Source organism: Pteropus medius, unplaced genomic scaffold (genome assembly GCF_902729225.1).
Source record: "Pteropus medius unplaced genomic scaffold, Ma_sr-lr_union100, whole genome shotgun sequence".
In the NCBI taxonomy this organism is placed as follows: Eukaryota; Metazoa; Chordata; class Mammalia; order Chiroptera; family Pteropodidae; genus Pteropus; species Pteropus medius.
In genome coordinates, this window is record NW_024340700.1 from 5,712,875 (window position 1) to 5,772,012 (window position 59,138).

At 53.8% G+C, this 59,138-nt stretch overlaps 1 protein-coding gene and 1 long non-coding RNA gene across 2 annotated transcripts in view; both read right to left on the reverse strand.

Annotated features, from left to right (window-relative positions):
- The window catches only part of LOC120617648 (uncharacterized), a 41,863-nt gene extending 29,482 nt beyond the window's left edge, over positions 1-12,381 (reverse strand). Inside the window, exons 1-2 of the long non-coding RNA XR_005656983.1 lie at positions 12,177-12,381; positions 8,343-8,402 (exon numbers count right to left, since the gene is read on the reverse strand). This is a non-coding gene — a long non-coding RNA (uncharacterized LOC120617648). The remainder of the gene's footprint in view (positions 1-8,342; positions 8,403-12,176) is intronic.
- A 25,542-nt stretch (positions 12,382-37,923) lies between these two features.
- Positions 37,924-53,998, reverse strand: RNASET2 (ribonuclease T2). Its single transcript, XM_039881458.1, has 9 exons — positions 53,792-53,998; positions 51,951-52,011; positions 49,142-49,197; positions 47,834-47,891; positions 45,812-45,882; positions 42,465-42,578; positions 41,233-41,278; positions 39,751-39,825; positions 37,924-38,299 (listed from the first exon to the last, which is right to left on the reverse strand). Exons 1-9 carry the CDS (start codon positions 53,878-53,880, stop codon positions 38,108-38,110), a joined length of 762 nt encoding a protein of 253 aa, XP_039737392.1. The 5' UTR covers positions 53,881-53,998; the 3' UTR covers positions 37,924-38,107.
- Between the last annotated feature and the right edge of the window lie 5,140 nt (positions 53,999-59,138).

A 59,138-nucleotide genomic window follows, 5' to 3' on the forward strand; every position in this document is an offset into this window, starting at 1 on the left:
GCTGAGAGGCGGCATCTCGGGGTCGCACTGCAGAGGTGGAGGTGAGCGAGTCAGGTGTCAAGAGCTGCAGGAGACGTGTTTTTCAAAATGAAAGGAAGACAGGTGACAGCACAGGAGTGGAACCTAACTGCAGCGAGGGAACGTAAAACGTCACGAGGTGGGAGGCCATGGCTCTTCCGACATCGCGGGGACCTGATCCCTGGAGGCGCATGGAAGAGGACCCAGCGTCGGGGCTCCTCTGCCCAGGAACGGTGAGCAGGGTCCACGGCACCGAGGCCCGGGGGGGCTTCCTCCCCCGCCTTCCGACACATGCACGTGCACCGCCCCGGAACCATCCTCTGAAAGGAGCCAGGACGGACCAGGGTGAGGGCCGTGCAGACAGAGGACACGTGGTCCGATGCAAAATGACCCCAGAGTGTTCCTCGGTCCCAAAGTGGGCACCCGCCCAGGAGTCTGGGGTGGCTGGTCTTCCATGGGCCACTCTGCTCTGGTGCCCTCGGACAAGTCTCAAGTGACCTGGACTCTGCTGTGCGTAAGCGAGGGCCGTGCGCAGTGCAGGAGGGACCGCCACATGCTGCCCGGCTGGCGGATGAAGCAGAACCGCCCAGAGACTCAGCCGGCGTGCTCCTGGGCCTCGGTTCGCGCCCTGGCAAGCAGGGTCCCTGGCGGACACTGAGACCCATGGAACCAGCCAAGCCGGGTCGCCTGAGCATCGAATGTGCTGTGGGAGGAACTGGGCCCGGAAATAAGGTGAAGTTCTAAGTCCAGAACCTCCAAATGGGGCCTTCTTTGGAACTGGTGTCGCTGTGAATGTGATGAGTTAAGATGACAGTCACGGGACCAGTCACATCCCAAGTGACTGGCATCCCTGTGAGAAGATGCCACGAGGAGAGCACGGGGAGACGGAGGCAGAGCCCGGTGTCGCGTCCACAGCCACGGAGCGCCGAGGGTCGCCAGCCGCGCAGAGGCCAGGGGACCGGCGTGGGCGGACTCCCTCGTGGCCTCAGGAAGAACCAACCTCGACCTCAGACTCCCAGCAAGAGGATCCACCTGTCGTCTCGGCCTCCACTGTGTGGGGCTGCTCGGCAGCCGGGAAGGGACCCTAGCACTGAAGCTGGAGGACGCCAAACAGCAGCTGACAGAGTGGCTGGCTCGCCTTCCGACTGCCACCGCCTCTCACTGGGTCCCACCGCATTCCCCTCGCCAGCCTCCCTGCTTCTCTCTCTCTCCATAAACCCCATGCTCTGAGCTCAACAACCAGAGGCCGTGCTTAAAATCAGTGACGAGACCACACCACGTCCTGCTTACAAGTCCCCAGTGGCTTCCCATTAAAACCGGAATAAAATCCAGACTGGACTTTGTCTCCGCTTTCCTGGCCCACGCCCCCTCCTCCCCCACCAGCAGCAAGGGGGGCTGCTCTGTGTCCCCCAGCTCTGGAGCTCAGGCTTCCCAGGCTGCCAGGCTGGTCCCTCTGCCTTGAACGGTGTCCCCCGGCTTTGGTCTCTTCTGCCTTGAACAGTATCCCTCGGCTTGATGGCTGGTCCTCTGCCTCCTTGAACGCAAAGTCCCTGCTGGATGGCATATCCCTGCCTTGAACGGTGTCCCCGGCTTTGACGGCTGGTCCCTCTGCCTTGAACGGTGTCCCCGGCTTTGACGGCTGGCCCTTTCCCACCATCCAGTCCCCACCTAAACTCATCTGCCGAGAGAGGCCGCCTCTGGCCGCCTCTCTTCCTCCCCTGACTCCCCTCTCTTCTTCCTTCCTGCCACTTGTCACTCACTATACAGACGGTCTCAACTTCACAGCTGCTTATTTGCAAGAACACGAGAAGGTCAGGGCCGGGCTGCAGAGACTTCCGCCTGTCGCACGTGTCTGAGTCCCTGAGTCACTGGGGCCTGCACCGCGCCAGGCGCAGGGCACTCACTCGGCAGACATTTGCCGAAAGACTGGAAAGGGGAAGGGAAGCCGGGGGAGGGCGGAGGGAGGGGACGGCGGGGCTCAGCGGGCGTGTGGTTCGGGGCTGGACGCCACGGCCACCGCCACAGCCACCGCCACGGCCACGCGAGACCTCGCCGCTCCTGGAAGGAAACCGGCAACTGCCCTCCCGCCGCATCCCTCCCGCCCCTTTGGAGATGCGCATTTACGCGTCTGAACCCTCAGACCGGGAGGGACAGGGGCTGCTTCATTCATCCCTCTGTGAAACCTAAAACAGACTCAACGACTGTTTCTAGAACTACTTCTCTGAAGCCACGTTGAGCCTTCACGTTGTTTTCTCTGTGTGCTGTGCCGCTCGCTCCGTCCCCCCACGTGAGCCCACAGCAGCCAAATCTGGATCGAGGGGCTGCGCCAGCCTCGGCCTCGATGCTCCCACCGGGACAGGAGCGGGCCGGGTCACCCACGTGCCCTTGGCACAGTGGGCACTTGGCGCTACATCCTGGAAAAATGTACTTCAAAGATTCCCTAGAGATGTTCGTGACTCACACAAATTGCAAAGTCTACGTCTCCACAAGCTCCCAGCTGCATCTGCGGGATGAGGGTAAGACTTTGTTCTGTCTTATTACCTCAGAATATCCGCAGGGCAATAACCCATGCACCTGCCATGCACAGTGCGGACCGTTTGGGCTGGGTCGTGTCCCCTCCAGCGTTCATGTGCTGAAGCTCTAACCCCACCACCCTCGGAGGTGACCATATTGGAGACAGGGTCTCTGCAGAGATAAGGTAAAGGACGGCACGATTCTCTCCCTGACGCCTTGCATCTCACCACACGCAAACTTCACGACAACAAAGCAAAACCCACTCAGATAAAATACACAGACTCTCTCTTAGCTCAGCTATTCAAACTACCCACTTGAGACTGAAAAATCTCAGGATTTTACAAAAGGAACCTTTCCAATTCATGTGCGTAGCTAATGTATTCCTCCCATGACCGAGAGAGAAAAGAAAACGGAAAAGCTGGTGGGGAGCATAATGTTCAAAAGCATCTCCAGCGAAGGCTCCCCGAGATGCTCTGTGCACATGAAAAAAAAGACCGATTTCCTATTTCCCCAGTACAAAGACAGAAGAGCCAATTTTGGAAAGAGAAAAGGAGCAGCACTGTGCGACACGGTGTGAGGTCCACACGACCACTGGGAGACTGATCTGGGCCGCACAGGTGCTGCTCCCGGGGGGCTCGGTGTGGGCGCAGACGGAGATGCAGGGCAGGAGACACGGGCAGCAGGGTCCAGGCTGTCCGGGTCACCGAGGTCCCTGCAATGTTGCTTTGGACCCAGAGGAAAGGATCAGCCATCACACTCGACCTCGGCCCCGATCCCATCAGCCAAATCCAGCCCCAGGACCAAGACAGGGATCAGGGGTTCTAGGCAAACGCGTCAGTAGGAAAAGCTTCTGCTGGAAATTACTCGATGGTTCTCTGCTATGCTCATCAAATGACACCATCTTTGTCGCCTCCTGAAAAGCAGAGGGGAAGGAGCAGGCCCCTCCCACGCCCGGAGCTCAGGGAGGGCGGCGGGGTGGGCCAGGCTCCCATGAGAGGCTCTGCTCATCGCATCATGTGCTTCCTGTAGGAGGACAGGTGCGTCGCCGCTCCCGAGGGGTTCAAACACAGGCGCTCCAAGTCAGCCCGAACCCAACCTCAGGCCTTCCGACAACCGGCCGCCCCACACACAAGTGCGGGGGGCACGCGGCTCGAATTGGCTGTTCTGCTGCGTGACTTGGCGTGGCGCTCAGTGTGGGGGTCGTTCAGCCTCAGCTGCAGTAGGGCCGGCAGTTCAGGGGGAAGCAGCGCTTTCTGTGAACCCCACAAAGGCCCTGTGCCGGCTGAACGCCAGCCCTGAGGTACCAACGCAGGCCGCCCGCCCGCTCACATGCCGGAGCCGGCTCACAGAACGGTGTGCGCAATGCGCTCTGTTCATCCGACATGGGGCCGTGTTTCCCCCGATGTGTCCACGACAGCAGGACAGGGTCCCCCAGGTGCCAGGGTTTGAGAACGTCCCGTCGGCACTGAGCAGCCGTTTCGTTCTCAGAGAGAGAGCCCTCCGACACGTGCTGACTGCTGACTGCGTTACAGAGGCGGCCCGAGGATGGCACAGCCGAGAACGTGGTGGGCCGCCCTCGTCCTTCCAGTGGTGATTCATGGCGACTAGCAAGTGACGAGGTGACCAGAAGGACATTGGGGTCGGACTTCTTGTCTTGCGCGGATTCTTGCGAATAATCACTGGTTACACATCAAAAAGCACGCTGCGTTGATCTTCATCGTAAAATCGTACGTTTCCCTTGACTTCTGCCTCAGTAAACACTGGTGTTTCCTGGAGCCGATGTCACTGTCACCCGCCCCATGGCGTGCTTACACACAAATGCGGTTTCCAGCAGTTTGGCCGCATGACCCTCGAAACGCGCTGTTGACACTGCCACGTTCTAGAATTTCTGTGAGGATCGCAGTGATGCCTGTCTTTTGCTGGGCAGAAAAATAAGAAATACAAATGTGAATAAGTGACCTAGTCGACGCGGCTTTCAGAGACGTGACAGGCTGTCGGGGCAGCCTGGCGAGCAAGGGCTCGGGAGGCGGCTTCGTCATCCGCTTTTGGAAACCGCGGGCTCCCTCTGCGCGCCGGGACTGCACGGCTCCCGGCTGCTTTGAGTTCTGAGGATTCGTGACTCTTTTTGTCTCGTTTCTATTCAAACCAGTTTGCGCTGCTTTTCTGTCTTTTTTTCTTATAAAAGGATGAGGAAAGCTGTGCAGATTCCCAGGAAGGATGGGAAAGAGGGGACACTTTGGCGTCTGCAGGTGACTCAGGCCCAGCCCCGCTGTTAGCAGACGTCGGTCCAAGGGGCCGTGATGAGGCCCTTGGGCTGCTCGCTCCTCCAGGTGTGATGGGCCCCCGGCGCCCCAAAACTCCTTCCCAGGCTTTCCTCCACAACTCTTCCCCCGAGTGGGAAACCAGCCACAGCAGCTCCAAATTCAGGTCGCTGGTCACAGAGGACGGCCACAGTGTGGGGGTCGCAGAATACGCTGACCCCAGGACCTGCCCACTTCTCACCTGACCACTGAGAAGAAGCCAGGGCTGGGCGGGCCGCACCGTCAGGCGTCCTCCCTGGGCCACGGCGAGTTTGTTCCTTCCGTCCTTGTCGCTCCTGCGGGGAGGTCTCCCCCGAAGTGCTCTCCTGCTGGCAGACAGCTGACGTCAGGTGCGACCTCCCTGCGTCTGCTGTGCCATGGAGAAACCAGCACCTCCGCTGTCAGCCGCGGACAGAATTTTAGGGGAGAGGCAGTGGCATGAGGCCACGCTGCTGTCGTGACTAGACTCTCTGGTCTGGTACTCGCATCGCCCAGACAAGAAAACGGTCTTTCTCGGTAAACATGACCCTGAAGTGGACGCCCTTTAGAAAATACATAAGATGAATTCTACTACTTTTCGCAGGTGGGTCTGAGAAAGCAGAAAGGCGTCTAGAGGTCAGTGACGTGTCTGAAGCCCGAGCCGGGAGACGATACCAGCGCGGGCAGAAGGGCTGGGCCCGGCGGTGCTCACAGGCTCCGCGTCCACACCGCGCAGACAGCCGGGGCCGCCGGCCGCTCGCCCCTCTGGCCGTGGTGCGCCCCGCAGCCACAGCCACACGATGCTCCCCTAGGCTGGGTGGTGAGGTAGCCCCAAGGGGCTTCCCAACACTCAGGACCGACCCACGAGGCCCCCCGCACCCTCCCCCCACATGGCAGCGCCTGGCCCAGCAAGGCCTGTGCTTCGCGTTAAACTTGAATCTCTTAGGTGCCCCAACCGCCCGGCGTTCCGACCAGCTTTGCTACACAGAACCGGCAGAAAGGACAGGAAACGGGTCCGCGAAGCCTCAGCAGGTGGCGCCTCAGACACATCCGCGGGGACACGGGGACACTCTGCCTCTGGGGCTCCTTCCCGGACCACGTGCGTCTCCACAATGGGCCCTTCCAATCGCCCCTTGAAGACACGGCTGAGGACACAGCTCCTAACAGGATCTGCTGAGCTTTTCTCATTCGAGTTTCTTTCCCAGAACAAAGACAGTGCCTACCTCTGTGTCCGACTGACATGTCAAGTGCAGTCAGACGAGGAGCCCACGCTCCCATGACTGTGACGCCAGGTGCTGACGGACGCGGGTGTCCTGAGAGGAAGCCTTTCTCCCGGCAGCGGAGTGAAGGCCTACGCGTTCACGCTCGGGTCCCGACCATGTCATCTTCGGTCTTCCTCCCGACCTGTCAGAGCCTGGGCAGAGCCAGGGCTGAGCGGGACAAGAGCACGCGCCAAGATGTGCGGACAGACACCATCCCCAGTGTGCTCTTTACTAAATACGAAGACCACCCCCCACACAAAGAGAGCTGCATCCGCCTGAGGAGCCCCGAGATTGGCCACGGCTACAAGCGCTCCCTCCGGACCCCTCCAAGACAAGCCCCACAGGTGATCAATGTTCGTGATTGATTGAATGAATGAACGTTACCGATCTCAATGGTCTTTTCCTAAATAAGATTTTTTTAGTCAACATACATGTTCGCACTGGCGAAAGGTGTGAAACTTTCTGCTCGGTTCAGTTGCCATCTGAGTCCTCTCGTCACCTGAGCCGTGAACCCTTCGGCTATAGCAGACCTTGCAGATTAGCACTGCGGAGGCCAGCGAGGGTGCCCAAGGAGACCGACAACGGCACGGAGACTAGGAGGTCCGAGGAAATGAAGCTTGATAATAAGTTGAAAGACTGTTTGTTGCTTAAGCACTTTTGAGCGAATCCTGTTACACGGCGTGTCCCCTGCCCAAGCGCTTGGCTCACAAAATGAGCGGCCGACACACGTGCTGGTGCACAGCCACACCGCCTGCCCCGAGGCTGACGGCCCAATGACCACGTTAACCTGCCTGAGAGAAACTGCTGACGGTTGCCTAGAAACCAGAAGCCTCGAACGCCTGGCAAAGTGTTACTAAAAATGGCAGGCCGTGCTTGGTCTCCTGGCCCTAGGCCTTCGACCCCATTAGTTCGCACAGGGGCTGCCCCTCCCCGGTCACCTGCTACTAGGCAGGGATCGAGCTGAGTTTCCAGCTTGGCAGGAAAATCGCTGGCTCACAGGTTTACCCTGCGACCTGTGTGGGAATGGCGAAAGGGCCGCCCTTCTTCTCCCAGGGGACGCAAAGGTGCAGGGCCAGACCAGACGCTTCGTTCAGAACGTGAGAAGAGCACCGCGGAGCCCGCAGCAGAGCCGACTCCACACGCCCAGGCCAGCACCGAAGGCGCCGGACTGAAAGGCGGCCGGCTAGGGACGAGGCGGCCCTGTGCCGTTTTGCTGTATTTCGCCGACACAGGCTGTCGTGTGATGACAAGGTCCGGCGGTGCGGGGCTTAAGATGCGCCTTGCTGTGCGCGCGTTTGGACGGAAGGGAAACGCAGTCCCCAGCTCCTGAGCAGAGCGTCCGAAGCGGCCGTGTTCGTGGACCCGGCCCTCCCAGCCTCCCGTACCTGACAGCTATTTTTAAAAGCCAACAGAGGTGCCAATTTCACAGCTCCGACGGTTCGGAGCGCTGCGTTCTCGCGGCCACTCTCTGTGGTGCCAGCGCCCGTGAAAGAATGTCATACGACAGGCAGAAATCTGATGGCCCAAGCGGGACTCCCTAATGCCGGCTGCAACCCGGCTCTGGGGTTTAGCCCCTTAACACCCGGTGTCCCTCGTAAACGCTGTGACCACGTCTCCCCTGTGACACCAGGGGCCCCGGGTCTTTTCACTGTCAAGAAGTGTCCCCTGCTGCTCCCACGTGGCATGAAAATGGAGACACACGCAGTCTTCCATTTTACGTCCGCGTCAGGACGCGATCTGCCCAGCAACATCCCATCTTGTTTTCTATTCGCTGTCCCTACCCCGTTTCTGAGGAGGCCCCCGACCGCCCCCAGGGCTGCCGCAAAGGCTGCTCCCCCACGACGGCAATCACCCCCGCCAACACCCCGCCACGCCCCCCATCGCCACACACATCACCGGACAGGGTAGGGGGCCACATTTCCTAGCTCCGGCAGGTAAAATGGTCTATCACACTGCAGCTGCTGGGCCTTCGTGTGTCTTTATTGATGATAATGTGCCATTTCCCCTTTGAAAAGTCTCTACCAGAAGACCAGGAATTTACCTCGGTTTGCAATTTTTCTTCCTGTGCTCTAAGTGTCCCTTCTGAGGGGCATTATTGGCTGTAATATACACACACGACTACATGTGTGCATATATGTGTTTGTGTGCGTGTATGTGCGTATACATCAAAACAACCACTCGTGGGCTGCTAAGTCCACACTCCTGCCCCCCCCCACTCCACCCTCCTCCCCGAGTAACCATGCTGTAATGAAACGCAAAGTATAGTTACTTCTTCCGCGGCGTCCTCTGCGGGGGGTGCCGAGTCCAGGTGAAGCTCCTCCTCGGCGGTCTGAACAAAGACAAACATTGAGCAGTTAGCACCCAACGCTCACGCAAACGGCATCTGCAGGCAGTCGAGACAGGACTGGTGAGGAGCTGCACGTGAGCACAGAGGACGTGGGGGCTGCACCAGGGCCCCCTCCACCTGAACCAACTTGGAACCATGTGAGGCTTCTTGCCAGAGATGGGTGCTTTATATCAAGGGTCCCCAACTCCCCGGCTGTGGACCAGTACTGGTCCATGGCCTGTTAGGAACCGGGCCGCACAGCAGGAGGTGAGTGGCGGGCAAGCGAGCGAAACTTCATCTGTGTTTGCAGCCGCCCCCAGTGCCAGCATCACTGCCTCAGCTCTGCCTCGGATCATCGGGTGTTAGATGCTCATAGGAGCACTGGCCTCTGGTGTCAAAAAGGTTGGGGACTGCTGCTTTATATGACAGGCAGCAAAATAAGGCAGTGTTTCTATCCACGGTTACAAACTACGAAATCAGCCGAGTGACCCCAGCTGGGAGAAGCACGTGACTTACGTGCCTCCCCGACCACTGGCAAGGGGGCTGGGTTCGCAAGGGCCCACACGACTAGCACTATCAGGACAGAGAAAGCGACAAGGAGGCATCCGTGACGGTCCTGAGTGAGGCGAAACCGCAATCTTGGGGTTCAGCTTCAGGAAGGGATTAATCAGGGAGGACAAAGGCCTGGACCAGAAGACAGAAACAATTTTGCAGGACGAGGCTCCAACAGAAGTGCCTGGGCCTGTCTTCTCTGCCCTGTAACTCCCGGCAAATTCCTTGATGGGTCCCATCCTCCCCACTTGCAAAGTCCAGATGTGACAGCACATGTGGCCTAGAACCGTGAGAGGATTTGGTGACATTGTGCCTGCACGGCACGCAGCTGGGGCTATCCTGGGGCAGATCCGCACGGTCGGCTACTGCCATAGTATGTCGAGTGTCCCCTTCTGGCCCAGCAGCCCTAAGGTGATCGTCATCAAGCAAGCACGGCCGTGAGATTTGCGGGGCTCCTGTCCCATTTGCACTGCTTACAAATGGGGCCCTTCCCTCCTCTCATGCCTGCTGACACCCGGAAAGAAAGATCACACTCAGGCTCTGAAGGGACACCAGTCGAATGGGCCGGGACCTCGTGGGTGGCTGGGTACTTGCCGCACTCAGCGCATCCATAGTTTCCTTGCCTCCTCCGGGGCGTGCGTGCCCTTGGCCTCTGTACCCCTGCCTTTGAGACCGGTGTTTAACTTGCTACAACACAGTTCCCACAACAGTGTGTGCTTCTTTTTAATGCCAGATTCTTCGGGGATTTTACAGAGATCCCAGTTTTTAATTAGCACAAATCTCCTTGTCAACGCACCTCGTTAATGGGTAAAATATCCCACCCCAAATATCTCAAAACCATTCACAAAACCACAAGTACGTTCCCTAGACAGTCTGATGAATTTCCTCTGGTCCAGGAGCTGAGGTGAAGATGGTTTTTAAAAAGGATAAACAGTATTTTCTCGTACAGTGAACCTCACACCCAACCTAGCTCTGTCCCCCGGATGACAGATGAGAGAGCGAGGCCAAGGAGAGCAGCTCACACGGCCGAGAGAGCCAGACCCAGCAGCATCGGGGGCCGGCCCCGGAGAGCCAGTATTCGGTCACGTTAAACATGTGTAAAAGCAAAGGACCTGAGCCCAGCATCTTGGATAACAGCATGCGTGCTTTCCTGCCAGGAGCTAACAGCTAACGTGGAGCTCAGAGTCCAAACCTAGACCATCTCATTTCGCCCAAGCTCTTGACATGGGAGATATTTCAACATCACACGACACAAAACAGGGGCAAACCAGAAAGTGAAATCAGCTTCCGGCCCCAAGCAGACAGATGTCACATCTTTGTGGATTCAGAAGATTCCTCGAGATCAGGTTTAGTCTCTGGGTAGAAATAGCTCCGATTTTCTGGTTTCCAAACACGCCGAGACTGAACACTGTCTTAATAGACCCGCTCCTCACTCACTCACCCAGGAAGCCTGACGAAAATTTCTCTGGCTTCAGGATCATCTAATTGATCCAATTTTCTGTTGTGTATACATCAGCCTCAAAAACTTCTAAAATGTGCCCTCTAAGCATGGGTGGCATGGCCGTGTGGTCTGTCAGTCAACTGATTCCAGTTCTTTCAGTCTGTAAGGTCGTCCTAGGATCATGACATATTTTTTAAATAATATGAGCATATTCATTGCTGGTTCATTTTCTGTCAATATTAAAAATATTTAAAACACAAGCTGTTCTCCAGAGCTTTGGTCAGTGGCAATAATGTAAAGGCCAGACTGCCGGGGACATTTCCAAAGCCTCCTTCCCTCACTCCCGTCCTTGTTTCTAAGCCCACGGCGAAGCCTCCCGCAGAGGGGCCTCCTTCCCCCGGCCCAGCTGTGGGGGGCTCGCAGCCAGGCCCCTGCCATGAACACGGTCCAGACAAACGGGAGGGCTTTGAAAAGCACCAGGACACAGGAAAAGGGCTTCTGGCCCATCACTAGCTCAATTCATTCAATTCAATAATTCTATTTGAAAAACCTTGAACTGGCAATGCTTGTACGTGACAGACTCTCCCTAAGGCACTGCTTCAATGCCAGGAGCGACATCACGTAGGAACAGAACAACCAGTAGCAGTGAAGAGCCGTGGCGTCTCCTCTCTCTTGACGGTGCGGGGGGCGGGGGGAGGGCGGGCTTCCTGCAGGCAGGGGCGCCTGTGCTGGTCACCCAAACAGCAGGCACATTGCCACGCCACGCTCGCCGGCTCTGCTGGGCACCAGCGCGTGTGCGGAGCGTGAGTTTGGCTTCCGAAAAAGGATTACACATAAAATACTAAATATATTCTCTTCTAAAACAGAATCTCATTCAGTTTAAAATTCTTCCCTGAATGACAACATAATTTGTATATGTAAAAATAATGAACATTTAAAATAGTAAGAATGGCATTTGTAGATATGATGCTCGGTATGGGAGATAAGGCAAAAATTAAAGCTTGGATTTTGTGGAGATTTAGTAAGTTATTAAAATTAGCTGTTTTCATGGGCAATTGAGTTGCTAGTAACTCAGCACAGGTATATCTAACTGATTGTTCAATGTCAACTTTGGAGAACTTCAGTAAAAACACATGTTGACCGTCAGCGATTCGGATGAAGCAAATCAAATTCCATGCACAGAGTTCCCTTCCCGGGAGAGCTCGGAGTTCGGCACCTGGGAAGGCTGGGTCTCCCACACTGGGGATGGGCCACTGCCATCGTCACTCCCCGCCCCCTCGTCCGTGGACACTCGTCTTTGTTGTACCTACTCAGGCTGCTTTAGCCTCGCGCCTCTTCCTTAAGGGACAAGTCCTCGTTTGTTTGCCTTGTGCTCTCCTCCATCACTGCGGCAAATGGGGCTCTGGTTCAGAGCCACTTGTTGACGTGAAATCACTGATGCAGATGGATTTGGAAACATGAAGACTTCGAGACACACGGACTTTAAGAAGCATCCTGAAGCTGGGCTTAAGAACAACTTTGTCTTCAATTCACCCATTCTCATTTAGATATTTACACCACGCACAATGCTGTGTGTGCACACACATCCTCTGTTCATGTGTGCATATATACCCGCGTACATATTGTATGCCACAACATGTGCATCTATACACATTAAGCATCCAAGTCTGTCACATAGCCGTCACCCAGTAATCTGAAGTCGCTATAGTAAACACTCCATTCGCCACGGAGCCAGGATTTTTCCGGATGCCGTGAGAGTGCATTCTTTACTTTTCCGTACTCACCTCTATTTCCATGGGCTCCACCTCTATCTTCTTCCATAGCTCCAGCAACTGTGCAATCGGCATTTCTGAAAACTTTCCTTCCGCTGGAATGGAGCACCGACCGCTCGGCAGGACGCGAGCGGAGGCGGCGGGCCGTGCGGGGACGCGCGGCGGGACCTCGGAGCCCGCGGGCGGCGGCGGCGGGAGGGGCGGCGAGAAGGCAGCGCGAGGTCGGCCGCGGCCAAGCTGAGTCTGCGGGTGTGGACGGAGCCCGGGGGCCTCCGATGTGCCGCTGGGGTGTCCTCTCCCGGCCCAGCCGGCTGCGCTCGCGCGGCTGGAAGAGGGAGCCGCAGCCCCGGGGCCTCCGCGGCGACTTGGGCGAGCGCGCTGGACTGGCGCTCCGATTGGGTTCCCGCCCGGCCCCCGCCCCCGGCATTGCCACGCCCTCCGCCCTCCCCCCACTATTCTACCTTAATTGGCTCTAAACGACGGGTGAAAGTTGGGTCTGAGGATGCTGCTGCCATAGCAACTGCATAGCAACCAAGGGCTGGGGCGGAGGGGAGAAGGGAGCGGACGGGAGGGGGCCCTGCGGCAGGTCGGCCCTCCTCCCACCCAGCGCCGGCGCAAGCACACGCTCACACGCACACGCGCACTCACACGCGCGCACTCACACATACACGCTCGCACGCACACACGCTCACATGCACACACGCTCATGCACACTCACATGCGCACACCCACGCGCGCGCACACACAAACGCACACACATGCAAACGCATACACGCACACTCACGCGCGCACACTCGCATGCAGACACACACACACACACATGCACACGCACCCCTCCCTTCCTCAGCCATGACTCCTCTAAGCCCCAAACGACCACCGGATCACTAGGGACCAGGCGGGGAGCCAGGTCCCTGGGAGCTACTTTTCCAGTGGTGACACACACACACACACACACACACACACACACTCCCCTCCGTAGCCTGGAACTGCTCCGGCTTGCCCCGGCGCCACCAGCCACCCAAGCATTAGGACGATACCTAGGAGAAAAGCAAAGTGAGACCCAGAGGTAGGATGGCAGTGAGAGCCCCCAGGGCCAGCTGCCTGTCACTGGGCCTCCCTAGGTCCCGCAGGAGGACTGCCTGAGGCAGAGCCCGGGCCTGGGGGCTGTGGCAGCAACCGGAGAATGTGTCCTTATTAGGGGAGAGGACGAAAAGAAAGTGGGCTGTTCAAACTCCCAAATGGTGGGGTCTGCCGAAGTCAGGGCCAGACGTGAGGGGAGGGCCTTTCATTCAAACGACATACCACCAGTCGTTTACGGAGTTGCGGGAAGAAGGCCATAACGCTTCGTGCATGTGTTCTCCCGTGATTTTCCATCAAACGCGGATGTTACAATCCCATTTCACAGACGCAAAAGTCCTGAGGCGCAGAGGGAAGGACCTTGCCCAAAGACACACACCCAAGTGACAGAGCCCAAAGGAAGTCCTGGTGTGACTGACTCGCACAGAGGACCGATCTTCTAGGGCAGGGGTCCCCAAACCCCGGGCCATGGACAGGTACTGGTCTGTGGCCTGTTAGGAACCGGGCCACACAGCAGGTGAGCGGTGGGCAAGTGAGCGAAGCTGCATCTGTATTTGCAGCCGCCCCCAGCGCCAGCATCACCGCCTCAGCTCCGCCTCGGATCGTCAGGCATCAGATGCTCATAGGAGCCCCGGTCCCTGGTGCCAAAAAGGTTGGGGACCACTGCGAGTCTAAGTGTCTTACAAGAGGAAGCACTGGGAGGACAATTTTCTGGGGGAAAATTCTCATTTCTTATTTTTGTTCTTTTTTTGGGGGGAGTCTCTTTGGTCTTTTTTTTTTACTCCGTTTCTTAGAATAAAAGACACGTGAAAATACATTCATCTCCCCAGCTTTCTGAGTGCTAATCTGACAGCATTTTTGGTTCTCTGTTTTGGGAAATAGTGCTAAAGTCTAATACAATTTATGTTGTTTCTGGAGTGTAGTTGTTTCTATAGTAAATGCCTTTATCTTTGAGAAAAATATCTAAGAAAATGGCTTACTGCTTCTAAAAATTATCAATCCCTTTGTCTTTCATCTTTATGAAATCAATAAGAAATCCGGTGTATTAGCAAAAAAATTTTTAAAAACTTGTAAAATCCCAGATACTTTCTATTTCAGAGCAAAAACAAATACAGAGTTAAGAGGTTTCATTTAGTGTTGCTCTATGAGAAACACTTTGTCCTTCTACAAAATGAGGCCAGTAGGGATCTTGAAAATTAATTTGAGATAAAAATAATGCTAATATTATTTGTTTTCAAAGTGGACATTTCCTGATTGACAGAGTGAAGGGTTCCAGCATGTTGACCACAATTAGAGAATTTGGAGAATAATGGGAAAAGTTGCGGATTAATAACAGATAAAATGAAACGGTTCTTATGTAATAAAGATAGAAAAACCACTGGCTTAAAAAATACTGGAGATGTCCAGATTTTTTCATCTGAAGGAAGGAAAATGTGGAGCTCCTGAAGGCAGTGGGGAGGGAAATGAACTGTGATTCCTTACGGGGGATCTATAAACCTTCCACTTGCTGGAATTTTCCATAAGCGTTCTGAGTTGGGGTAGAAGTGCTGGTCCTTTCATCAGGGGAAGGAACATGGAGGACAAGGAGGTCCGCTGGGGCCAGGTCCCCAGGGTCCTGCCTTAGGCCAAGGAGGGCGCCCGGGGAGCAGAGCCTCTGGGCGCTGGGCAGAAACCTCGGGGGTCCCTATCCCCAAAGGCAGAAGGGCTATACTAAAAGCATGTCGGAGGAGGTGCCGAAAACACATTCAAAATTCAGAAGGATGTCTCTCTTCAAACTTTGCAGACGTGACCCTAATATCGGGCCCGGATAGTATTCAGCCCCTCGCAGGGGACGCAGAGGGTCCCGGAGCAAGGACGGGACGGGTGGCGAGGAAGGACATGAGACATCACGTGGCCCCGGGCTCTGGGTTCACCAACCCTCCTCTGACTCCCTGCAGGGTTGTCTCATAAGCACCTAAGATCGTCATTTAGAAGCCAACAGCCACCTCAGTGAGTCATCTCCTTCCCCAGTTTTTAAACACGTGGCACTTCCCTGCGTCCAACCTGCCAAGACGCAGTGCCAGGTGTGCTGGGCAGAGGGCGGAGAAGCACATGCAAACCTAGGAAACCGAAAAATAAAGACGACGTTCAAAACAGCACATCGATCCGGGAAAGTCTCAGCCCTATTTAAGGCTGCATTAGGGAACATGAACAGTTAGGGAAGGAGGCTTTTCCCAAAAGGAAATAATGGTTACATCGAAATACTTAAAAGGATGAAGCTCCAGAGAAAGGACAAAATCGCAGTGTGACGGATGAGTGTCCTAACTCTCAAGATACTGCAAACAACTTTTTCAAGGAATAACACCTTTAAAAGCTGATTTCCAAGCACCCGCCCACACGCACTCATTCCTCAGGAGCAGCAGCTGGAGACGCCCGCTGCAGGGGGGTGTGTGTGTGGAGGGGGGTCCTAACGGAGCAAACCCACAGACTGCCAGCAGCGGGAGTGTCTCGCGGGTCCCCAGCCACAATATCATCATGCAGTGAGATGTGCAGGCACTGAAACTGGCCCCCAAGACAAGCCGTGCCCTCCTGAGCAAACGGAATTCTGAGGCCGGCACACTCACTGCCCCTTACTCTTAAAAAGCATCTCTTCTCCTAGAAAGAAGGGGGCGGGGGGAGGGGAGAGGACCTGGGAGAGCCGAGCGCCCTGTGGATTTCTGGGAATCGAAGGAAAAGCTCAGCCTTCCTGAGGACAGAGCTGGGAGTCGGGACACGTGACACCTGCCCGGCTGCCACTGCCACCTAACTTCCCTGAAGCTCCTCCCCTCGAGAGAACAGCTGCTCTGACGTCTCGCAGAGCTCATGGCACTAGAACAGCGGGTGCGGCCATGCTTCCTCATCCGAGAGGAGGGACCCCAGCTGACCCTGGGTATCTGCTGCCCGAGACGAGACGAGACAGGCTTGACATTCGTGCCGACGGTGACGGACATTTTCTAACCACCCACACGGTTTACCCAGGGCTGCTCCACTTGGCAAGTCGACGCGCCCGACCGATTTGGTAACGCGAAGAGAATTACTCATTCCCAGCGGAGCGGTCACCGGCCTCGGCATTTGCGCTGTCCAGAATTTCAGAGCTCTCCGAAAACCCCAAAACCCAGTGAACTTTAATTTTTTACAAAACGGCACGTTTATCCACTGTTACGGGCTGAATCATGTCCCTGCGAAAGAAGCCTTCACCTGTTGAAGTCCTAAGCCCGGTGCCCTAGGCCGTGGCCTTCTTTGGGAACAGGCTCTCTGTGGCCGTGGTCGGGACCAGGTCATTCTGGAGGCGGACGGGCCCCAGTGCACATGATCGGTGTCCTTACAAAAGAAGGGGTGTGGATGCAGGTACACAGGGAGAGTGCCAGGCGGTGACTGGGGAGACACTGCCACCAGCCGAGGCATTGCCAGGAGCTGCAGAGGAGCCCGGCACAGGCTCCCCCACACCTGACCCCGGACCCCCAGCCTCGGCCTGAGAGACGATGGACTTCTGTTGGTGAAGCCACAGTGTGTGGTACTTTGTCATGGCAGCCCGAGCTTACACGCCCTGGGGAGCACGAGGAGAGAATGTGACACACACTGCAGCCCACCAGCAATCAGGGGCCAGGCTGGTGCCCGCACCCTCATCTACATCGTCTGCAGGGCCTCCCTGGGACGCAGGGGACATCTTTTAGATGGCCACTGTTAGGCTTCAGAGAGGCTAACAGAGGCTTCCAGAAACCACTTTATATATACATATTCTGTAGTTTGGTCCAGAAAGACACAAAAGGTAATTGGAATGCAAACCAGCCCCCTTTGCAGGATAAACCCAAACCCTTTACCAACACAACAGAGTCGTGACACACCCGACCATAAAAGCAGCTTCTTTCCAACAGAAATTATTCACAAGGAAGGAAAAAAAGGCTGAGCACCCAGTAAACAGCCTCTCTTTATTGTGAAGAGTAAATTATAGGCTAGGAGAACAGAGAGAAGGAGCCTTTACAGTCTGTCCCCCGTGAGGGACGTGAACCTGACCAGCCCTGTGCCACTCTGGTCACCGGTCACGGGTCCCAGGTCTCTCTGTGCGTTGTGAAGACCTCTCCCCTCTGGGGCAGAAACGCAGCCCCAGGCAAAGACTCACTGGTCCATATGCGCGAACCTCATTCTGAAGATGACAGGCGCGCGCACGCGCACACACACACAGATACTGAAGGAGTAAAAATGATGCAATATCTGCCTCGACCTTTTCACCCACTCGTCGGATCTGCCCACACACCATGCTTCCCAGAACCGGGCGCGATCGTGCGGAAACGCTCCACAGTGTTTGCCGGCCTTTCCGGGCTCACGAGCCTGCAGACAGTGAGACGAAAGCCATTCCCCTTTCCCATCTGCCATACTCTGCAGAAACTGTCACTTAAGCCATTTCCAAAGGTTTGTTTAATTTAGACTCAGGTCAAATGTATTTGTTCCAAAATTTATTTCAGATTTCACACAGCTCATCGTACAACTCACATAGCATGAACCAAATAGCACCTCGTTGAGGCGGCCTCCTCCACTTCCCCTAAGCCCTGCCTCATCCAACAACACAAGCATCATACACATCTGGCGTCTCCACCGAAATTCACACGAGCAACCACGGCCACAAGAAAGATATTAAAGGAAATGTATTCCTAGGTTTTTTAAAAAGTACTTCCTGTTGAACCAACTCAAGTTCCTTTTGAAAACAAAAATATTAATATCACTATCTATAAGTTGAACACGTAAGATGCCTTTTTAAGAAAAAAAGCAATGTGAAATCTATGGAAACTTAGATACAGCGTCTGGCCTTGAGGATAAGCAAAGGCTGCCGAGAATCAACCGGGAGCGGAGAGTGAGGTGGGAGGCACTCCGGGGATGCCCCCCTCCCTCGGCTCATTATAATTTACTTAGGTGCTAATGATGCTTGAGTCTCTGCTGAGAAAGAAATGACCATCAGTTATCAGGAGAGGAAGGAGGAGGAAATAAAGCCATAAAAATTGTTACAGACTGTAACTTGTCAAACTTAGAAAGTCATGGTTTCTGGAGACTCTGCACTAGGCGATCCCAGACTTTGGGAGGAATTGCAACAAGTCATAATTTGTACTAACATCAGAAAATCAAGCGTATACGTGAGTGGCACTTGGTGAATTCTTAAAACTATGGTAGTTCCTTTCTTAGAATATAAATAATCACTAAAAACAGGATATTTAGAGGTATCTTCCAAACACCCTATAGAATCCACTATCTACCCCTGAACAAGTATTTGAAGTGCGTAATGTTCACAATTACAGAATCGTGGTCTGGAATTCTCTATAACAGAAAAAGGGAAGTTTGAAATGTGGTTCGTCATTTGAATTCACAAATGAATTAGGCTCCTTGACAGGAGAACTCGAGGCCAGGACAATTTCCAACGTGAAACGCAAACTCCAGCGGCACGAGCAGCTTCCAGGCACCGCGGGCCTGAGCCCGGCCTCGGTTCGTCTGTTGCGACGGAGCAGACTTTTCATGCTCTTGACTTTGACTTCTACATCCGATTAAAAGGTGAACGCTTGCTTATCTCATTGGGAAAATGCAAGAATGGGATGGATGAGCTAATCTTGACACATGGTCTTGCAGAAGAAACAGCCTTTCACGAAGCGTTTCACTTAAGCAGGGACCAGAACCGTGAAAATGACTGGCATTTCTCTGTAAATGTCAGACAAATGAAAAGAAGACACAAAACAAGAACATGGAAAGATACCCCTAAGCTAACAAACAAAACAAAATACTTCATTGCACTGCATCAGCCGTCAAGCAAAGCGCTTGTTTTGCATCCAGTCTTTGCCAAATAAAGGAATACGGGGGGCTTTGGAGGTCGGAGTGGTGGAGAGGCCAGCAGGACAGGACCCGACAGACCTGTCTCCCACGATCAGCGCATTGATTATCGATTGTGCCAAAGTGTCATAATGATGACTTTCCCCTAGCTTTAAATGCAAATTCTGTAAGGTGAATATCGCATATATTAATGAGAACATTGGTGCAGGAACCATCGGAGCAGCACTTTCTTTTAAAAGCAAGTGTCCTTTTACTATGATAGATTATTTCTTGAGGATGCTTGAATCTAACCTTAAATTCTCAGGCTAATGTAGGGCAGTAGGGTGCATTTCTCGGAAGGATGAACGGTCTCAGGAAAAGCCGACTCTGGCTCCTCCCCCAGGTCCCCAGAGGGCCCCTCTGCACACCACGGCGGGAGGTGTGTGGTCCGCAGCCCGGGACAGGGCAGATGGCCAGATCGGGCACCGGGCACGAGGCAGCCTCTCAACCTAAGCAGGAGCCTGCGGCAGGGTTCACGGCACCAGGGATCGGGTGTGCTGCCGCCACTCCTAACCGCCGTGGCCCAGGCCAGGCCCGTTGCACCTGCTGCCTCCACACAGGTCCGCAGAACACAGACGCCCCGAGAAGCAGCTGGACCCGGAAGGAGCAGGTGGCCAGGCAGGGGGTGACCAGAGTGGCCCTCAGCACTACGCAGCCATCACATAGCCAGGGTGGGGGATCACCGAAGGTCCCTAGGGGTCTGGGGTGACTGGGACTCGGTCTCAGAATTCATTAGATTAACAGAAAAGAGGTGAGACGTTTCCTGCATGACCGCGCTCACAAGCCAAGTTTTCCATGGACGAGGCCGCCGAGGGCTGGGTTGTCCTCACAATGAATGGCCCAGGGGTGGCCCTGCCTCGGACGCGGTCGCGCAGCGGTCAGCCTCTGTCGGCTTCTCGAACGAGAACACGACGTGCCGCTGGGCGAGGAAGGGAAATAGCCGGGCCGTTCGTCCCAGCTACTGCACGTGACCCCAGCATGTGGTGTCCAATGTGGTGATTCAAATCCGCGTGCCACCCCTCTGTGGGCCTGGCCGAGAGCAGGACCCACGGGGGGCTCTAAAGGTGGCGGGGACAAGACAGGAGTCACACTCTTCTCTGCCAGCAATTTCAGCTCATTACGCGTTTTCACAGACCTGAGCTCCTTTCATACAGAAAGACTCACGTCTCGGCCACTCAAAACAAGCCAGAAGCCCTCTGATTTGGGCGTTTCATGCAGCTCTTTTGCTGTCCGTCTCGACTTGATTTTCTTTAAAAACAGCCTTTTGTCTCGTGTTTGAATGTTTTTCTTCCACACAGCTGATTACCGCAGCCTTTTAGATGGCACTTCTGTCAGCTGAGAAGGCGCAGCTAGACTTTTTTCTCCTTCAGTAAAAATAGATGTTTTCTGATTGGAGTTTATGGCGCCTTCTCTGCCTTGTCACATGCTGATCCCTTGTCAATGTAAATCTCGCTCTCTCTTCAGAAATGTTTCCTAAATAACCTTTTGAGGAGCCAGAAGAGAGGAAAAGGACTTTTTCCTGACCTCTAGATCTCGCGTCCCTGGGCGCCTGGTTGAGCACACGGGGGATGGGGTGCGAGGCGAGGCGCCCCGCGTGTCAGCGGCGCCTCCCTCCGGGACGTGTGTGAAGAGGCTGAGGTGCCAGCAGGTTCCCACGGGAGCCAGGATGCTTCAGGTGGGCGGGACTCGGGGTGCCCGACCTCCTCTCTATGTGCTTTCCCCTCCCCCGATCAATGCAACGTCATCAACCCTTGGGGCACGAAGTGTGGCACAGCAGGGGCCACTCTCGGAGGTAGCCGGCACCAAGAGCAGGGCTGGACAGCCTGCCCCCAGCCGGAGTGAGGGCAGGGTGGAGTGTGCAGGGGCTGCCTCCTTCACCCTCGTCAACATGAGACTACCCCATCTTACCCCCGCCCGGGGAAGCTGTGCCCCCCGGCTTCTCTGCAACTGCCTTCAGGAAGCTGCTCAGAACCGGGGCCTCTTGCTGTCAGCCCCGGCTCTGCTCCCGGTTTTCTTCTTATCTATTGGCTTCTCTCAGTAATGAGGAAAGATGGCAGGGGGCAAAGCTGCCTCTCAGAGGAGCCGAAACAGGCCTTCTTCATCATGACTGATGAGCTCATGTCGCCAAAGTAAAAAGAAATTGATACCATAACGTCCCCAGGCCCCTATCATTTCAAATGTGTTTACAATGCTTGTTTATGTGCCCAAGAACCGTTACATACGGCCTGAGTACAAAGCCCAGACAAGACAGACAAAATTCCTTGTCCGGGTTACATGTAGTGGGAGGACCAGGCAGAAACACACAAGCATGATGCAGTATGTCGCACAACGATCGGAAGGTGGATGGGAATGGCGGGCTGGGGTGAAATCTGGACAGAGCAGGCCACGAGGTCACACACAAGGACTTGGAGAAGGCCAGGGGGCTGGGCCACGCCGCTGTCTGCGTGGAAGAACCGGCAGGGACAGCCAGGGCGGGGGCCCGCGGGCAGCGGTCAGGCGTGTGCGCGGGCGTGTACTTGAGTGTGTACTGGCAAGTGCAAGAGGCAGCCAGGAGGTGTGTTCGGCTGGTGACGGTGAGCAAATGTGAAAGCAGCAGGGCAAGGGAGAAACGCTTCTGCCCGACATGCTGCCTCGTGGCCGTGTTTTAACACACAGCATGTTGAAAATGGTCTCCAGCGTTATAACCTCCTCGGAATCATTTTAAATTTCTACGTAAAATTCCATGTTTCCCAGAGATGAACATTTTTGCTGCAGTGATCATGTCTGAGATGAACATTTTTGCTGCAGTGATCATCTCTGTGCATATAGCTTTTGTGCTAAGCTTAGGAAAATTTCCCAGATGTGGGCTTGCTTAGAAAAAGGGTGTGAAAAATGTTATGCCTCTTGTTATATACTGCAGTAAGGCATTTTTTAACGCAAGGTTCATCTTACAAATAGGAAAACGAGCTTTGCTTATGTGAGCGATTTTAAAAGTGGCCTGAAAGATCTTTGTGACTCAAACCTACTTTCCATTTGGGCCCATTTTCATGAACGCGGATATGGCAGAACTAAAAGCATTGATTTATTGACATAAATTAAGTAACGTGCCGTGTTCCTGGCTAGGAAAACTGAAAATGTAAACAAGTATGTTCTACAAAAATTAATTTTAATTTTATTGTGGCTTCAGTCAAAATCCAATTGTGACTTATAACTTAAGAAATAAATGAGTTTAAACCTAAAAATACAGCATGTACCCTAAAATCACGTTAATTAAAGCAGGGTGGCAATGTGACAAAAATATGCACATAAATCAACGGAAGAAAATAGTAGTTGCAAAAAATACATATTGACTTAAAACATGATAGAAAAATACTAAACAGCAGTTACAAAGGGATGGATTATTTAATGACTATCGTGGGGAAACCAACCATTTGAAAAAATAGTTTAAAGTCTCACTCCCGAATACACAAAATTAGTTAGGAATAACTAAAATCTTTATTGTAATATATGAAATCATAACAATAAGAAAGTATAGGCAAATATTTATCTGATTTGGTTTGGAAATAGCTTTTTAAGCACAAACGTGGAATAATCACCAAGACTGATTAGACTAAGAGATGTGTCTACAGAGAATTTAAAGACTGCACTTAACACCCTGAAGTGGACAGTTCAGATTTGGAACGACCGCCCCTCAAAATCACTTGAAAGGACAGATGAGCCCCCAGCGCTCCCTAGCGTGAGCATACTGAACTCGGCCCGTCTTCTGTGCTGAGAAACGGCTTCTGCCTTTCTCCCTGCTTGGGGGAGGAAGCCTTTTCCACCAGGACACTGAAGCATTATCCATATATTTCATTATGTGTCTGTAACACTTTTGATGTTTTCTACGACATGTTAATGAACCATCTGTCCAGAATTTATTTTAAAAAAATGGAGACATTCATAATGGGATAAATATAGACTTGTTGCTGCTTATGTTACTGGTTGTGATTGAACAGTTACCATTTGAGCTACATGTTCCGAGGAATGAGTCGGTTTAGACACAGGACCCCAGGCAGGCAGCTCAAGATGATGAGACTAGACGTACAAGCATGACTCGAAAGTCATAGCGCTCTTTGAGAGGACAGGAATGTATTTCACTGTGTAGCCTTGAGAAAATTTTCAAGTGGATTAGAAACAAAACAAAAGAAAAAAGCTAGACTCACTCGGACACGGTCAGGGCAGGAGCGGAATGGTGCAGGATACTCACAGAATGACATAAGAAGCCAGGAGGATGGGGCCCAGGCACCAGCCTTCGAGCGGGCGACGGCAGGAGATACAGGACCTAAGTCTGAACAAAGAGCAGGTGTTAAATCTATCCACACAAAGAACATGGGCTAAGGGGGAAAGGCCAGCGAGGCCGAGCCCTGGCCCAGCATTTAATTATCACGTGACCTGGGTCGGTGGCTTCCCTTCTCTGAGCTCGGTGTCCTCCACAGAAAGTAGATCAGTATTACAATCAACAGCAACCACAAGCACACCTGTCTGAAGACCGCAGCCCGGTGACCAGCAAGTGAGCTTCCCCAGCTCCAGGACTGGCTGAAGGAGCACCCCTTCCTTGTGCTCCCAGAAGCCCCCAGCCATGGAACGGTGGAAACATGGAGCTGAGAAGAAAGGCCAGGCCACACACAGGGGGCCTAGGCCCCAAATCACTGTCGGTGGACCAGACGGAGGTTGCCCAGCCCGTGGAGCACCGGGAATAGTGGGGACGAGTCCTGTCGGGCTGGGAGCAGTGCTCGCAGTGGCTGCTCTTCGGGGGCTGGCGCCAGTCCCAAGAACAGAAGCCCATCAGGCACGGCGTGATGGGGACCTTCCCCCCTCTATCAATCTCACCGGGTCTTTGCGGGATCAAATAGGCTCATGTTTGTGAAAGCGTGGACGGTTTTCATACCACAGTCAATATACAACGTGAATTTATTCGATCGCTGTTGGCACTTGATTACTCATACTTCAAGTCTTCCTTCCAAATTTGCTTCTCCTGGAGGCTTTCCTGCAGTCTTCCAAGGCCATCATGTACCACTGAGCTGGTGTGACAGTTCATAACTCTGGGGGCGCCACTGGCGTCGTCCTGGCCTGCACAGCTGTGCCCCTCCCCCCCAGGAAGATCTGCACACTTCCCTCAAACCCACAGTGGGCTTCACTAGGGCCTTGAGCACAGCCACCTCGGTGTGTTGTACTTACTTTCCCTGATGCTTCCTGCCCACCTGGTCACTGCTCTCACCTACGATCAAATGATTTGACAGCAGAGACCTTGACATTCCAACCTCATCTCCACCACCTACAGAGCACCTGGGAATGTGCCTAATGATGCAATAATATGAATTTCTATTGTGTTACAACTTGAAATCTGTTTCCATCACAAGATCATAAACCGTTCAGGTGAGACTACGTGCCAAGCAGTCCAAGGGCTAATGGGGGCCAGCAAACGGATACGCAGCAGGACCAGGCAGCAGGAAGGAGGGTGTCACGGGTTGCCTGGGAGAGTCTGCGGGCTGGACCCACTCTGGGTTCACAGCGCAAACCTGAGGGATCGGAGGGGATTTTCACATCAGTTGACAGTATTGAGAGGGATAGCGTTAAGGGTTAAGTAAATTGCTTTTTTTTTTTTTTAAAGAAAATATAAAGTTTGGTTTCATCTCTTAAGAGACCAACCTCCTGAAAGTACCAATCACGGACGATGTAAGAAAATAGAGAAATAACTTCCCAAAGGCTCTGAGAGTAAACTAAAATAGGCAGATATTGGAAGGGAGACAATCTGGAAGAAATACCACATGGCGAGTTTCTTGTTTATGATTTTTAGTCATGGTCACAGTATGGTACAGCTAAAAACTTGGATTGAAAATCCAGAGACTTCTGTTCCCAGCCAGAATGGAGTAAAAGAGGCTAGATTTGCCCGCCTGTCTTAAACAAAAAGATATATAAAATAAATATATATTTTTTTAATGTGAAAGAATGAAAATGGGTCATATTTTCTTGTTCTTTTGCATGGCTGGTAATCTCGACCGAACATCAGACATTTTAAAGTTCAGCTCAAGCCAGAGATCGCATCGAGCACCTGCCTGAGAGAAGGGAAACGAATAAGCCGTGCCCGAAGCCTTCCCCACACCGCTGCCCGGAGTTCCCAGTGACAGAGCAGAAAGCATCCAAACAGAGCCTGGTGGTCCCCTTAGGTGAGGAGACAGAATTTGGGATTTGGATGTAAACTGTTTCCTGAGTTCTGTGAGCCACTCTAGTAAATTAATGGAACCCACGAGGGGGCTGTGGGAACCTGATTCACAGCCAGTCCTCAGATGCACAGTGTGGCGACCTGGGCTTGTCGTTGGCATCTGAAGGGGGGTAGGGGGCGGGTCTTGTAGGACCGAGTACTTCACCTGTGGGGTATGTGCTGTCTCCAGGTGGATGGTGTCAGCATTTAATTGACTTGTAGGACACCCAGCTGGTGTCACAGAACTGCCTGGTAGGGAGCTAACCTCCACACACTGATGACCAGAAGTGGAATACGAAGTATTCTGTGAGCAGCGAATAAGTAAAAACAAGAGGTCTTTCTACAGAAGGAGCCGTGAGCCAAGAAATGTAAGAATCTCCTGGAAACCAGAGAAGGCAAGAAAACATGCTCTCTGAAACCTCTAGAAGGGAAGGCAGGTCTGCTGACACCCCGATTTTAGCCCAGAGACCCACGCCAGACTGCAATGCTAGGGAACTGTGCATGATTAACGTGTGTTGTTTAAGCAGCTAAATTTGTGATAATTTGTTACGGCAGCCATGGAACTCTAATACAGCTAAGTAAAATAATTACATGACATTGCAAATACTCTATGATTCCAATTACGTAAAGTTCTAGAACTGGCCAATCTAATCTATGATGGGAAAAAAAAAATCAGAACAATGGCTACTTCTGGGAATGAGGATGGGGATGATCTGAGATGGGCATGAGCAGCTCGGGGTTGATGGTGATGCTGTATATCGATGGGACCAGCGTTACAAAAGTGTGTGCATTCGTCAGAGCCCAGTTAATGGACACTTAATATCTATGCATGTTATTAAATATACATACTACATCAAAAGTAAAAAATGAAACAAATTGAAATTTCGTTAATGATATATATGATAAAGTATTTATGGGGAAGTGTAGAGATGCCTGCAATTTATTTTGAAATGGGTCAAAAGTAACATAAGTCAACAGATGGATGGAGGGATGGATAAGTGGATGCAGAGACGATTAAATGTTAACAGTAGAATCCAAGGGAGGAGTATGCAAGTGTTCGCTGCGAGATCTTTTCCACTTGGCTGTTTGTTTGAAAGTGTTTATTTTTTAAAAAGGTAACAGGTTGGATCAGGATAAAGAATATAAATGGAACTCTGAATCAGAAAACCCAAAGCTTTTAGGTCACTGGTTAGATCACTGGGGAACCTTTAAAACTGCCATGCCAGAGGCTCCCAAGGATCTGAGATAATTGGTCTGCGCATGAATGGTTTTTTAAAACACTCTGGTGATTCTGTTTTGTAACCAGAGCTGAAAGCCACTGTATTAGGAGAGAGAGGCGAGGAGAGACATTTTTTTAAATGGTTCCCTTTGCATTATGAAATCATGGCTAAATTTCCTTCCTCGTGCCTATAATTTATTTCCTTTAATAACATATATTCTATAATAATTAAAAGATTACTTTTAAAAGCCCAAGGTCAACGCCAGAGTGGACTCAGTGCCATGCGCCGCGTTTGCTGCCCCGCAGCCGGGCGAGGGCCGTGTGTAAAGAAGTCCGGGACGGCCACGGTCTCAGAGAATGAGTAGTGTGTTGACACACTGTCCAAGTTCTGCCTCGTTTTCACCAGTTTTATGAACGTATAGGCGACATGTCACTGGAATTTCGAGGCTTTCACCTGAAAATCTGCATAGGGTCTCTGAGGGGAAACACGGAGACGCACAGGAAGTGGCACCTGCAGGGAGGACCCCACGGGAAGGAGGGCGCGGGGGCGCGCGGGGGCGCAGGGCTGGCAGGTCGGCAGGCCTGGCCGTCCCCACGCAGCGCCGTCCCCTCCCTGGGGACGCGCGCCCCCTCACACCTGCGCCGCCCGCGCCCAGGAACGGCCAGCACAGCGGGGCCCCGGGACGCCGACCGGACAGGGACTGTGGCGGCCGCCTGCCCGGCCCGCTGCGCGGGCGAACGTGGCGCTTCGGGCCGTTATGGGACGTGTGCCGGACCCCCCGAATTGGCGGCAGACAGGCCAGACACCTAAGTCCACCTGTGTCTCCCAGACCCGGCTTCGTGCCTGCGGGTCGGGCCGCAGAAAACGCACATGAGAGAACCTCTGCTCTTTCCTGAAGCGGGGAACCAGGGGGACCCTTCTGAAGAACGGGCGAGATGGCGCCAGGGGAGCAGACGAAGAAGCGGACCTACCTTGGTGGGGACCTCGACCAGGTGGGTGCCACGCTGCCCACGAGCAGCACACGCGGCTGACAGGGCCGCGCGGTGGCACCGGGCGGAGGAGCACGCTCGCCACTGAGGCGCCTGCGCGAGGTCAAGGATGAGGCCCCGCCCGCGGAGAGGCCCCGCCCACAGGGAGGCCCGCCCACAGGGAGGCCCGCCCACGGAGAGGCCCGCCCACGGAGAGGCCCCGCCCGCGGAGAGGCCCCAGGTGCTGAAGACGCACCAGGGGGTCGTGCTCATCCTGCCCCAGATCGGGGGCCACATGGTGAGTGTTTACAATGGCTAGACCTTCCACCACGTGGAAATCGCGCTTGCAATGATCATCCACCACCCAGGCGGGTTATCCACCTATGAGCGGGTGAAAGGGCCGCTGGGAAGCCGATTCCTCATGCTCCATCCTCCCAAGTACCCTGCTCCGCCAGTGAGAGCGCAGATCTCTCTAGTCAAGGGTGGAGGGAAAGAAACGAGACCCCTCCATTCTACTTTCCAATAAATACTCCTGTGAAAGAATCAGCCCTAAAAACTGTTGGCCGAAGGCCTATCATTGCCAAACCAACAAGAAAACAGGATTGCTAAAACAGTACCCTTCCATTACCATCGTCATTGCTCCTTTCCTTCTAAAAATATGACCTCTGCTTTGAGGGTGGGGACCGGGCAACTGGAGCAGAGCCGAAGAAGGATTAGGCAACATAATTTTACCTTTATAAAGCCTTGGGTGTGTTAAGCTCAGTTAGTGCATGATAGAACAGTATGTGCATGCACACACACGTCGGAATAATTGAAAACTGGTGTTGGCATTGAGTACTGCGTTGAACGGTGTCCTCCCCAAAATTCAGGTCACCCGGAACCTGTGAATGTGACCTTATTTGGAAATGGGGTCTTGCAGATGTGATAAAATAAAGTCCTACTATATTAAGGTGGGCCCTAATCCAATGACTGGTGTCCTCATGAGAACAAAGAACTTGGGACACAAACACACAAGAGTGAAGGCCAAGATTGAAATGATGTGGCCACAAGTCAAGAAACACCTGGAGCCACCAGAAGTTGGAAGGGGCAGGAAGGGTCCTCCCCTAGAGCCTTCAGAATGAGCAAGGCCATGCTGATGCCCTAATTTTTGACTTCTGATCTCCAGGACTGGGAGAGAATAAATGCCCGCATTTTAAGCTGCAGAGTTTGTAGTAATTTGTTACGACAGCCCTGGGAAACGAATCCCAGCAAGACATCTCCTTCAAGCGCCATGCCCCACGCTCAGTGGTTTGCAGTCACAGCGTGGGATGAAGCAGGGAGTAAGAGCTAATGCAGTAGCCCCCGGGGCAAGCGCCTGTGGCCATCTCCGCATCACCGTCACTTCCACGAGAGCCTCTCCCCTGGAAGGTGTAACCAGTATGTTCATCTAACTGTACAGGAGTCCCCAGCCCCTGGGCCGCAGACGGGTACTGGTCCATAGCCTGTTAGGAACCAGGCCGCATACCAAGAGGTGAGCGGCGGGGGAGCAAGTGCAGCTTCATCTGTGTTTGCAGCTGCTCCCCGGCGCTAGCATCACCGCCTCAGCTCCACCTCAGATCCTTACACATTAGATGCTCAGAGGAGCACCAGTCCGTGGCGCCAAAAAGGTTGAGGACTGCTGATCTAACAGGTAACATGATAGAAGCTGGCCTCATGCCCAGAGGACCAATCCCATTCTTCCCCAGCAATTCCTGAATATTGGAGGTCTAGTCCCAGAGTCACTTCCTGTGCAGAGGCAGATAGAACAGAGATGGTGGTGGAGGCAGTACCAAGGGGCCACAGTCCTGAGAAGACCTAAGATGGATCGCTTCTGTCTCCTAGGCCTGTGATCTCTGCTTCATGGGCTTCCAGAGCTGAGAGACAAAGACAATCTCTGTTTTTCCTGAGCTGAGGAGCCATGCAGCCTGTTTCTCTTTCAGAAGCATCTCTCACTGGTGCCACCTGAAGGCTAAATGCCACCCAGAACTAACCTGGACCTTTGTTTGCCAGCTATTACGCACTGAGAAGAGCTTTTGGTGGGTTTATTTTCTCCCAGGGTTTAGAGAGGATGCACTAGGTCAGCATTTGGGTACACAACAGACACAAGATACTGAAACCATAGAAAGACTCATTGTCAGAGCCCTCCTCAGACCCATTTGCTGGGTGTGGCCCTGTCCCTGGGCCTGGCCAACAGATGTGAAAGGGGTGGGTGTCCTTTCCAGCAAAGGTATCAAAAAGTGGCTGTGCCACTTCCAGTTAAGATGGCAGATAGGCAGACGCTGGGCTCGCCCCCTCTCACATCATCAGAATTACAACTAAACTTCAGAATCATCAAGAATCACTGAAATCTAGCTGAACAGAAATCCTATAATTAAAGACACACAGAAGAAGCCACCTCAAGTCTGGTAGGAGGGGTGGAGACGTGGAACGGCTGATCCCATACCTGCAAGTGGCAGTTGCAAATTAGGAGGGACGCCTCGGCTATGGGGGTCTCCTGAAGACCCCTGAAGAGGGGTCCTGGCCCCATACCAGGCTCCCCAACCCAGGACTCCAGTACCAGGAAGAGAAGTCCCCACCAGGCTGGCTGTGAAAACCAGCGGGGACGGTGTCTGAGAGGAGGGCTGCGGGAGTCGTGGACTTTCCTGTTATGGGCCCACGTGGACTCACCGCTGACGGACTCACTGGCTCTGAGCTCCGGCGCTGGGGACGCAGCTCGAAAGGCACCAGGGACACAGGGAGGAACTGAGTCGACTGGCGTCAGGGCGAGGGCTGGAGGGGTGGCTTCTTCCCAGACACAAGGGCTGGCAGAGGGCACTGTCCCTTCAACGAGCCCTCCCCTGCCCGGCATGAGGACACAGGAGGCCACCATATTGAGTCTCCACCAACCTGGCTACACGACTCTCCCCCCGCCACATGATTCCCTGAAGTCCTGCCCCTCCCAACATGCGAGCCACTCAAGCCGCCTCCAGTGGCTTTCCCATACAAACGGCCTGCCTTGGCGCATGCTGAGAACTTTCCTAAAATCTCTCAAAGGTTCACAAACCCCAAACAGGCAGCATCTGGCCTTGGCATGCCCTGGACCTCTTGCTGAGCGGCGCCAAGCCTGGCATTGGCAGCAGCCGGCCTCCATTCTCAGCTTAGTCTCTCTCATGCACCTTCAAGCCCAGCACAAATGGCGACCATCTGTAGATCACTTCGTAGCTCATATCAAGTGGCCTTGGACAGGACACAGGCAGCAGCTGAACTTGGACTGCACCAGAGCCCCTCCCAAGAGGATCCAGCACCAACACACCCAGTGGCCAGCTTCAGCCCACACCAGAGCACCACCCAACCACCTCCACAAACCACACACCCAAAAGGCAGACTCAGGAGGCACCAGAGCCTGGCTAAAGCGAATCCTGCTCTATAGGGTCAGCCCCTGTGCAACAGCTCCTCCACTGCAGTCACGGCCAGTTCTCACAACCAATCAGCCTGAAGGTCAATCCCTCCCACTGATGTGGTGACAGTAATCAAGGCTCAACTACAACAGGTAGGCACATGCAACCCACACAAGGGACACACCTGGAGCACCCAGCTCAGGTGACCAGGGACACCTACTACATGAAGCTCAGAGAGTCCCAAACAAAACGAACCCCAAGAGGCCCACACCAAAGATTATAATTGAAATGCCAAAGGTTAAAAACAAAGAGAGAATCTTAAGATCAGCAAGAGAAAGGCAGTTAGTTACCTATAAGGGAGCGCCCGTAAGACCGTCAGCTGATCTCTCAACAGAAACTGTGCAGGCCAGAAAGGATGGGCAGGAAATATTCAAAGTAATGCAAAAGCCAGGCCCTACAACCAAGACTGCTCTACCCAGCAAGGCCACCACCTAGAATCAAAGGACAGAAAAAGAGTTTCCCAGACAAGAAAATGCTAAAGTTCATCACCACCAAACCAGTATTAAAAGGAATGTTAAAGGGGATCCTATAAGAAGAAGAAGATCAAAAATGTAAATAACAAAATGACGATAACTACATATCCATCGACAATTACTTTAAATGTAAATGATTAAATGTTCCAGTCGAAAGACATAGGGTAGCTGACTGGACAAGAAAACAAAGACCTTACATATGCTGCTTACAAGAGACTCGCTTCAGATCAAAAATACTCGCAGACTGAGAGTAAAGGGGAAAGATATTTTATGCAAATGGAAATGGAAAAAAAGAGCTGGGGTAGCAATATTTACAGCAGACAAAATAGACTTTAAAACAAAGGCTATAATACGAAGACAAAGAAGGACCCAGTCATCCCACTTCTGGGTATTTATCTGAAGAAACCCTAAGACACAAATTCAAAAACATATGCGTCCGTATGTTCACGGCTGCTTCTCTACAGCAGCCGAGATGTGGGAGCGGCCTAAGTGCCCATCAGCGGTGAAAGGATAAAGCGCTTCCTCTCGGGGTTTCAGGTGTGTTTCAGGGTCGGGCGTCCCAGACCTAGACCCTCGTCCTGATCTATCTGAGCGTAGAGCAGTGACAAAACTGCTCAACTTTCTGTCAGGAGGACAGGGTGGGGTGACCTGGGCGAGGGGACAGCCCGACTCTGTTCCTGAGTGTGACACCTGAAACCACGCTTCTCACGTGTCCTCTGCAACCCTGTTAAAATGCAGACTCTGACTTGCAGTCAAGGAGGGGCCCATGACGCTGCATTTCTCCGCAGCTCCCAGTGCTGCCGACGCCGCTGGCCAGGCCCACACTGGAGTGACACAGACCCACAGGGCTGGTTTTCGTAACCTTTACAGTGAGCGAAAGCCGACCTGCTCAGTAGCCCCCTGTGCGGCCTGGAGGACCAAGTGAGTCACAGAGGGAGGAAGCACCCAAGCTGTAGGGCACCGCTCACACCTTGGTGGCTCACTGCCCTGGGGACATTTGGGTTCTTGCTGCCGGTCTCTGTAGAATCAGAGGCGAGAGCTTAGCCCCTCAAGAAGGGCTGATAGCAGGAGTGAGCTGGCTGGCTGCCAGCACACACGGAAGACAAGGACAAAGACAGAATCAGCCTGCGAGGACACAAGTACCCACGAGAGGCCACTTGTCTGACAATCTCCTCCTTGGCTCCTGATAAGGAGGGTGGCGATGGCTTGGAACCATGACAGAGTGTGAAGGGCCAAAGTGTGCCAGTAACCCCCAGGCAAGGATGCAGCTGGAATGTGATTCGAGGGTGACAATGGAGAGGTGCTGGCGGTCTCTCCCTTAGTCTTGGAAATGTGCAACTTTAATAAACATTAGAGCCACTGAACACCTGCCCAGAATTCCCCACAGAAGCAGCAACTCAGAGTCACGGGCCTTCTGGCCTACCTGGTCACGCACGCACAAATACACAGCTGGGAAACAGAGCACCGTGGGGCGCAGGGCCTCGGTGGGGGGCGGGAACGTGGGCACAGCATAGGGGTGCTGCCTAGGGCGCGAAACCCGGAGCCTGCTCCGGCTAGGCGTGGGCGCCACACACTCAGGTCACGATTCCCAGCACTAAGGAAAAAGCACAGCATGTGGCTATGGTTTATGTCCCAATACATGCTATTCCACCCTACTGCCTGCCTCGTCCCTGCTCGCAGCCTCGACTGCCTGGGTGGGAGGGGACGGTGGCCGAGCGTGCGTTTCCATGGAGGTGTGCGCAGTGTGGCCCAGTCCCCGGCGCTGGGCTCTGGTGCTGTGCGTCACGCCCGCAGCAGAGAGCAAGGACGGCCAATGGTCCTGACTTCCTGCGATGCTCTGGTGGCTTTGTGGGGAGGGAGGTGAGGTTTTTCTGTTCTGGAAACCATGGAGACAGGGAGGCGTAGACTCTCTACTCGAGCAATCAGATAGAATGTGGACGCAGAGAGAGACGCCGGGGGTCCTGGAGCGATGAGCGTGGCCCGTGCTGGCCTCGGCGGCCTCCTGTGCTCCGTGCAGGCCCCTGGCCAAGCACTTCAGCACCCCCGTTGCCGTCCTGCTCAGCAGGACGAAGACTGCGTTTCTCCTCGCACCCCGTCCTGAGCCCCTGGCTCACTCCCCTCCCAGAGGAGATGCTCGTGAACAGCTGTCAAAGAAAGGAATGAATAAATGTGACGCTGAATGGGAAAGCACGAGCTGCCGCGGACAGCAGTGGAAGCAGACTCTCTCACCGGGAGCCTCCGCGCACCATCAGCAGCACACATATGCTTCCTGGCGGCCCAACTGTCTGCACCCCACCTGTTGCACACACGAGGATTCACTTCCTAGCCTTCTGGGAAGGCCCTGCCTTGCTTCCCACCTGTCGGCATCCTCTGAAGCCAGCTCAGACCCGTCGGATGCAGTCACTCCTTCCTCGCCGTCCGTACCACTTACGGGGCATCTCTCATTTCCTGTCCGTGCGTCACGTGATTTCTTCCGAATGGACTATTTGCTCCACTCTGAAGTAGGCGCTCGGAAGGCCGGGACCACGTCGCATTTTCCTTTGTACCCTTTCGCAGTCCTCAACGCAGGGGCCTACAAATTAGTTGATCACGAAGCTACTCCTAAGCATCCCCTGGACACAACAAGACAAAAACGTCATTCGCTCAGAGAAACCAGGGGATAAAATGAGGCAGAGAGAGGGCAGGTCCCTGTCCAAGGGAGCAGGAAGCCTGAATGGCGAACACTGGAAAACTCGAGTCTGGAACCACCGGCGTGAATGAATGAATCGCAGCCCCCGCTCCCGAGCCTGTAGTTTGGACACGACTGCTCGTGAAGGGGATTTCCCTTCCTCCAGAGAGAAATAATCACCTCTCCATCCCAGCTCAGCGAGGCCCGAAGTACGAGGCCGTGAGTGCTAATCATTAACAGGAACTCATTCAACGTCGTCTTGTGCATAGCTGCGTGGTCCCCCTACAGGGCGGGGGACCGTGGGAGGCAGCTCGACCCCTCTGATGGAGATGGGGGCACCTGGAACCCAGGTGCAGCCCACAGCGTTCTCCACGAAGCAGCCCTGTGGCCTTTGGCCTTCCGTGAGACCTCGAGGAACAAAACCTTCCTTTAGATCAGGGAGGTTAGATTCCCCCACGATGACTTGGGAGTCACAGGTCCAGCTGATTGGGTTCCTGCTATAGACCGAATGTTCGTGTCCTCCAAATTCATGCGTTGAAACCCTACCCCCAGTGTGGCGGAGTCTGGAGGTGGGGCCTTTGGGAGGTGGTGATGTCATGAGGGTGGAGCCCCCCGCCCCGTCATGGGACCCGTGCCTGTGGGAGACTCATAGGGCTCCCTGCCCCTCCACCACCTGAGGGCACAGCAGGAAGACAGCAGCCACGAACCGGGGCATGAGCTCGCACCAGCCACGAAGTTGCCGGCACCTCGACCTCAGACCCCCAGCCTCCGACCTGACACGCGTGTCGCCCCACAGCCCATCCTCTCATCATCATGCCCCCTGTTCCAGACCCAGACTCCCCTCGAGAAATGCCGAGACGAGCCTGGTAATACATACACCTCATTTTTAAAAACAGTAGCTTACTAAAAAACCAAAAAGGTAGAACTGGAAATTCCGATGCTTTCCTTGGTTCTCCAGGGTGAGAACATAAATGCAGCTGGCGTGTGAAGTGTGTTTAAATCCACCAGCTACTCTGGAAATAATGAGGCTAAAACCCCAGCCTTGCGCCAGGTATCTGCGAAATGATTCAAAAGAATAGCAGTCTTCTAAATGACGCTGGAGCGTAAAGCTTCCACGTGGAGGAAGGTCAAGGCTGAAGACAGCACAGTGATCAGGGAACATCGTGTCAGGCTAGACACGGATGAAATCCCTTACTTATCCTTCCACAAACAGCTGATCACAACCATCAGTGCAGAAGAGAAGCAAACGCACTCTAGGCCCGCAGGCCAATAGGAAAATACTGCGGACAGAGGGGGGCCGCACCCCTCGGTGAACTTGGGCAGTGATCAGACAAGGCCCTGAGGCCACACAGGACATGCTCCTTTCCTGAGAGGCTGAACTCAGCCCCCACCAGCAGCTCCTGGCAGGCAGGGCTGAGCTCCTGCCTCCGCCGCAGGAAAAAGAAAAAAAAAAGCACCAGTTTTGATCAAACTCCTGATATGGTCACTTTATGGCGCATCTGAAGAAAGCCGAATCACTTACCACGGAGCATCTCTGTCCTGGAAAGGCAGTCTTTGCGACATGGCCCATTTTCACGCAGTATTGCGGCCCTCCTGGTCGCCCCGAGCGCCTGGGGAGGCACGGCTGACAGAGCCCGCTGTGGGGGTCGCAGCACCCGCTTTCCTGCTGTCTATCCGCCAGGCGGAGCGCCCCGTCTGCACTGTTCGCTTTCGGAGTCACCGCATTTCAGGCGTCTCTTTTACACGCCATGGAGCCAGGCTTTGCTTTTGAGCCAATGTGAACACATTTTCTTTTTCAATGGGCGCGTGACGTCCATTCCCATGGAGTCATGTGGCTAACATGTTTGGTCTCACGCCTGTCATTCATGCCACGTTGCAGTTCCTGCGTGCTACGTATGCCGTGTCCCTATTTGGTGTGTCCTTTTTGCTTTGGTATTCGGGAAGGTGTGTTTTCACCTTTGATTAAGACTTCACAGTGTGTGGCCCTGGTGTCCCAAAGAAGAAATTATAACATTTGAAACTATAATCGTTGAAAACGATCCAGAGAAAGAAGATGAAAGTTTACATCTTTGAAAGGATCCAGTGGGTACCAGGCGAGATTATCTGGTGACCACTGAGACACATCCGAGCAGACCTTCCCCATGGGACCAGCCTTCACAACTACCACGTCCCCTCTGTCCTCTTTGCCAGGGTTAGGCGTTAGCAGCCTTCTGTCCCCCGCGAGTTTATGTCCTCGACCGGTGTCACCTGGATTCTAGTTAGCTGCAGCTACACTGTGCACGTCTCGGATGTACCTATGAGAACCCGCTAGGCGTGGCTCTCCCTCATTTTAGTCTCTGTGCTTTCTCAGAAAGGCAAAGTTACAAAGGATAACCTTCATCTTGTTTACAAAGTCCTTTCGGCCCTGACCTATAAAGCCAACCTGACTGCACGGTTTTACCTGTGGAGAGATGCTTCAAACCTCTCCTCCAGTGGTTCCCAGACTCATCTGCTCCTGCAGATGGCTGTCAGGGGGACTCCTCTTTGGAGCAATGAGACATCACGGCCAGGGAAGACTGCGTCCCTCAAACACATGGCTACACCCTGAGCCGCAGGGCATGGAGTTGACCTCATTTGGAAATAGGGTCTTTGCAGATGTCACCAAGTGAAAATGAGATCATTAGGGTGGGCCCTAATCCTGTATGAGTGTCCTTCTAAGAGAAAGGACGGGGAGATTTAGATACCGAGACAGACACATACAGGGAGAAGCGAGGGACCGGAGGCAGAGATTGGGAGGCATGCCTCCAGAAGCCCAGGCATCCTTCCTGCCAGAAGCTGCAAGAGACAAAGAAGGCCCCTCCCCAGAGCCTCAGGCAGCCGCCCCGCCCACACCTGACCTCAGACTTCCAGCCTCCGGAAGGCCAGAGAAAACCCTCCCACACGGTTTGCGATTTGTTATGGAGCCCTAGGAACACACGAAAAGTTAGACGGTCCCCCCACAGGGACATAAAACTAGGGTTTACAGTGCATCCATCTGATTTAGACAAAGAGATGGGTCACGTTTTTACTCACACGGCCACAAACATTAAAGGAGGGCAGAGAGCAGGTAGAAACAATGTTAAAAGGAAGTTTTAATATAGCACGGGAAGCCCACGTCACAGACCACTAGGTGTCCTCATTTTACAAATGATGTCCCATTGTGGCAGAGGACGTGAGTGCAGCAGCCCAGAGCCTGGGCTCTCTTGTCATTTGCAAGGAGAGCCACATCATCATCCAGCAAAAGGAAGGAAGCATCATCTAAGGACAAAGCCCTGCACGGGGCCGCGTTCGATCACAGCGTCTGGGCACTGACGTCACCGGTGGGTGGCCCGGGCCTCCTGGTTCAAAAGACACGCAGCCCATGTAAGCTGACCTGCGGGTCTTGGAGTTCACAGGCCAGCGCCTGCTGCCTGGACAGGAAGCCGCCTGGGACTCTGTAACACACCCCATCTTCTCTGGCAAGAGAGAAGCCTGCACCCACCCCGGAGCACCTCACCTGCCAGCAGCAGGGCCCTTGGTGACACGCCTGTGCCCACGCCAGCCACAGGGAAGCACCAGTGGGTGCACGTGCGTGTCACCTCTGGCCTCAGGGAACGAGAACTGTCACCCTGAGGAGAGAGGGAGTGACGCCCTCCAGCTGCAGAGCAGGTCCCTAGATGCCCCCACGCCAGGAAGGCGGCCCGTTGCCAGAGGGACAGAGGCGAGAGCCCCGAGTCTGTCCCACCCGCCCAAACACCAGAGTGCCTGCCCTGCCTCCCAAACATGCCCCAGAGATGAACGGAGAGAAAAAAAGAGAATTATAAGCTTTATTCCATGTTCTACCAAAATCGACTCACAGACGTGACGTGAAAAGCAAAACAGCGAAACCAGCCGACGTTCCAGAGCTGCGAACGCAGGTTTCGCTTTGCCCGTCCGGGAGCAGCGCCCGGCGACCCGCTCTTCCTTTGCAAAACAGACCATTTCCGAAGTGTGGGCGTCAGCGCTTGGTCTCTTGGGGTGGGGGGTAAAAGGCGGGGCCATCCTTGCAGACCTCCAGGCCTGTGGCCACCCCCGCTGGCCACGCTCCCCGCCTGCGGGCCTCAGGCTCCCCGTGCTCCGTGCAGTTTCGCAGCTGCAGATCCTTCGTGAAGCACAGCTCGATCTGGCCGAGGGTTTGCACCTCCTCGTCCTGAACCCAGAAGACGGGAGACATTTTAGAATTCGGGTCTGGGCCAATCACAGCTCCATGGGTCCCGCGACACAGCCTGACAAGAGAGGCCCGACTCCCGGCTGTAGGAGCAAGCGCCTTCCTGCGACGCTGGACAGGGCTGAGCCAAAGCGCCCACTGTCACTCCAGGTCACCACCCAGACACTTCCTGGGCCAGCCCGGCAGCTACATGTGAAGGGGTGCGGCTTCCATCTCAGAAAGGCACACGGCCACAGTCAGTGCACACACAGCCGCACACGCGGCACACGCACCGTGGTGACGGGAAGACGAGGCCTCTGTAGACAAACAGGCGAGCGGCACCCTGCGCTGAGAGCTGTCCTCATCGGCTGGCAGGGCCACAGCTCGTCTGCAGCCTGGACGGGCTACTGCACTAACAGTGCTAGGGTGACGTCGCAGACACGCTGGGCTCTGTGACACCCACCCCAAGGAGGGGCGCAGGTGCACTGGGGTGTGTCGTGGGAGAGCAAACTCTGGCCTAGCGCAGCAGTGAAGCACGACCGTGGTCTCGACACGTGCACCCCGGCTGTGCCTGTACACAAGGCACACGCACACGCATACACACCCACACACCCAGGCTATGCCCGCATGTAATATTAATAATATCATCAGTACTCTGAAGCTGTGTCGCCTGCAATTTAACGCAGACACACACACACTCCACACATTAATAATAACGAAAATAATGCTCAAAAGATAGTATACACACATCGTGTTCTTAGCTACAGTGCCTGCGGTCATTAACGTAAAAGAGACACACACACATTAATACCCAGGTCACGCTTCAGTGTACACAATATCGTGTTCTAGCTAAAATTTTTCCAAAACACAACGCACACGCACACACACACCATGCACACGTGCACACACCTGCATACACACATACCCCAGGGCACACCCGTATGTTCACACATATGCACACACATGCCAGCCATGCTTGTATGCAAATGCACACATGCACACACGTGTACCCTTGTGCATGCCTATATGCAAATACATGTGCACACGTGCACATGCCATTGCACACACGTAAGGCATGCCCGTGTGTACGCACACATGCACATATGCACACCTCAGCACATGCCTGTATGCAAATGCACATGTATACACACACCTCAGTGCATGCCTACATGCAAATGCACACACACATGTGCATACACACACCCACGTGAACATACACAGTGCACCCCAGCACATTCTTGTATACACACCAGACACACACGCACACACTCACATGCACATACACTTCCAACACACGCCTGTATGCATACACGTGCATTCACACACATGCCCACATGCAGACACACACACACACACCTGCCCCTGGGAACTCCACGGCGAGCACAAAGCTGCCAGCAAAGTGGCACTTGTCTTCTTAATAAGCACAGACAGGACAACAGAACAGCACATCTGACCTGCTTCGGAGGGAGGCACTGGATTTTAGGAATAACTCCATATACGTTGGCAAGGGCGTCTTTGATATCTGCAACCTGAAATTCAATGAGGTGCATCAGAAATGAAACTTCAACAGAGAACCATCTAAGAGCCGTCTGCTCAGGCACAACACTGGTTTACGTTCTTGCAAACACATGTGCCTGACGACAGGGTCATGTCCTCGCTGAGAGCCACCTGGGCTCAAAGACAGGACAGGAGAGGCTGAAAACAAGCCCTGTCCCCACCCAAAAAGGACGTGGCCTCCACGCAGCAGACGCCGTCACACTTCCCAGCCTCTGCCCTGCTCCCCCATCTACACCCAGAGCCTGGACACTGGGGGCGAAGGCGGAGAACCCGCTGACGGCGCCACCCAGCCATCACAGGCCAGGACTACTGCAGGCTGAGCTCTGCCTCTCGCCGGTTCTGACACGAAACGAAGTGCTATGGCACAGAGGGGCTCGAGAATGCTTGCTGTCACTGTGGCGTTTATTAGCACTGAAATCGGCCCTCTGAACGTCACATCCTGAGTAGGAGTATGACACATATCCTCACCTACTTGAATGTGACCCCAGATGAAGGCAAAAGGGCTCAGACACACTCTCACAGCTTCCTGGAAGGGTGGTCAAAGGACAGCTGATGCTCTGTCCCCAAGGTCACTCCCCCAGCCCCCTCTCCGTGGAGGCAGGGACACAGGTCGACCAGAAACTGGCTGCACAGCTGAGCGCAGGCGCCACAGTGCCGGCCGAAGTGCATGATGTGTTGCACACACGGTCGGGACACCAAACAGCGCCTCAGCACCCAGCCACGATGCCGGAGCCACAGCCGCTGTCAGTGGCTTTAAACGTTTTTCTCATCCACGCCTATGATAAATATAAAAACGACCTCCAAAGATCCCTACGCTTCCCTAAAGCGAGAGTCAGCACACTGCTCCAGGCAAGGCGGGCAGTGGACATCTCAGGCCCTGCGGGACGGCTACCGGGGTGGGCGTGGCTGGGACCAGACACGACCTGTGTGAAGAGCAGGCCGCCCTGAGCCGGAAACGACTGCCCTGTGTGTGTGCCTGGCAGCCCACGTGATCTGACCACACTTAAGTTTCTGCAGTTCTAGCATAAAAGCAAAAATCGCCGTTTCATCCTAAAAACAAAAACAAACTTCAAGGTTCTTCCTCAAACGAAATGAACGCTTTCCAAACCGCTTCCCCCACCTGCCCTGTCTGAACTTGGAACACACTCTGTGCTTCAAAATCATTGCTGTAAGTGGCAGCCAGTTCACACCCCAATGCCCAGGAAAACAAAATTTAAACAAAATCTCTTTAGACACATAACAGTCAATTAGGAAGGGAGCTTGTCTGGGCCACTTTAAAATCCAAGGGCAGCTCACAGGCTGAAGGGACACTTCAATATCGCCAAGTGACCCTCCGTCAGTGGAGACGCATTCGGCAAGAAGCTGTAAGTGACACTTACTTGATAGTAATTGCCAGATGGGATTATCCCGAATTTTTCCAGCATGCTGAAATTTAAAGCAAAAAACCAGCTGTTTAATGATGGTCCATTTTCCTCTCTTGTGCTTTTCAAACACCACATTTCTAAGTAAAAATTGAGATGCTCTTAACAGTAAGTGCTTCTTCCTGCACTTTGGGCAGTAAGTCTGTCACCAAGAACAGCAAATAAGTGGCTGCAGCTAAGTCCCCCAGCCGCAGGGCCCACTGACCTGGTTCTCTCCCCGCCCCCCGGGGTCTGTCCTCTCCAGAGGGTCCTGGGACAGGAGCAACTGGGACGCTCAGCCCCTCGTCACCACTCGTCCGCCACGCCCCTTCCAGAGGAGGTTCGATTTGGGGGTCCAAGCTTATCCCGGGAAAGCTCACCTGGCCAGGTCTTTGAACACATGTATCCCCTTCGGCCTAGAAGCGTGGGCCAGAGCTCGCACGTTTAACCTGCTCTACGCATGCTATCGGAGCCCGGTGCGACCAGCTAGCTGCATTCTGGACTCCGCACCAACGCTCTGGCCCCATCTCGCCCCCCTGGGCCATCCGGGTTACGACCACGCAGAGCCGGTGCGGGCAGAGACCTCGGCTGACGCCCCAGGCCGACGCCACCGGACACACTGAGCTGGCCTGAGGACAGCGAGCCTGACCAGGGCACCTCTCCGCCATGATTTCTGACGAGTGTCATGTTGGCGAGGCGGCCTCTCAGGCCTGCATACCACGGCCTTGGGCTCTGTGCTGTGGGGCTCTGCAGCAAGGGGGGGGCGGGCTGAGCCCCGAAACAGACTTGCCCCTGCCTGCCCTCTCTGTCCATGGGGGGCACATGCCAGATTTCAAAGACTCTGTGCTCCAAATGCAAGACTTCTCGAATGTTTATGTTCATCATAAGTTGCAGTGATAGTATTTTAGATAATATTGTATTAAACGAAATATATTATAAAGTTAACCTGTTCCTTTTTGCTCTTTTTCGCGAGGCCACTCGAAAATTCTAGAAAATTAAAAATCGCCCATGTGGCTTGCATCCGACTGGGCTGCACTGCAATGGCAGGGTCCCGCGGGGCCGGGCACTTTCTGGGGCCCCGAGGACCCTCGCCCGCCACCTCCCCCTGCTTGTCCAAGGACCACAGAGCGAAGATTCAGAGGCGAGAGGTGGTCGGTCTTTAGAGAAGCACTCAAGGCTTCTCTAAAGGGGGCCGGGCGCGGGCCGCCTACCTGTTGAGGGCGAGCCCCTTGTACAGGTCCAGGCCTTTGCCGAAGTACTTCTTCTGGGAGTTGAGGGCGTCCAGCTGGGCGGCGCAGGTGCCGTGCTTCTCCCACTCGTGCTTCCTGCCGGAGGGCGTGAGAACGTGCCGCTGAGAAGCGCCCGAGTCCGGTGCGGCACGAGGGTCGCACGGGCTCCCTGCCAGCGCAGCACGTTCACGCGCCCGGGGCTGTTTCTTTCACAAAGTAGAAAGATAAACTTGCTCCTTTGCAACACAGGCCACAATTTAAACCTCCATGCTCAGAACGAGGCCCGGTGGACACAGCGCAGCCACCAAAGGGCACACGTCACCGTCCCTCTGGGTCTCCACTGCCCAGGCCGGTGCTTTGCAGCCGGGAGTCCGCTGGCGAGGCCCAGTGGCCATTTCTACGTAACTGGCCACGGAAAGGCAGAGTCACCAGTTACACCTGAGGACACGCCTGAAGCCTGGACCACTTCAGCCCTGCTCACTGTTGTGGCTTGCATGCCCCCACGACAAGACGACAGCCTAACCCAACGTCTGCAAACGCACAGCCATCCGTCCTCGAGAAGAACGTCATTATTGAGGATGGTCCTTATATTTTATTGAAGACTCAAGTTTTATAAAACGTTTTTGCATTCTTCATTCTCACAGCGCGAAAATAACCACTGCTGGGGTGGAGATGGGGAAACCGAGGCTGGGGGGACATCCAGCCCCGTGCTGCTCCGCCACCCCACTCCGCGGGCGGGGCGTCCCCGTGCGGCCGAGCCACCCGCCCCGGTCTGACGGAGGCCACACCGCCCGCGGAACGGCCGGCGGCTGATCGACGCAGGCGCGAGAAACACGACAGCACGAGTTCCCTCGGCTCAGCAAGGAAGCCCGAGCTCGCACAGCGCTCACACCCCCGGGTGCTGGGGACGCGCCCCACGCTCTGCGACGCGTCAGCTGCCGCTTCTGCGCCTGCAGTGGCGGGACGCTGGGCTCTCGGGCCTGAGCGGCCTCCAGCAAGCACACAAACGGGTGGAAACCAGCCACCTGCAAGAGCTTCCGGAAGCAGCTCTTTGGTAACTGCCCACGCTCTGTGGAGTGGGGGTGCGGGGGGGTCCTTGCCACCTGATCAAAGGTGTGCCCGAGCTGCGGGTGCCTTATTCCCGCCCAACGGGACCGACCGCCCTGCAGCCTTGTCCACGGGCGCTGGAGGGTGACACGTGACACATACAGTCGGTTTTAGATGATGACAGCACTTCGCACAAGCAAAAATGGCTCCGAGCTCATGATAAGTATTCGATGCCAACTATCATTATTCCGGGAGCAGGTTTAAATCAACGGACGTTAGGGTGAGAATGCATTAACACAACGGAAAACATTTAACTGCACCTCGTTTGGAAGTGGACGCTTCTCACTTAGCACAAAGTTCCCAGTCACCAATCAGAAGTGACTGCCGTGCGTCCCTCTCACGCCCTCCCCCTGGCGAGACACGTGAGCCGATGCCGGGGTGCCCCTCCCGCCATCACCTGGTGGCCTCCGGGACGACAGGCAACTGCGGCTCAGGGTCACTGTCCCCAGCGAGGCTGCATCGCCGCACTGGGCAGGGTCCAGCCTGGCTCTCTTTCTGACAAGAACCGAGAAACCAGACAAACCCCTGCTTTGCAGGGGGTCGTGGACACACCGCTTTTCAATACAGCTAATCCTACTGACATTCACGGGACGGTCTTGGGCACCAGGCGGCACCAAGGCTCTCTGCCCTGCGTGCTGGACTCTCACTTGGGGTAAAGACAACAGCTTTCTGACGGAGGCCACTCCCTGCGGACGACGAAGCCGAGGAGCAGAGGCCCCGGGTCCCCAAAACGCCTCGAGGCTGGGGACTCGGGCAGCCATGCCAGGCGCCGTGATTAGGGCGACCGTACCGGGGGCAGCGCTCCGCAGCAGCCTCCGCCCCTGTCCCTTTGTATGCGGGAGCCCCGGAAAGCGTACACACTAAGTAGTCTGCGACAGTTACTTTTTCACTTAGAACAAAAAGGTTTTAAGCGTGTAATTTAACTATTCAATCCGAAAAAATAAACCCTTTTGCCTTTATCGAGCACAAAAAAAAAAATGCATACTGGGCCCACACTATTTTGATTAAATCTTCACAGATTTAATCACAGGCCTTCTTTATGTATGCTCGTTGATTTATCGTTAAGCTATTTGGCAAAAATCTGATTGGCCCTATCTTGGAATAGTGTGACAAGTAGAAATACTGTATTTTGTATGCTTAGTTAGCAGAGATACTAGGACGTGCTGGGTACGTGTTTGTCACAGTTTTCCCTGTTTCCTTTCATTATGGCCGTCACCCATTTTGAAACCCCTTTCTGGAATACAGGCAGCGAACAGCGGCGCCCGAGACCTAAACCGTTTCCTCCCGTTTTCAGCCAGCGGCTCTCCTCTGCGCCGCGGGGACCCTTTCAACCAGCAGCCCCAGGATCCACGGACCCCAAACCACATCCCTGCCACGTCCCCTGGAGAGAAATCTCAAACCCAACACTCGTGACCAGGACAACAGGCATCATTTTCATTCCTCTTTGTTTTCCAAAGCTTTTCTCTAAACTTAACTCTTTTCCTGAAAATTCTACACAAAAATAGTCCGGGTTATATTAACCGTTTTGGACGAAACCTGATGAATTGTAATCTGAATTATAAATCGACTGCCATACTGGAGTGAGATGAAGAAAATAATCATCTTTAGTGAATATAAGGAAAAGGAATGTTAATTGCATCTTCTCCAAAAGCAGTGATTTTAAAAGCTGTCTTGAATTATACACTTTTTCTCAGCTCAGCTATTGCTAAACTGAAGGGCATTTTACTGGAACAGCCTGAGGACTGAGCTTCAGGTGAAAATCTCACGTTCTCTCCTCCCTAAGTCACCCAAAGGGGATCATATCATCATCTTAACTATGTCTTCTTTTTCCTTGATATAGTTCAAGAGAGCAGCACGATTTCTTTAATGAACACTGTCTTCTGTCTAACGTGGAGTAACGGCTTCTTAGACATGAACGTTAGTTAAACCTCAGTAAGGAAAATTTTTTAAATGAAGTAATAAATGAAACCGGTTAAAAACGAGTCTATAAAGTGAATTCCGCTTGCCCTTTCTGAGCCACTGGAAAAGGGAGGCACCTGGAATGGCATGGCAGAGGGAAGGCTGTTCTAGATTAAAGGCTGTTCAACCCTCTGACCCCCGGAAGACGGGTTCCGCCGTCTGCCACCTGTGCTTCCCTTCGCTCCGCTAGGAACGTGACCGTGAGGCTCTCGCTCTCGCACGTGCGTCTCACAGCTTGGGACACTGTCGGGACTCAGACTTACCAGAGGTGGGTGCAATTATCCGACGAGTGGATCACGTCAGGCCAGTATATCTTCATGTCTTGCACAAGATCCTACGTATAAAAAAAAGGAAAAAGAATTTATGTAGGACTGAACAACTGGACACCTACAAGGCAAATGTGATCAACGAACACATGAGAGAACAGAGCCCTGCTCATTAATAAGCCGCTCTTACTTTACTGCAAGTGTTTCTGAAGACGTATCTCAAAGTGAAATCTGAGTAATCATAAAAGTACATTTGAAAATGCAAGCTCTCACAGGTGAATGGGCAGACGGTGGCACATAAGGACAATGGGATATTATGTAGCACTAAAAAGTAATGGGCTATCCAGCCAAGAAAAGACGTGAGAGGACCTGGAATGTACATCACTCAGTGAAAAAGCTACATACTGTGTGATTCTAACCACGTGGCACTCCGGAGACCACATGCAGACCAGGGGCGGGGGAGGTGGGGTGGAGGGAGGAACAGACGGGGCGCCCAGGATTTACGGGGTGCCCAGGATTTTCAGGGCGGTGACGCTATGCTGCCTAATACCATAAGTGATGGTGGGCGCAGGTCATCACACGTTTGTCCAAACCCTTAAAACGCACGGAGGGGCCTAAAGCAGACTGTAGACTTTGCTTAATGATAAAGTATCAGTACCGCTTCATCGATTGTAACGGACGTGCCAAAGGTTTCTAAAACTGTTGAAGAGTAACATCGACTGATTAAAGCAAACACCACCATCACCAAACGCGGTCTCCCTTCCCCAGAGCAGCTGCCTTGGCTGGGCCGGTGCCTCCCACACGGCAAATAGCTACCCTGAACCAAACCGTGTTCAAGTTCACTTTTCAGTGTCTACACACCCACTAGGCCAAAGAATTTTCCATTAAAAAGGTGTATGAACGAACAGGCATGACCATCGCCCCCCCGGAGCCTCGCTCGAGTCTACTGTCCTAAGCCCTGGCCACTTTGCTCTCTAGGCACGCGGTGCATAACTCTGCATGCATGAGGTGACCTCAGGAGCACCTGTCTCCCCGGGAGCAGCGTGGGCAGGCTGGGGACCGTCTGGTTCTGCTCTCCGTGTGTCCCCAGCCCCTGGCACACAGCGGGCCCTCAGCCCACTGATGCTGAATGAAGCAACTTCTAAAGCCACTTCAGGATCACAGGGTTTAACCGGAAACGCCCCCAAGGCATTCCGGGGGCTCGAGTGAGTCCGGGAAGAGGGAAGTGTGTCAGCAGAGGCCGCTGTCCCCAGGCTCTGGGCACACTGACCATTCCCATGCTGGCCAGCTGCACGAGAGGAGGACCAGGGCCTGCGGTGGGCTCCGTCCTCCCAGGCCGTACGTGCCCAGGAAGGATCCGCAATTCTGGCCGACCCTGGCCCTGCCCCATGTGGCCAGGGTGGCGCCGGTGACCTCCAGTGCCTGCCCTGTTGGTCCAGGTACCAGTCACCTGACAGAGGGCTGGTTACACACCCAGGGTTGCTGGCACCCGAGGAAAGGTGAGCACATGCGTGTGCACATGTGTGTGCACACGAGGGAGGAGTGTCTCACAGGAGCACTTCTGCCGACAGCTGCCGTACGTCCCCGTCCCACGACTCACTCTGACACTGGAAGGCCCAGCACTCCCCAGAGCTTGCAGTGCCCACTTAGAGCCCCACCCACCCACTGCCAGAAAGGACAGCCACGGGTCCCTTCCCCAAGCCACAGCTGTCTCGATGTGCCCAACCCTCGCCAAGCTGACCGGGAGGGACCAGACAGGGGACAGCTGGGGGCTGGCAGGCCAGTGCCACCAGCGCGCTCACATCTGCTTCCACTTCCCACACCTCCGTCCCCGCGGGCAGCGGGCAAGGCTCTCATTTAGCTCGCGGGAGGAACTCAGATTCTGGTCCGTACCGGCAGCTCGATCCTGGTGGACACATTCTTGGTCCCTTGTCATTTTAAAATGTGACTTAGAGAGCACACTTATAAAGAAAAGATGTCACCTAACGTGATACCCTAGAGTGGTAACATCGCTAATACCTTAATCTCGTTGAAATTAAAGTGCCAGGATCGATTACATTTTTCAGCTTTATCCGCCCTTAAATTAAAAAATAAAAGAGAGAGATTAGTCGTGGTTGGGATGCGTCCCAAATGACAGGAGAAAACTCTTCCGTTAAGGTCTGCAGGGGACAAAGGTGCTAACTGAGACTTCCTCGGGGAGTGAGCCATTTAACAGGGAAGGCCTGGGGGTGGCAGGCTCAGCTGGAGCTTCTTTCAGAGAAGGAAGCTGTTGAATGCAAACAGCAGAGGAACCCTAACACACACCAAGGGGGTGCTCCTCTGGCCCTGCGGTCCCCTCCAGGCTCCCAGGGGCGTGCCCTTTACAAATCCCAGAGCAGCCATGAAATGGCGGTGACAGGGGACCACACACGTATCAGGCTGGCGCCGGGTAAAGACGCCGCATCGGCGTGCTCGCACGCAAAGCACGTCGTCCTCATGGCATTCTGCCCTCGTGTGTCAACTCTGCACGTCAGCTCTCAACCCTGAGACGCGGCTTAGCCCGTGAGGTCACCGACTCGACCCTGCACCCTCACGGCGTGCCCCGTGTCAACAGCTGGCCCCGACCTGAAGCCAGAGCACTGGGAGCAGTGCCATGCACTGTCAACCCCGCTCACAGGGGAGGCAGAGGCAGCAGAAAAACCCCACAAAGCCGGGGTCCCGGAGACGGGAGCGTCCAGTATGCCAACGAGCCCGGGCGAAGCTGAGGTGACAGGCCGGCCCCACGCCTCAGTTCAGTTTGCCTTCTGCTGACCCGTTCCTGAGGGGCACGCATGTGCCCGCAAAAGCCGGAAGGGCCACCTCCCGCCCCAGCAGCAGGACAAGATAGAACCCTGACGGGCAAATTAATATGCACGCTTTAACATCAGAAATGCCTCCCCGACAAGCAAAACAATAACGTAAACGAAATGCAGGCAAATCCAGAAATGTCAATTTGGGTGTCGGTGAAGTGTGTATGTATAATACTAGATTATATTTATATATTTATACACTTATTTTTAGGCCCCAAAAGAGTAAAACAAGAAAATTAAAATTTAGTGATCCTAAAATACACCCAGAATCCTTAAATGCACATTTACACTAGACTGTGACTGTTCTAGAAACACAGAGCTGGGGTTACGTTAGAAAGATTAGCGGTATCTTTAAGTAGGATCTGATTGAATGAAGAAACTACAGTCTATTAAAATACACTTCTCGAAATCGTAAGTTAACGCTGAGGACCAGACTCCAGCTAGACTTGCAAGCTGGCCAGCTTTCTTGAGCTAAGTTTTCAAGGCATTGGGTGCTTGCCATAATCCGTGTATCGTCCAGTAATCCGGGGGGTTTCTACAGTTGTTTTCAATTTCCTAGGGAGAAAAGCAGAAAGAAAATAATTGGTTCGTTGCTGATTTTATTAACACATTTAGTAATCTTGTTTTCTTTCGACATGCATCAGTGACGTACAGGACACAAGCCTAACACAAAACAAACTCTGCATGAATTTATAATACATTTATTCCAGCGATACATTTGCGAGGGTGTTCTATTTGCAATGAGTGGACCGGTCTTCAATATAAATAAGAGAATTAAAGACCCACTTTTGCTTCTTTTATGTGTTCACAAATTAAAACAATCTTATAGAAACACTCACATTTGGCCATAAATAATTTTTTTATCATTAATCCTAAATAAACATTTGAGAATGACGGACTGATGACAGTCTGTTAGACTTGAGTCTGTTCAGGCACCAAGTCCAAATACAGCAGTGAAATGAGAAATATTGGAAATTTGGAGCCATAAAAACACCCGGAGTTCCACTAGGAATACATACTTAGTAAGAGATAAAATCGTAGGGATAAAAATCTCAGTATAACACTTTTTAGGGATTCCTCCCCGCCAATTGTTTAGCTAAAATGGAGTTTTTCCAAAATAAACCATCCAGAAATATATTCTCACTATATAAGGCAGGACTTGTGCCCGGTGTCCCCACAGTGAATATGCAAATGAGAAGCAGCCATTGGAGTCTGGTGAGGGCCAGGTGGGGGCCAGGTGAGGGGCCAGGTGAGGGGCGTGCTCACTCTCAATCCCTCCCTCTGTAATCATTCCACAGGGGGTCTGGAGCTTCGGGGTCTGGTCAGGTGACCGAAATATCTGATGTGAGGCAGCCACAGAATGACGGGGCGGAGGAGCAGGACGGCAAAGTGACGGGTCGGAAACGTCGCCCGGTTCCATCCCTAAGGAACCACAGGCCGAAGCGGGCGGGCCACTTCCCAAGAGCCCGGCAGGTGGCGAGCAAAGCCAGGACCCAGGGTCCCGTGTGGGCCCCCAGCTGGCTCTGCGTCTCGGAGGAGCCTTTATGGGGTGTCTGGGCCCAGTGGCAGCTTGCTTTGGGGTGTCTGGGCCCAGTGGCAGCTTGCTTTGGGGTGTCTGGGCCCAGTGGCAGCTTGCTTTCACCCGCGGCAAGTATTTGTCAGCTCCTGGCAGGTGCCCGAGGGACTGTGCTGAGCACGGAGGACAGCCCTTTGCCCACCTCGCCGACGGGGAAGGTGCCCAGGACAGCCCTGCTGCCCAGGGTGACACCTTGACAGGAGTCACAGGCACCCTGGATGGAAATTAATTCCCTAATAACAACATTTCACGGGTGATCCATTTTTAAAATCTCATTTCTAAAAGCCTCGAGGCAGGAAAGGCACTTCCGGGTATATTTACATCAGCCACAGGCACACACCCACATTTTGTCACAGAAACGCCCCACCCACCAAATGACCTGGTCCCCCGCCGTGAAGGCAGGCAGCTCTCCACACAGGCCCTGCCAGCAAGAACCAGGACGCTACAGTTCCAAATGCCCAGGGCCAGCACCGTAGTTCAACAAAACTGAACCCCGGGGACAGGCCACTGCACTCTCCTGCTGTCCACCCTACTCGAGATGGCACTGGAGGGAGAAGGGGACAAGAAACTAGTGAAGTTTTGCTCGCATTTGTCAACAGAAAACTCAGTGAGGAAGTGAAAGGCACATTCTGGTTCCTAAATACTGGGGGAAACCAAAGCCGAATGTCACATGAGAGCCCCAAACCACAGGGCGAGTCTAGGATGCGTCCAGCTTGCAGCAGCTAAAAGAAAAGGCCTCTTCTGACTTAGAATTTTAGGAATTCTGAATTCTTAGAATTTCAGAAATGCCGTAAATCGAATTAGCACTAGCCCAGCAATTGGGATGAAACGCGGCAGAACTGCGCAGCTAACGCCAGCTTCGCAAACTGCCCTCAAGACGGACGGCAGAGACACGGCCTGGACGGAGCAGGCGAGGCAGGGTGCCCCCCAGCGGACTGCTCTCAGGAGAGCCTCAGCAGTGACACTCTAAAAGGACAGAGGGACGGGAGACAGAGCCACGAAGAGACCGGCCCAGAGGACCAGGGGCACCGCCCGTGCGGAGCAGAGAGAGCCAAGGTGGCAGGGATGGTGTCTGCTCCCGGGCCCCCCCGGAAAACGTTTTAGTAAGACCTGCAATAATGCAGGGAGGGAGGGAGGGAGGAGGCAGTTGGCACCTGTGGTGGTTGAATTGTGTCCCCAAAAGGCATGCTGAAGTCCTACACCCCAGCACCGGTACATGTGGCCTTATCTGGAGATAGGGTTTTGGCAGATGTCATCGAGTTAAGGTGAGGTCAGACTGGATTGGGTGGGGCCTACGCCCAATCTCTGGGGTTCTTAAAGGACACAGAGGGACACAAAATGGAGACGACCACACGAAGGCAGAGCAGACTGGAGCGATGTGCCCACACGCCAAGCAACACCAGGCAGTGTTGGCAATGCACGGAGCTAGCACAGGCTTCCGGAAGGGACTGGCCCTGCCAGCACCTTCGCTTCATACTGCCGGCCTCCAGAACAGGGAGAGAACACGTTTCTGATGTTCCGAGCCACCCAGTTTGCGGTGGTGTGTCACGGTCCCTAGGAACCTCACATGGGGCCCTCCTGGAGGAGTGTCCTGCCGGGAAGGCCCAGCTCTGCGGGCCAGCGAGGAGAGGCTGGAGGGCTGTCAGAGGCCTCGGGGAGGAGACGTCGCACAAACCAACTCTTGACGGGGTTTCCCTACACCGAAGGGGCCAGCTGAGGCCGAAAGACTCACCTTGCACACGGTGGCAGGCCAGTGCTGAACCATAATCAGTTTTTCCCACTCATGATTGCCACTGTTAAAAGACAAGGAACTCGTTTTTCAAGAGCTCTTTCAAAGTAACAGAAAAATCCACCCATCCATCTGCTCACGCTGCCATTCACTCCAGCAACACTGAGTGCCTGCTGCGGGCGTCCCTTGTCTGCAGAACCGGGCAGTTTCATCCCCGGGGGCTCCTTCGGACCCCTGCTGCCGTCTAGATGCTAAGACCGGGGGCTGGGAGCTGTGTCACACTGGGAACTCTCAGCAGGATGCGCCAAGCCCTCGGCCAGCTCAGCAGCCCAACGAGGCAGAAAAGGCCACTGCAGGAGTCCTCAGGCTGCGGATGGAAACACGGCAGCGGGGAATGGTCGCGGGCAGACACCCCACTCGCGGTGCTTGGGAAGGAGCGCTCCACCAGGAAAACAGCTAAGTCCTCACACACTCGCCTTGCAAACAGGTGAGTGCTGCCGAGTAAGTGTAAAGCGTGTGGTTTACATGCTTTGACACTGTGATTTTAAGTCTGAGACGATGCAAGTGCTTGGTATGAAAAAGAGAGAGATGAACCACAGCATGGGAATTAGAGCTGGGGGGAGTATGGGAAGCTTTTTCCTCCCCCTGGGTGTAAAAATCTTATTTTACACGGATGAAAACTGAGGCTGGAAGCTCAGGCAACGTCCACGAGACAAGACCATCGGTTTGCCGTGAGACTCGGGATGTGTCTGCAACATAATCTCCACCTACAATCCCAGCGAGAGAGTGCTGAGCGCTAATGCGGAGAAGCACCCCCAAAGCAGTGAAGCTGCAGGTGCTGTAAGGACAGGCCCACTGGGCAGAAGCCAGGCCAGTCGCGACGTTCTTAGCCCGGCCTGCACTTGGCCAGCACCCGCTGGCCTGGGCAGCCCTCCAAGGGTCTGGATGAACTCTGTGTTCCACGAGGGGTGCTTGTCCAGTTACATCGGGTGCACGGGTTATGGGGGGGACTACACATCCCAGCCTAGGCCTTTAGAGAACACTAGTGATGACTTGGCCAGGCGGGGCCTGGGCACACCCGGCACTGAAACCGACCTCGCCTGCCTTTGCTCTAGAGGAGGTGCCGCTTTTATTTCTGCCGCAGGGAGCAGCAAACTGCAGCACCGAGATCGCTGGAGGCCGCACAACCGGCTCTGAAAAGCGGTTCCTATCAACCAGGGCCGCACAGGCCACACCCCTGTCCAGCGACACTGCTAACCTGATGGCGAAAACGAGCTAATGAGTGCAGCTCTTCCTCAGAAAGCATGCTTTCTGGGAAAACTGAAATATAACGTTACTTTTTAAAGTATGTGGTAAAGCGGTAATGGTTTAACCAAAACTTTCAATAAAAAGTTAAAACCCACCTTTTCCCACACCTACTGCATAGGTATGAAATCCTTCTGTTAGTGTGATCATTACCCAAATAAAATAGAAGGAAAAATCACATCTGGTACTCCAATTTTGGTTTCCTGCAAAGTAAAGTGAGGATCCTCCCCAACAGGGCCTCTTTATAACCCCTCCCCTCCCCTCATTCGTCAGCTGCGACACGCAGAACAGCGGTGCCACCACCATTTCACGAAGTTTGCTGCAATCTGAACTAAGCGTGTGCGGCAGCCGCCGCTGGGAGGGTGGAAGAGCGCGCACAGGCACACAGGTCACCGACACTTCCCTGGGACCCTGTGCAGGTCCTGCGGGCCGCGACCCCGCCCCCGCCAGGTACTCCGGCCCGCGCCCCGGACCCCGCAGGACACCGGGGCGCCCCGCGGAGGGCCAGAGGGACGCGCGCCGACGCGCAGGTGGCTCACCTGCTCCGGAGCCCGTGCGCGCAGCGCAGGCACCACAGCGCCAGGCAGACGGAGCACAGGAGGACGCGGCGAGCCGCTGCAGGCTCCATCGCGCCGCAGTCTGCGACAACGAACACGGCAGGGGCGCGGAGGCTCGACGTCCAAACCACGCGAGGCCAGACTGTCCGGCGCCAGGCCCCGCCTGTCCCTGAAAAGGGACGTTAACTTAGGCCCGCCTCTGCTCCGGACCCGGTGGCACAGGAGCTGCGCCCGGAGCCCCGCCCACGAGGGGTTCCCGCCACGCCCCCGCCCGGACACGCCCCCGACGCCCCGCTGGCGGGCACGCCCCCAGCTCGGGACACGCCCCCGACGCCCCGCCGGCGGGCACGCCCCCAGCCCGGACACGCCCCCGACGCCGGGCGCCCCGCTGGCGGGCACGCCCCCAGCCCGGAGGACACGCCCCTCCCCGCTCTGTCCTTGTTACCCTTGGTCCCTTGGAACGGGCTTTCGTTTCAACCGGTCCTTCCCGGCTCCAGTCCCCGGCCGCGAGGTCAACTTTAGAACCACCTCATCTGACGTCCTCGGTGTCCCCGGCCCTGCTCCCCGCGTTGCGGCGGTGAAGGCTGCTTTCTCAGGGCCAGGCTGTTATCTTGACGGACCCCCGCAGGCCGCGTGGCGCGTGTGTCCCTGGCCTCCCTGCTGCGGGGCCTGTTAGCGCAGCAGCCTTTGGTCTCCATCGAGGACACGTTCGTTCAGTTCCAGTGCCACAGAGGGCACCCCTGCACTAACCCCACTTAATCTGTTGGGCTGGGCTCCATTCACGTGGTCTCGACTGTGTGCAGCACTTAACAGAGCCTGGAGAGAAGGGCTGGACCGAGGCTGCCCCCGCTCCCAGGGCCATCAGCCTTCTTTGAGAACAATCAAACGGAAAAGTGAGGCTATGGAGCAAACCTGCCAACAACCAGCAAAATGGCCTTGGGCCTAAGGAGCAGGGAGGCGCCCTCCGAAGCTGGGGTGTAGGGAGGGAGGCCAATCCTGAAAGACAACACCCCGTGTCTTTGTCACCTGCTACTCAGGCCTTTACGGTCCACCTTCCTCCTTCCCTGGCCTCAGACACTGTGCCCTCAGAGATTACCAAGGTCCTCCTGACTGCAAAGAATGCTGGGTCCCCTGGGCTTTCTGCCACCTTGACGATCTTTGCTCTTCCAGCTGAGACCCAGAGGTGGCTCTAAAATTAGGATCTGATTAGGTCAGTCTCCTGGAAAAACAAACGTGCAGGGTCTTGTAATCAATCTTTGGATGCAGGACAGGAAGTGCACACTCATCCCACAGGCTCCCCGACGAAACACTGGCCCTTTCAGTTCCTCAGCCATTTCTCAAATGAGACATCCCACTTCCGCCGACATCCCCCACCCCCACACACATCCCCAACCTAGTTAATACCAGTTCTTATCTACCTTGTAAGTAAAAAAATATGGCTTCCTCAGGGGCCTCTGCCACCCAGGACTGTCTAAATATCAGATGCGCAGTTCATACCTACTGCTCCTGGATCATGCCCACATAGCACTCATCACTGTTTGAAATAAAATGTGTATGTGATTATTGTGGTCGAAAAAGAGATGTTGGAATAACTCAAACTGAAAGTGACCTCGCAGGGTGATCTGATCGTAAATTCCTACCTGGGCAGGTCACAGTAGGCAGTCCCGCCCCAGACCAACAACTTCTTTAGTAGAAGGTTTAAGCCAGCCTTGTGTATCTTTCTTGCCACCTAGGTTGACACATCTTTAAAATGCCAATGATCCTCTTTTCCAGACCCCCTCCAAGGCAACCACCCTCAGAGGAGCACATGATCTTGCAAACTATCCTATAATCCAAACCCACCTGGCTTTCTCCCATCTTTTTGTAATTTTCCCTACGTCCCCTCCTTAATTCCAAATACATAAAAGCAACTGCAAAATTGTTGTTCTCGGGAGTATTTGAGATCTTGCTTCCCTGCAATGTTGTCAGTTTTGACTCAAAAAATTCTCTCAAGGTTTGGATGTTTCTTATATCCGCATTGTTTTGTAAATACCTATCTCTCTCTAGACTACAAGGCAAGACCCAGGTATGCTTTGCTCACCACTGAGTCCCCACTGCCTGGCACAGTGGATGGCACACAGTAGGTGCTCAATAAAACAGCATCCGTGGACAGAATGCATCAACTGCTCCCCCCGCTTTTGTAGCATTGTGTCCTTCTCGCCTCCCCATTTCTCCAACTACTTGTCTCTATTTGGTCTCTTTAACACCCTTGTCTTAATGACTCAGGCGCACCCCACGATTCTGTGCTCTTCCTTCTCTTTTCTTTTTAGGCTAAAAACATCCGTTTCTTAAAACAAAACTACCTCCCATAAGCCCATAATTCTATTTCTTCCTTAAATCACAGTCCATCTGTTTATATACCACCTCCTCCAGGAAGCTTTTCCTGACCACTGTCAAATAAAAAACAGATCCTGACTTATTCAGGGGAGACTTTAGTCAAGAGCATCTCTGTTGGGAGAAAGGGTCACTTGTATGGAAGAATGCTCTGACCTTAAGATCTACAGGCTTCTCAAGGGTTATGCAAAAAGGGGTTTCTTTGTAGAAATAAGTAAAGTTAGGAAGACTGGGTATGGGAGATGCGTGAGAGGGCATCTTCCTAGGAGAGGAGATCAGAATGTTTACCTGAGGCTGGCCTCTGCTCTGAAGGGGCCGCCTGCAGGCTCTGGGTGAGCCTGGGCCAAAGTTCAGGGCCTGGAGGAAGGAGAGCTTAGCCAGTTCGTTTAACAAGCACTGCGTTTCAGCTGATCGGTGGGCACGAGCAGTCCAGCTAGTCATTTCTGAAGTGAAGGATGGGAATTTGGAGGGTCTACGTCTGGTCTTGTCCTAGGTAAACGAGGGGCATCCAGGAGTGTTACAGGAAGGAGTTCCTTACAGTGAGCTGTTTTAGGAACACAAAGGGTAGGTCCAGGATCATGTGGCTCAGATAAAACTCAACATTTGCATTGCCCAACTTAAAGGAATGTTGACATAAAACACATCCAAACATGTAGAAAATTTTTTAAGAGTTTATTTGAGCCAAACTGATGGCATCACCGGGAAGCAAGATCTCAAATTCTCGGCAGAGTGAGTTTCTCTTACACCTTTGAAATCAAGGAGGGGACGTAACGAAGACTGAATAAAGGTGGGAGAAAGCACGGACAGGAATTGGATTACGGGACAGCTAAGGTTTTGTGCACCCTCTAGGACGGTTATACCTTCTGGAGGTCTGGAAAAGAGGATAACCTCTGGCATTTCAAAGGTGTGTTTGTTAGCCTAGATGGTGAGAACAATAGTCAGGACCGACTTAAACCTTCTACTAAAGAAGTCATAGGCCTGGAGCATGGCCTGCCCAGTTAGGAATTTACGATCAAATCTCCCGAGGTTACTTTTTGTCTCTAAACTTGTGCACACTTCCCCTTTTATCTATAGGAGCCACCACCACTTCTTCATGCATCACCTCGTTTACTTTCAGCAAAGCTCTATCTACGGACCTCAGGGACTCTATTTGCCGAAGAGGACTCCTCGTGGTTAACTGGGCACAGATTTATAACTACAGTCAGCAGCCATTGCCGACAGAGGCCTCTCAGGAATGCTGCATCTCAGAGAAAAGCTACAGACTAAACCGTCAGCCTCCTGCACTGTTCTGCTGCCAGCTGAGCTATCAGAAAGGAGCGCCTGGTATCGGATTTCGACCAATGGGCTAAGACCTGCCTTGTCCAATGGAAACCGCACAGCTATATTCTCATTTGCATCTATACTGACCAATCAGAGTAGCTCCATGATGACTATGTGAAGCCGACCAATCAGGACAGTGCTATTTTAACCAATCAGACTGTGCAAATTTGGATTTCTCATTTGCATAAAAATGGGCCAATCAGGAAACAGGGGAGAAACTTTAAGAAAAGCAGCGACCCGATTGTCTCTGCTGAGCTCGCTTTTGGTTTCCTCCGGAGGCTGTGGTTTCCTGGTTTGAACACTGTTTACCGGAACAGAGTTTTTCGTCTTTCCCCATGTCAGATTGGAGACCTTTGTTGACATTAGACTGGTGGCAGTGAACTTTTGTTGACAGCTCTCTTCGTTGCCTGAGGGTTTCACCTATTTCCGTGTTCCTTGCTCTCCACGCCTCCTCCCCACCCCCCAGGAGGTGCACTGACCATGAGGTTGATGAGGATTCCGCTCAGGTCCCGCACTCGCATGGACTCTCCAAGGCCCTGTACCGCATTTTGCATTGATGATTTTGCATTCCAGCTCCTAGAGAGGAGACTCCAGATTGGATGTTGTCATCCCCCCAAACCTGGATATGGACTTGGGCTGTCAGCTTTATCAATGCTGTCCACCTAGCAAGATCCTAAACAGATCCCCATGCGGAGTGGGCATTCAATAAATATTCGTGCAAGACTGAAGGGAGGGAGGAGGAGGCAGGAGGGCACCACTGAGGTTGCAGATAAGGCTCTGAAAAATAAATAAAGAAAAAAACAAACGAACAAACAAATAAATAAATAAAGACAGGCTCTGGAAGCTGGCCAGCTGTCACTGGGTCCAGTGAAGATGGCTCCAGCATGCAGGAGGTGGGGAGGAACCTGAGGGTGATTTTACTGGCTCACATGGTGCAGTGGTCCTTCTCACTGTGGGCTGAAGGAACAGAAATTACACCCGCCACTGTAATGACCGAGCAGTGGCAGAGCCCACACTGGCTCTGAACACTTGGGCTCTGACATCTTGTCTTCCACCTGAATACTTTTGGCCCAGACAAGTCACATAGTCATCATGGAGTAGAAAATAGTCATGTCTGGCATTAGTGGAGTAGAAAATATACTCTTCTCCTAGGTAGGGACATTGCAGTCACAGTGCAAACGTTGGGGACGCGTATGTTCTGGGTGGGGTGGCTGTGCTTTTCCTAGAGGTGCGGAGTAACAGAAAGCACAGCAGAAGCACTGACTGACTGCACAGCCCCGAGTGTGGGAGCAGCGTCTGCTGGTGGGGAGTGTTTCAGATGCAAACTAATAAACACTGAGCACTCAGTTGTAGAGCAGCTGACTGGGCCAAACGTCAGAGTGCAACGTTTTAAAACATTGCATTCCTCAATATTTGTATTTGTTCTCTAGGAAACAGACTTCTGATTGCGTTCGAGGCTCACATTCACTGGGTGTCTCCAAACACACAGCCCTGTCCTGGCCAGAGGAGGCTCAGGGGGACACAGGCTCTGGTCAGGTCATCCGGCTGGAGAGCCGAGGGCACACAGTGAGGAGCCTGCACTCAGGTTCTCTCACCTGTTACCTGGGCGACCCTTGTAAGCTAACTGGCTTTTCTA

Excerpts from the sequence above, each read along its gene's own strand:
- RNASET2 (XM_039881458.1), bottom strand. The coding sequence starts at position 53,880 with ATGGAGCCTGCAGCGGCTCGCCGCGTCCTCCTGTGCTCCGTCTGCCTG. Across the intron at positions 45,883-47,833 it reads TTAATTTCAACGAGATTAAG|GATCTTGTGCAAGACATGAA; the intron begins GTATTAGCGATG and ends TTTTATACGTAG. Across the intron at positions 41,279-42,464 it reads AAGGGGCTCGCCCTCAACAG|CATGCTGGAAAAATTCGGGA; the intron begins GTAGGCGGCCCG and ends TTTAAATTTCAG.